This window comes from Callospermophilus lateralis, unplaced genomic scaffold, assembly GCF_048772815.1.
Source record: "Callospermophilus lateralis isolate mCalLat2 unplaced genomic scaffold, mCalLat2.hap1 Scaffold_66, whole genome shotgun sequence".
Taxonomy (NCBI): Eukaryota; Metazoa; Chordata; class Mammalia; order Rodentia; family Sciuridae; genus Callospermophilus; species Callospermophilus lateralis.
The window spans coordinates 670,820-742,908 of NW_027514882.1; the positions used below are offsets into that span (position 1 = coordinate 670,820).

At 38.3% G+C, this 72,089-nt stretch overlaps 1 protein-coding gene across 1 annotated transcript; it reads left to right on the forward strand.

Annotated features, from left to right (window-relative positions):
* Positions 1–10,895: 10,895 nt before the first annotated feature.
* LOC143640832 (zinc finger and BTB domain-containing protein 41-like) lies at positions 10,896–56,748 on the forward strand. Its single transcript, XM_077108396.1, is given in 10 exon segments — positions 10,896–12,012; positions 17,830–18,036; positions 18,744–18,814; positions 20,632–20,779; positions 33,751–33,853; positions 34,195–34,354; positions 47,528–47,627; positions 50,629–50,757; positions 51,241–51,378; positions 56,570–56,748. Coding segments are annotated over 10 exon segments (2,352 nt in total).
* The last annotated feature ends 15,341 nt before the right edge of the window (positions 56,749–72,089 follow it).

Here is a 72,089-nt window from a genome sequence, read left to right on the forward strand (position 1 = left end):
TTCCCCCAGAGCGTGTTTGTAGACGGCCGGTGTGAGTTCGGGAATAAAGAATTGCTGTTTGAATCTACAAGCTGTGTGGAGACTCGTGATTTGTGCCCAGCCAGAGACTGCGGCAGAATGAATATATATCTATCTCTATTTTTTATTATACTTTCTAGGTCACTAGGAAGTTGCTCTGTGTTTCAGATTCTATTATGTTAATAGGATATTAAATGTTGGAAAAGTAAAAGAAATATTTAGGAAGAAAATAAAAGATGAAATCGCACCATATGCACCTGCATATACTGATTATTTTCTAAACAAATATCCTCATGTATGATTTTAGTATAAAAATATTTTAGATATATAATACTTCTTTGTGTTGAACATACTGAGTTTCTATATTAACAAATTTTATTTATATTCCTATGAGCAAAGACTTTGGTTGGAAGGATCTTCAGCTGGTCAATATTAGAAAATGATTTCTTTTTTCATTTTTGTATTATTTCTTACATACATCACAATAAAGGAGTGCATTACATTCATAATTTTTGTATTACAATTCTTAATACATCTTTATACCACAATTTATTAAATCTCTGTTTGTATATACTCAGCACTAAAAAATAATAAGATCATGGTATTTGCAGGGAAATGGATGGCATTAGAGAAGATTATGCTAAGTGAAGTTAGCCAATCCCTCCACAACAAATGCTGAATGTTTTCTCTGATATAAGGGGGGTGACACAAAGTGGGGTAGGGAGGGAGAGCATGGGTAGAAGATAATTTTTTAATTGGCTAAGTAAAAAATGAACCCCACACGAATTCTCATAAACTGAAAAAGGAAGGAAAAGATTAAGAAAAATACTTTCCCTCTGGAGAAGTGCTAGGTGCTTAGATTCCAGTAATTATCTTCCCCTCCCTGCTACAATTGTATCGTAATAAAAACAGTCTCATAATGATTTTAATTTTTAAAAAAACTGGAGTCCTAATACCAATGGGAATTGAACATGGCCTGCAAGAAATATGTAGCACATCCCCTACAGCTGCCTATAATCAAGAAATGTCTTTATTTAAAAAAAAATCATCAGGTAAATATTTCATATTCTACTTCAAAATACAGTATATGTGATTCTTTTCAGTGTAAAAACATAAATTAATGGTAAAATGATTGTTTTTCAAAAAGAGCTGAAACCTTGAGTGCATCCGTTTGTCATGCTACTCTGAGAAGTCTAAAAGCTCATAGTAGTAGAAAGTGATGAACGCAGATGGACTTGACTTTAAAACTGACCTCACTCCACAATATTCTGTGCTAATTCCAAAGCCATCAATACCATTCTCCACCTTCTGTTTTTGGTGAGTGACTGCCATGCTATCAGACTCAGGCACAGATGGAAACTAAGTTCCTTTTCTTTACTGTCTTCTGGTCCAGAAATTCCTCCCTTTGGCTTTCCTCTCTCTGTTGCAACATGGCCTCTGAAATTCTCTTCTGTTTTCCTAAGTTGAACGCTACTGTAGCCTTCACTTCACACATCGTATGCACCAGCTATCTAGTTTTTATCCTTAATGTCTCCTTAGAGGACTTCTAGGTTTCTTCTTCCTGGAGAATTGTGCTAAGAAATACATCCTTCTCCTTAAGTTACCTCTTTGCAAACATTTGCTGTCCTTGACAAATTGACCTAAATCTTCTTCTCAAGAGAGAGCAAACATAATATTTACCTTTGTTTCCTAAAGTTCTTAGAGCCAGGACCTAATTCAGATCCTCTTCCTGCTGCCCTCTTCTTTGGTCCTGTCTCTTCTGGGAAACCCTGTCTGGAACCAGCCTGCTAGGCACTCAGCTGCGGAGAGAGCCTGCTCTCACTCTCTGGAATGCTTTCTCCACCCTAACTCAAGGTTTTTATGTTGCTGTTCTTGTGCTGTATTTCAACTTTTTTCCAAGTTCTCTACTTTAACTCGTTTATGATCTTTTTACTGTATTTTACTTAGTTCTGTTTGTCTTTTAGACATGTAATACTCCCACTTCCTGAACTATTATCTTATTGGCTTGACTTTTTAACCTGTTAAGAGGGATAAATCATGCTATTTTTTCTTTTCTTTATCCATTTTAGTTCATAATTTTTCTTTTCTTTCTCTTCATGCTAAATAGTAGGTTAGGTCCCCAAAGAAAGAAAGAACAGAGAACAAAGAACAGTATCTCATGTCTCTCGGAGGAAACATATTAATTTAAAAGTACTTAAATTCAAGTCTGGAGCATATGAATGAATTATTATCCTATTTAAACAAAGTCAAAGCTTCCCTAAAGAAAAGATGAACTGAGGTCTTATAAAGAATGAGAATAACGGAAGAGACTAAGTACCATGGAAAGATGAGGGACTGCAGGCTAGCAAGCTGATTTGCAAGAAGTAAAAGCCATTGAAGCCCAAAGAAAAGAACACATACTATAACAGAGCCAAGTGGAGTTTGGATCATTTAAGTTTTGTTATGTATCTTAAAACCAAAAAGAAGTGATTCAGATATTTTGGCAGAAGTGACATGAGATTAGCATTTGAAATCTTACTCCTTACCAGCTGGCTCTGTGACATGACCTTTGGGCAAGTTTATCAACTTCTCTTAGCCTTATCTGGAAGGCAATAACCATTACATTTGCAGTAGTATAAGAAGTTGTAATGATAATGATGGGTCAAGCTTTATGGAGCATGTACCTTGCCCCAGTCCCTGTTTTTCGGGTGTCATGCTTTTTCTCTTTTGATCCTCCTCGAAGTAGTTACTATTACTATCATTCCTGTTTTTCAAATAAGAAATATGAGAAACAGAAATCAAGTGAAATAAACAAAACAACTAGTTAATGGTAGATTTCCTACTTCCCTTTTGTAAAGATTACAACAATTGATAAAATTGAAATGGTTATCATAGTCACCATAGTAAGTATTTGACAAAATTGGTCATGGTATTAGAAGTTCTGTAATTACTATTCATTGTGTGGGAAATGATGAGTTTAGATTTTCTAAGACCCTATCCAAGGTTGAATTCTGATCAGATCAGTGTCAATTTCTTTCTTTCTTTCCTTTCTTTTTCTTTTTTTCTTTTTTGGCCAGTTTTGTCATACAAACTGTTTATACTTATTTTTAAAAGCATTGTTATTTTTTTTTTCAGTGGCCATAGAAAATCTGCAGGCACTTTCAGCTCGTTCAGGCTCCCTTAGTACTTTTTAACTATATGGGCTTTAACTCTTTACTGTCTGTACTCCAACTAACCCATGCTCCTCTCCATATCAAGAACTTCCACTGGGCTTTCTGCTAATGTAAATATGTTGTCTAACCTATCTTCTCCACCAAATACTCCAACTTCTTCCTGGTAAGGTGGCACTCCTTAGGGTATATGACTTCTCCTGCAGTTGCTCTGATGGTATTTCCTATCACAGCTTTCTCCCCCTCGTTTTCCAATATCCAATCCATCATTTCTTCAAATGAGTGTAAAAAAATAGCTCCTTTCAGGTCCATGTGTCTGTCTGTACCACATTCTGCCCTTGTAGACCCTGCCATTCCGAACATTGCATTATCCATATCCAAGAGACTTTTACTACCACATATTTGGCCCACACAAAATCCTTGTCTCTCAGGGCTGTGATCCCAACTTCACTGACTCTACATTCACTTCATTCTACTCGAGCTGTGCAGTGAAGCAGAGGTTATCAAGTAGGGTATGAGGCCTGAAATCAGTTGTTTGGTTCAGAAAATTTAAAAAATATAGTTGATCTGACAGTCACCACAAATCCAAACTTTATATATAGAAAATCTCTATATAAGTCTATATAGAGGGCATTTTCTGCCCTAAGTATAAAAATATGTTCCAGTTATCAGTCACTACCCGAGGGTATAATCCCCTATACAAATTACTCTCTTGAGGTTTCTACTGTACAAGATAGGATCAGAAAACACTTTCTTACTGATCAGTAGAGTACTCCCTAAGACAAATTTAAGCTTTTGCAGTCGTTGTGTTTTCATGGTATGATGAGAGATCTTATTGCTTGCCTAGCATACATGACATCATCTGACACTGGAGACAAGTCTAGAACAGCCTGCATAACTATGACATTGTCTGACACCTTATCCTTATGGTACTTTTCAAAATTTTAATTTTTCCCATTATTAAAACATGTGTTTATAATAGAAGAACTGAAAATATTTTTTGAAAATTGAAGAAAATAAAATTTTACATCTCTCCACTACCTAGAAAGAAACTGTTAAAATTTTTATGTAGTGTTTTCCAGTCTTTACTCAGCTCAATTCTTTTCTGCAAATCTAACCATAAATATGAACAAAAACTACTCTTTTATTAACATATATATGTACATGTGAATAAAAGAATAGTTTTATTCACATATACATATATATTTCTAGAAATGTATCTCAGTGGTAGTGTGCTGCTTGCCTAACTTGCAAGAGGCCCTGGGTTTACTCCCCAGTACCACACATGAAGAAAAAGTCCTTTTTCACTTAAAAATGACTTCATAAACACTTCAAATGTTATTGCAATCTCTTTGTACATATATTTTGAGATAAAATTCACAAATTATAAAGTTCTGAATTTTCAACCATGTAATTCAATGAATTTCAGCATGTTTCCATGTTAAATCAATGTTCATATTTTGAAAATTCCTAATAAACAGAATTATACCATGTGTCGTCATGTATGTGTGTCTTACTTCATTCTGTCATACTTAGCATAATGGTTAAGGTTTATCCATATTGTAGCATGTACCAGTACTTTATTCCTTTTTATTGAATAAAAATATTGGTTTTTTGGAAAGTAATAAAAGGAATAAAAATGTTTTATGGAGCAATATTCAAGGGAATGGATATATCAAATTTTGCTTATCAGTTCATCAGCAGTGGACATTTGGGTTGTTTCCACTTTTGACTATTATGAATAATGCTGCTTCATTTATGGACAAGTCTTCATGTGAATATGTGTGTTTAATTGTCTTGGAATATATGTACAAGTGGAATTTGCTGGGTGTTGTGGTAACTTATGTTTAACTTTTGAAGCAACTAACAGTTTTCCAAATGGCTGTGCCATTTAACTTTTCCATCAGCAATGTATGAGGACTAAATTGCAGATAAAAGAGGAGCTCAATATCAGCAAGAAACAGTACACTTTTGACTTCCCAGTAATGTTAAAGAAATATTTCCTATTTTCTGCTATTTAAAGTTTGTGTTTTATTATAGTACTTCTATGTCTTCAACATTTACATGGAAAACTTTGATCCCTTTGGAATTTATTTTGATGAATTGACAAGTTTGTATAAGAACTTAATTTTATTTCTGATACCAACCTTTTCTCCATTTCCATATATTTGAAAGTTCATCTTTTGCCACAGATTTAAAATTTTATGTTTCTATGTTGTAAATTTGTCTGTGAATTTGGATTCATTTCTAGATTTTTCTATTTCTCTATTCTCTGTCATTGTATGCTTCTGTTCTTGTGTCTATGTGACACTTCTTTTTTTTTAAAAAATGGTTTTACTTATTTAGGCCTCTCATACACTACTCCACATGAAATTAATAATTTGATCAGTTATGACATGTGTATATCTTAGTAAAAACATCACACAATAAAAGTCATGAAAAAACATTTTCTTGTGCCCTTTTTTTGTGCTCCCATTCCTCACCAAACAACCGATATGTTTTCTGTCATTATACCTTGGAGTGTCTCAAATTTTGATCATATGTAAATATACTCATTTTGTCTTTTGCTCAGCAAGTTATTTTGAGACACATTTATTTGTTGCCTTTAATCATTAGTCTTTTTTTATTGATGAGAATTTTGTTATATAAACATTACTTGGCTTCCATTTATCTGTCTTTGGATATTTGAGTTGCTTCCAGTTTTTGACTATTATAGCTACTGTGTGAACATTTATGTGTAAAGCTGTGTGTATATATGCTTTTACATCCTTTAGGTAGGATGGAACAACTGATGTTTTTGGAAATTACTAGACTATTACCCAAAGTGCTTGTACCATTTTATATTTCCACAAGAAGTGCATGAGTCGTTCTTTTTTTTTTTTTGGCTCATCCATGTCCTCATCAACACTTGGTATTGTGGCTGTATAATTTTAGGCAAACTTATATATAAAGGAAAATGTAGAGATATGTACTTTGTAAATATATATAAATGAAATGCTTAAATTTTCATTGAACATTGGTCTAGATGTGGCTCTCAAGTTATGGTTTCATATAGTCAACAAGCAAATCAGACTTGAGTAGATTACTCTCTAGTCAAGTGGTGAACTCATCCTATTATTTGAACACCTCCAGAACAAAGTCTGAGGTTTTTCAAAGAAGTATTTCTCCCTGAGATTTAAACTTTGAAAGCTTGCCTGAGTTTTCAGCCAGGGGAATTCAGACTCAAGACTAGAATCTTATGTCTTGCTGAATTTACAGCCTATGGAGCCTATTTTATGATTTCGAATTTACTGTCCCTCACAATCATGTGATTCTATTCCTTTAAATAAATCATTCTCTCTGTATAAAAAAGTATAGCTGTATAATATTGTGGTTAATTTCAAACTCCATTAAGATGCAAATTAAAAATTAAAAAAAAATCTTTCCATATACTAGTTTAGTCCTTTTCCATGAAATGTCTGCACAAATATTTTGCCTACTTTATATAAATGTATATATAAATATATTTATACAATGTACATTCGTGCACATCTCTCTGTATAGTTCATCTTATTAATGTGAATTCATTTCATATTCTAGCTGTAAGCTCTTTGCCAGACACATATTTATCAAATGTCTTCTCCCAGTCTGTGGATTTTCTTAATATTATCTTTTGAAAAGAATATTAATGAAGTCCAGCTTATTTGCTTTTAATTTATTCTTGTTGTATTTAAATAGATTTGGAGACAACTTTACAACAGTGATTTTTACAATACGTAAATATATCATATTGTATGGTCTGAATGCCTCCTTCCCACCAATTCATGTGTTGAAATTTCATTCCCATTGTAGTGGTATTAAGATGGGGCCTGAGAATGGAACCACCATTTAACCCAGCTATCCACTCCTTGGTTTATACCCAAGGGACTTAAAAATCAGCATAGTATAGTGATGCAACCACACAATGTTTATAGCAGCTCAATTCAGAATAGCTAGACTATGGAACCAGCCTAGGTGTCCCTCAATAGATAAATGGATAAAGAAAATGTAGTATATATACACAAAGGACTATTACTCAGCTTTAAAGAAGAGTAAAGTTATGGAATTTGCCATTAAATGGTTGGATTTGGGAATATCATGCTAAGCAAAATAAGTCAATCCCATAAAATCAAAGGCCGAATGTTTTCTCTAATATGTGGATGTTAATTCACAATAAGGCGGGGGGCACTAGGAAGAATGTGTTACCTTAGATTAGGTAGAGGGAAGTGATGGGAGGGAAGGGGAGGGGATGTGAGGATAGGAAAGACAGTAGAATGAAACAGACATTATTACTGTATGTACATATGTGACTACATGACCAATGTGATTCTGCAACATGTACACTCAGAAAAATGAGAAATTATATCCCATCTATGTATGATATACCAAAGTGCATAAATGTATTCTACTGTCATGTATAACTAAAAAAAATTAAAAATTAAAAAACGATATAGTGAATAAAATTATAAATCAGATGGTATAAAGTTGAAATTCTAAAAAAAAAGTGGGGCTTGAAGCAAGGTACTTAGGCCCATTTTTGTCCTTCTACTATCTTCTACTTGAGGACAGTGTTCACCCCTTTTCTATCATGTGAGGATGTAAGAAAAAAAACCCTTACCAGACACTAAGTGCCAGTGCCTTGATCTTGACTTTCCAGACTGCAGAACTACAACAAATTTCTATTGTTTATAAATTACCCAGTCAGTGGTATTTTATTATAGCAGAACAAGGTACTAAGGATATTTCTTCAGTTATTTAGGTTATTTCTCTGAGGTGTGTTTTAGAAGTGTTGGTCAGAAAACAATTATCCTTAGTGTATCAGATTTAGCCCATGGCTTGCTTTGTTATGGTTTCTGAGATAAAAATAATCAAAAAAATATTCTTAGTTGTAGATGTTCACAATACCTTTATTTTATTTAGTTTTTTTTTTTGGTTTTTTTTTTTTTTGGTTTTTTTTTTTTTTTTTTTTTTTTTTTTTTTTGTGCTGGGAATTGTACCCAGTGCCTCACACATGCTAGGCAAATACTCTACCACTGAGCCACAATCCCAGACAAAGATAAAAATAATTTTTACATTTTTAAAGGCTTGTGAAAATTCTGAAAAAAAGTGGGAGAAAAACTAAAATATAAAATATAAAAATATAGCTGGTCTCTGACAGTAAATAGTTTGCCACTCCTATTGTAAAGAATTGTGTATGGACGTTAAATATAATTTATTAAATTCATTTCCAGGTATTTCATATTTGTTCCAGGTATTTCATATTTGTTCCAGGTATTTCATATTAAAAACATGTTTATAAGAAGTTTATTGAAAATATCACATTCCTGGTACAAGGTCATTGTTTTATGGATTTTCAATTGAATAAATGAAGGAAAACATTTTCATTATCAGAAATAAACTTCGGAATCAGTTTATTAAAGGATAAGACCATGACAGTTCAGCAAAAGGAAGACACTGAAAGAAATTTTAGTATGCGAAGATTCCCTTTTTCTTGACCTCCTGCCTCTGGTCTCTGATCTCTCCCCACACTCTTGACAAAAACTTCTGGCACCTGAAGGATGTGGATATCCTGGCATTGTTTTTAATTTTTCTTTTTTTTTCATTGCTGATGGATTAATTAGGGTTTTCCAGGAAAACAGAAGCAAGAGGATGAAGAGATATAACTTATTTGAAGGAACTGATTCACACATGATTGTGAGAGATAGAAAATTTAAAATCATAGGACAGTGGTGGAAGTTCACCCAGATGAGATTTCAGTCTTGAGTCTGAATTCTCCTGAGCTGAAAACCCAGGCAAGGTTTCTAAGTTGAATTCTTAGGGAAAATGGCTTCTTTGGCAAACCTGAATTTGCTCTTGAAGGCTTCAACTGGTATTACTAGAGGGTCATCTACTCCAGCGTACAGAATTGCCTGTTAACCACCATCTAATATCTTCTGAACAACACCTAAAGGGTGTTTGACCAAAGCTTAGGCATTTCCTCATATCCTCTATGCAGGAGACTCCTCCACCTGTTCTTCCACAGAGGGTAGCCTTTTCAGCTCTATATTTGATGGATAGATAGGGCCTAAGAGTTGGGACCCCCATTTCATTTGGTCTTGGTCTTTTGTCTTGCATCATGTCTGCACAATCTCAAGGTCTGGGACTATACTAATCAAAAAGTGACCCTCAGACCAGCAATACCAGCCCACCTGGGGCTTTATTAAACATGCAGAAATCTCAGGTGCTCCCTCAGAGCAAAGTTGTCCTTTGGGATTTTCCCCTTTTTGACTTCCTTTCTTTTCTAACCAGCTGTACACTTACATGTGCTTTTTCTGTGTACAGGGGGAAAAAAGGTTTTTAAAAAATCGCAATCTTAGGTGTAACTGCATTTAAGTCTTGCCCTTTAAATCAGGAAAAAAAAAAAAAAACAAGCGAAGTCAATCTCGGTTTGTTAGACGTTTGCCAGCATGTGTGCTGGGACCGGCTTCTGGCGGTCGCCCTTTGATTGGTTACAAACTATTAAACACACCAGTGAGAATAAAATACGTTGGTACTACTGCGCCTCTGCCAATTTCTTCCCAAGTCCCTATCAAACCTCCTGTCTTCCGTTCCCCTGCCGCAGCAAAGCTTCCAGGATTCAATCACGGGTGGCCACCCAGCCACCAAGAAAACCCGGAGTAACGGATCAGGGGAGTAACCAGTGTTCCCAAAGCGGCAGAGGAACCGACCGAGCATGCGCAAGGAAGGGTGCGAGCGCGTGCGCATTGGTACCCGCAGGGGCGGGCGCCGTGGCTCTGGGCGGCTTGGAGGCTGCCCGCGCGGTTGACGTGTTAGGTGGTTGCGAGGCGGCGAGACTCCGGGAGGGGAAGGAGCAGCGGGGAGGGGGGTGAGGTGGGTGGCTGAACCCGGAAGTGGGTAGGCGCTGGAGCTAGCGCGCCCAGAGTGGACTCAGCGGCTAGAGCCAGCGGGGGAGCCCTGGGTTCCCAGTAATGAATCTGTGGAGCGTTCGCCTAGGGATACTGGGTGGGAAGGGTAACGGGTTTCTGGTAGGGAGCGCATTCTCCACCTGGCCCTGGCCTTGAAAGGCTCTTTTGCTTATTTTAGTCGTCCCTGTGTTTGACCCCACTCCTCTTGCTCTGAGCCCCTTCTGGGGCCGTCTCCTGCCGGGTGGTTTTGGGAGAGGGACGCGTTAGGTCTGTGAATAGCTGTGCATTGCCCCGCATAAAAAAGCATGCTAATGGAAAGACTCGGATTTCGTGGCCGCGACGGCCTTATTGTCACTATTTCAGCGCCCCCAAAACATGACTGCAGCCCCCTTCAACCTCCATCGTCAAGGATCTTAGAACTCTCCCGCTTCTACCCAGTTATTTCCACCCTGTTCGTAAATCAGGCCTGGAAGGTGTGCTCTGGCTTCCTTTAAAAATTATTCTTTTGTTGGCTGTCTTTTCTAACCTGGCCCTCCTTTTTCTCCGCCCTAAAAATCTTAGCCACGAATGAATGTGAGTGTGACTTGATGGTAACTTAGTTATAATTTAGGAAGGAGCTGACAAATGCCTGTGACTGATATAAGGTTGCTTTGCCTGGAGTTATTTTACACGATTCTTACTTTTGCAGACCATGAAACCCTCAGGCACCCCTGTCCAGAAGTTGTTGTCCAAGACAATCTAGTTTTCCTTTATGAATCTCTTAAGACACTTATGAAGTTTCTTGTTCTGAAATTTCTGTACTGCAATGAAGAAAAGGAGAAAGATTACTTCAAATCTTGACGAGAAGATCCATCTTGGCTATAAAGATTCTTCGGAAGGAAATGTTGCAGTGGAATGTGACCAAGTGACCTGTACTCACACTACAGAGAGACCTACAACTGAAGCTCTGCACTGTTATCAGGAAGTTCCTCCCTCTCCAGATCAGAGAAAGCTTTTGAGTTCTTTGCAGTATAATAAGAATTTGCTAAAGTATTTAAATGATGATAGACAGAAACAACCATCTTTCTGTGATTTACTTATCATAGTAGAAGGAAAAGAATTTAGTGCACATAAAGTAGTTGTTGCTGTTGGCAGTAGTTATTTTCATGCCTGTTTGAGCAAAAATCCAAGCACTGATGTTGTCACTCTGGATCACGTAACACATTCAGTTTTTTAGCATTTGCTTGAATTTCTTTACACATCAGAATTTTTTGTGTACAAATATGAAATACCTCTTGTTTTAGAGGCTGCCAAATTTTTGGACATTATAGATGCAGTAAAGCTGCTAAATAATGAAAATGTTGCCGCTTTTCAATCAGAGCTGACTGAAAAGTCATCACCAGAAGGAACAGTAAATGAATTAACTGGAAGATTATCAAATAATCATCAGTGCAAATTCTGCAGTAGACATTTTTGTTACAAAAAGTCTTTAGAAAATCATTTGGCTAAAACTCATAGGTCCCTTTTGTTAGGGAAAAAACATGGGTTAAAAATGCTGGAGAGAAGTTTTTCTGCAAGAAGATCAAAAAGGAATCGGAAGTGCCCTGTTAAGTTTGATGATACCAGTGATGATGAACAAGAAAGTGGTGATGGGTCAGACAATTTGAATCAAGAAAGTTTTGATAAGGAAAAGTCAGATAAAAATGATTCCGAGGATCCTGGAAGTGAATATAATGCTGAAGAAGATGAACTAGAGGAGGAAATGTCAGATGAATACTCTGACATTGAAGAACAAAGTGAAAAAGATAATGACGCAGAAGAGGAACCTGAGGCTGGTGATTCTGTAGGAAGCATTCACGAGGGGTTAACTCCAGTAGTCATTCAGAACAGTAACAAAAAAATATTGCAGTGTCCTAAATGTGATAAAACATTTGATCGAATAGGTAAGAAAACTTTTGTTTCTTATCACTTACTTTACATGGATATTTAAGGTAATAATTGGAAACTGAAGTTTGAAAATAAAGAGTGCTTAAGTAGGGAAGATAATTTTCTTTTCACTGTGTACTTTATCCTATTATTTTAAATTTGTTGTGATTCAGGAATCATGTTAACTATTTATATTACCCTTTATTTTTTCTTTGTCATGTCCTAATAGGTAATAGATTATTAGTTCATGTATTTAATATGAAAGACTCCAGAGAATCAATAATTATCATGAACAGCTGCCGCAGTCTGGCTGGGCACAAGATCACGAGCCACTCAAACAGGAACAAACTTTCTTTGAAAAAACCGCCAATACCACGTTTGTGCCCGGGAAGATTCCCAATCCACCCACGCGGCATTCCGACGGTTCCTTCCCGGAACCCCAGCGCAAGCGCCTCCCCCGGAATTCCCTCCTATTGTACTTTCCCAACCAATGGGAACTCTCCAGGAGTCCCGCAGCAGGAGTCCGGTATCCATATGAATGTAATTTTTAACATAATCATATCATCTCAATGGCTAGCTGGCATCACCTTTCAATCAAAAATGCCGTGCATCATATTAATTGGCTGTGGCTCCCAGCAAACAGCTTTGATTTATATTCCAGTTTTGAAGATGAGTGCTAACTTGAGTCATTACAGAAAATGTAATTGGATTATATTTAGTAATTTGTTTACTGTTTTCCCTTTGTACATGATAATAAGTCATAAATATAGTCACCTTTCTAGTGTTTTTAGAATTAGAATGTTTTAAATTAGACTATAGTGAAGAATAAAATTATACTGTAATTGAATAACTTTGGATAGATAATTTAGGAAGTACCCTAATTATTAATACTAATTATTATAAAAATGAATAAATCAAATTTTTCCCTTTTAAAAGAGTATGTAGGAAATGTGGTCCATAACCTGAGGTTTTATGTCAGTGCATATTTAATTTTGAGATGTCAGATATTTGCTAGTAAAGCAATTTTTGAAGAAGTTATATAAACTATTTAATGCATACTCTTTAATTGTAGTAGTTAAGCTATTTACGTGTAAATTGAAGTTATGAAATTGTGAAATATATTCTACCACACATAATGATAAGAACATAATGAATTTAATCTGAGTTTGTTTAATATGTTCCCAGGTGTATTATACTTTTGAATTATTATGTTATTGATATAGGTGGAAATTGGTTTTATAAGGTATTAATCATTTGCTATCAAAATATAGCTACAGCATACAGTAGGCATTAAAGTAGTAACTTTTTGCTTTATATAATGCTTTTTGAATACATTATCTCTGAATCAGAATACTTTTGATAATCCAATTTGGCAATTATTTATTAACTTTTTATTGTGAAGCTGTATGCCAACATGAATAAAATAACTTTTCAGTCAATCAGAAGAGCTCATTACAAGACACTTTTTAAAGTCAGGCTAGATATTTGCTGTTGAGATTTAACAAAGTTAAAAGAATGTACGTATTTAGGAAAGAACAGCTTTTGGGGGTTTATGTACCTGAGAACATTTCATCTTTCTAATGGATTCTGCATCTTTGGCCTTTGTATCCTTAGCACATGCTTCCTGTATCTACTTTAATTGACCTAATTTCACTTGGAAATGAGTGAGCAAGGGTCAGTTAAAACATGCATTATAGATCCAGCACATAGATCTTAAATTGTCCCATCCAACACACTAGGCCTGTGAGATACTTTCTTAGAGAGGGATTCTGGATTGCAATACAACTGGGAAACTGTATAATAATCTGCATTAATTCTGCAAAATTCTATAAACCTAAGCTATGGTAATGTCTGACTGCCTGTATTTTTTTTAATTCAAGTCTTGGGTGATTTACTTAACCTGTCTATGCTTTATTCTCATAAAGTGAGACAATGCTAATATGATGCTCATAGTACCTTCTTATTGGGGTTAAAATGGGGATTAAATGCGATATTTCTAGGAAATCACTTAAACTATTGTACAAAATTTATGTGTTCAAGGAATTCTGGCTGCTATTACATACTTACTGAGCCTCTAAACTACCAAACACAGATAAACCAATAGGAAATAATATATTCCGTGTCCTTAAGAATCTTAGAAAGTGTTGTGTACATGCAAAGAGACGATCATATGATAATAATTATTAAAAGATAATTTTATGAGGATAAATACAGAAGACTCAGGGAATCAGGAATGGTTTCCAAAAGCAATGATATTTGAGCTAAGACTTAAGAAATAGCCAGAAATTTTGAAGGCAGAAGGATCAATGTGTAAAGGCATTAAGGGATTTTGATTCTGGAAATTTCTAAAGTTTGTCTGGTTTCAAGATGGGCTGGGAAGCCTAATAAAAATGATAGGAGATGAGGACTGGCAAGTAAGTGAAGGTCAAATTTTGAATGGCTTGTATTTAAATGGCAGAGGAGTTTAGATTTTATCTGATGAAAAAAACTTGATGAAGAAAATGACAACCTTTAGTAGTTTTAGAAAGATGCTGACTTCAGTTTGGAAAAGGAAAGACTGAATGAGAAAGTTTGGGAGACAAGGAGGAGCATGTTGCCAAGCTCTGGCACACGCCTGTAAGCCCAGCAGCTCAGGAGGCTGAGGCAGGAGAATCATGAGTTCAAAGCCAGCCTCAGCAAAAGCAGCACAATGAGACTCTGTCTCTAATTAAAATACAAAGTAGGGCTGAAAATGTAGCTCAGTGATCAAGTGCCCCTCAATTCAATCCCAGTAACCAAAAAAAAAAAAAAAAAAGAAAAAAAGGAGCATGTAGCAGAGGACTAGAAGCATCAGTGCTTGGACTAGATGAGGGCCTTGGGAATGAAAAGTGGATGAGGGTAGAGCAGAGTGATTTGCTGAATGTAGACAAAGTAGATTGGTGATGGGTAGAATGAAAAGAATATGTAGAAGATGTATCCTAAGTGTGTTACCATAGCATCCCCAAAATAGTTCAAGGGCTACCTTCCAGTCATCCTTTTCATATCACACTTATTCCTTTCATGGAATTTACAAATGTTTGTTGTTATTTTAAGCATTTCATTCAATTGTGAATCTGAAGCTTATGCATTTTATTCTTGGCTAGTATCCTTTATAATATATCTGGTCATTTTAAATTATGAGTTTTCAGTAAGCACTTGCTTTCTTGAACTAGGTTGAGAGGCTGATGCCTGGCTTTACATTGAACTTGTAAGAAGCCAGTTAAGCTTTCTTATCAGCTTCTAACTTGGCTGCCTTGGAGTGGGTTTATGAGAGATGAAAAGCTCTGAAACTTGCTGGAACCATTAGCTCCACAGTATATAATTTAATAAATTGATTCCATTTCTTTGGATCTCTTATCTTTTCTGATATATTTAATAGTTGCTTGGAGTAAGACTGCTGATCCTGTTATATCATTCCTTAGGCTACCAGCTGTCCTTTTCTCAGGGGATTTTCATGCAAATAAGAGTCCTTTGACCTCTTCCTTTATACTAAAATCCTAGTGGGTAAAAAAGCAAAAATAGCAAGATGACATATGGGGTGCAAGAGAAAATCTGGATAATTTATCTTTCCTAGACAGAACACAAAATTTTCCTTGGATTAAACTCACAGTATCTTCTAGAATTTAAAAATAAATGTTTTTTAACACCCTTCCCCCTTTTTTAATTGAACGTGACTTTATAGTCCATCCTGACAAAGATTACACTTGGTTCTTAAAGAAGAGTTATAACAATGGCTTAATTCTCTAATGCCAAGTATTTTAATTACATAGTTTTTAGAATATGGTATATTAATAGATTCAAGGTACAATTTAATGTTTAACAATATTTTATATTATATATATATGTCTTAAATATGTGTATGTATGTGTGTGTGTGTGTGTGTGTGTGTGTGTGTGTAATGAACTAATTTGGTGATGCGCCTCTGCAAAAACTGCATGCAGATTCTGACAGTGATAATTTTGCATGACCCACATCATGCAATAAATTCTGAACACCAGGACAGATTTGTTCCTTGAAATGACACTATTTTTTAAGTTGAAACTTCAATAAATTTGAGTGAACATTTAGATTTTATACATTATTGTTGAATACCCCCCCACACATACATACACCCCTACCAATTGCTTTAAACATGAAATTTATTTGGAGACTTAACTTTTTGCCCCATTAGCCTCTATAGATAAACCTAGATAAACCTCCTCTGAATCCATCATTTTCTCAGGGTTTTCTCTCTTCTCTTATTCAGAAATTCGAATTCATTAAGCTATAATAGGTCCTGCAGTGATTATGTGCATAAACTTTGAATTAATAACTTAAGCATAGTGTTTTCACTATTGATATTTTTAATGTCATGATGAATTATTTAAGTTCTATATTTTCATTGATCTCTTGTCTTTGCTGAATTTATTTAAAATATTTTCAAAAGATCATTAGATTTGTCTATTTTGGCTATTTCAGTTTAATTTTCTATTTTCTTTTTCTTTCTTAAATCTTAAGTCTCCTGGTCTGTAGGAAAATGGAAGCTTTATAGTCAAAATAGTTTTTATTTTTAATTTGCCATTTTGAAAGTTTTAATATTTAGCTACATTAGGTTTAATTTTTTATTTGAAAACAAGAAAAAACTTCTTTAAATACAAGGAAAATGCTACTAATCTAATATAGCATCTGTATTTTCATAGAAAATAAAGATTGGTGCAGTTTTTCTTATGAAGTTACTGTTCCTGTTCACTTGCTAATACAGATGACATTTAAGCATTAGGAAGTTGATAAATTATCTTTCTGTTTTTTAATAATCTGTAGTAGACATGCACATTTAATCCCCATTTAAAAAATGTTCCCCCAAAACACATCATTAATCATTTAAATATCAGATGTATATTCTTAATTTGTCTTACATACTTTCCCACGAGTTTGCATTTACATAATCTTAAAAGTCAGTTTAAGGGCTGGAAATATAGCTCAGTTTGGTAGAATGCTTGTCTTGCATGCACAAGGCTCTAGGTTTAATCCCCAGCACCACAAAAACAAAACAAAACAAAACAAAAAACCCCATCAGTTTAAAAAAATGATATGTGAAAACTTTCATAATCAAATAAAACTTTTAAAAAATTCCATATAGTGACTCCTGTCCTCGTCCAGCATTAGATCTGATCCCTTAAATACAGTAGGGGAAGTAGTGGAGATAGAATATTTATATGCATGTGTAGATGGGAGGGTATGCCCTAGAAGTGGCAGAGAGAAAACCGAGTTACTAGATAGTGTTAGTAGTGGCAAGTGGAAAAAGCAAAGTCCTTTCAGTGCTGTCAGATGAAACCCTAGTTTGATCTATTATTATAGCACATACTCAAATCTGTTATAATTATTTATAACACATAATCATAATTACAGATTTATATTTGAGGTATACCTACTTGTCCATACTGTGACTAGCAATCCATATAATCCATATGATAATAATAAAGATAGATTGTTATAGTGCTTACTTTATACTAGAATGCTTTAAGTTTTATCTGTGTATTAATTCATTTACTTCTCACAGCCCCATGAAGTATTATTAACTTGGATACAAAAAGGTAAAATTTTATCTGGCTTTCTTGAACACAGTAGGAGAAGTGGTAGATGTTGATTATTAATATACATGTATAAACGGGAGGGTATGTTTTAGCAAAATGACTGAGAATTATTTAAATTTCTGAAATTGAGGATTTGGGTGTATATTTAATTTTGCTAAATCATGACGTTTTATTCCACTGTCAGATTTCATTCACAATGTAGCAAATGTGCTCAATTTAATTTTAATTTCTCTCTTTTGGTAGGGAAATACGAAAGCCACACCCGTGTACACACAGGTGAGAAGCACTTTGAGTGTGATATTTGTCACCAGCGTTATTCGACAAAGTCTAACCTAACTGTTCACAGAAATAAGCACAGTAATGAAACAGAATTTCATAAGAAGGAGCACAAGTGCCCTTATTGTAATAAACTTCATGCAAGCAAGAAGACTTTAGCCAAGCATGTTAAGAGGCAAGTATTATCTTGCTTCTATTATATACAATATGGTGCTTTCTAATGTAAGCATGTAGTAAACTAAAAATAGTCAACTAAAAATATCTATGAAAATGCTTATCTCTAATTCTTTCATTGCTTAATATTTTGCAGACTACAGATTAATAAGAGCAAATATTAATTCATCCATGTTTTTTGTTTATGGTATTGAGATAAGTTTTTTTTTTTGATGTTGAAACAGGAATATAGTTTGTAACAGGTTTTAAGGTAGAGCATTTGATTATGTTGTTTTCTGTTTGGGGGTTGGATAAGAATGTCTTCAGAAATATGTGGTTTTAGAATTATAAGAATTTGCTTTACATATTTAATGTGTGAAAGATTGTGAGAAAATATTTAATATTGTATAGCATATTAGCTCTAAAAATAAATTTACTGAAATGTGGAGTAAAAAAGTGTAATCAGTTACTTTGCAGGTTATTTATAAATTGCTAGGGTTCCTGAATATTTTTAAAATATGGCTAATTTTTTTTATTTCTGCATAAACTGAGGTTTAAGAATAACTTTGTTAAAAATCATGATGATAATCTAAATTCTTACCAGAGATGCCTATCACTTTAAGAAAAAAATCAGTGCCTGATTCTTGTAATTACAGTTAGTGGATTTATATGTTATATTGACTTAACTAGTATCATCTTTTCCTAATAATTTTTATTTTTCTTTGGTGGATTTTATTCTGAAAATGCACAAGAATTTATTTCCATCAAGAAGACTAAGAGTGAAAGTTGGAAATGTGATGTAAGGGTTTTTAATTTGTATTAGGAATACAAAGTAAATATAATGTTGCCTTTTGGGAAAGAAAGGTGATTAGGTTTTTTTTGTTTGTTTGTTTTGCAATGCTGAGAATCAAACCCTTGGGTGTGGGGGAGTTGCTCATGGTAGGCTAGATTTTAAAGTAACATAACTGAATTTATCCCACTTTTGGTATCTTTCTTTTTTGTAAAATTAGTCTAGTGGTTTTTATAAATTAATCTTGGTGAGTTAGTTTTGGGTGGTAGATCTGATTAGAAATCCTAGTTTTTATTGATATTGAAATCACTATACCAGGTATTTACAGTTGGGTATATCATCTGTGACATTATTTTTGCAGAGTTGAAGTGTTAGAGTTGCTTCCCCCTGACTCCCACCCATTTGTGGTTATCTGTTGCTACATAATAAACCACCTTAAAAATTTAGTGTACTTAAAACAACTATTTTGTTGTATCTTACCTTTTTGTGGGGCAGGAATCCAAATTTGGGGCAGAGCTTTGCTAGGTAATTCTTCTGTTTTACACGGTATCATTTGAAGTCATTCAGTTGTTTTTAGGTGATTGTTTTTAGGTGGAGATTGGACTGGTTTGGTTTGGGGCCATTTCCAAAGTGACTCAATCACCTGGTTGGCAGCTTGGTGTTTTCTGACAACTAGGATTTCAGCAGGAATGCACCAGTAACCTAGAGCTTCCTCTTCTTTTTCATTAGATTACATCAACTTCCTTCTTGTATAGTATTTGGGTTCTAATACTGATTATACTGTGTGTTTTGAGAAGCCTAGTAAGAACTACAAAGTTAGAGCCTAGCCTCAGAAGTCACATATCATAACTTCCACAACAGAAATCATCATTCAAGGAGTCATACAGCCAGGGCAAATTTAAGGGGAGGGGAATTAGACTTCATTTTTTAGTGGCAAGGAATTTGTAGGAAAATTTATTCTGTTACACTCCTGAAATATTTTTTGAGTATTTAGATGAATATGTTTAATATGTTGTATTGTTATTTTTTCTTCTTTATAACAAAGATTCAATTTATATACATAGCAAAATTCTCAGTATTCTCACCATTTCTCTGATTTCTGTTTCTAGAAATTGAATTTTGTTATTTGAATCTACATAAGATGATGTCTTCCCCTTACTAAGTTCATCATCTGTGGCTATAAAATGATGATATTGATAATTATGTCTACTTCATAGGATTATTGTGAAAATTAAATATATTTTGTGAATTAGCCTTATGCTTTATGTTACATGTTGTTGCAACAGCCTCTCTTTCTCTTTTTCTATTTCTGATATATGTTACATTTCTTTAAGAGTTGTGTTTCTTTCTGATCACTTCAAGAGAAAAATTGTGAAATTATTTTTCTGTGATTTCTTGTTCATTTTTCAAATCAAATATATGGCAGCACTGATAAAACTTTTTTATTCCCGATACATACATTGTTTAAACTATGTATTGAAATTAAGAATTAAAATAAATGTTGAATTAAGAAATTACTGTCTAGAATTAAGTAAAATTATTTTATAGCTCTATTAAACATATAAGGAGTTGAAACTCAGTTAGCTTTATAGCTGATACAAAATCATTCCTTGGAGTAATTCCTCCAAAGTTTTTTTCCTTCACATAATTTGATTGTACTTTTGGTAAGTTTTCTGTTTGTAGAAATTCCTTACTTGAATATATATATATATATATATATATATATATATATATATATATATATATTTTTTTTTTTTTTTCTCATTATGACCTTGTATTTTAGTTTTTAATTAAGGTTTCCTTGCACTTTATATACATTCATTTAGATTTGTAAGAAATCTTTTACAAGAAGGCCACATTTGGAAGAACATATGATTTTACATTCTCAAGATAAACCTTTTAAGTGTACCTATTGTGAAGAACATTTTAAATCAAGGTTTGCACGGTTGAAGCATCAGGAAAAGTTCCATCTGGGTAAGGAAGTTAATTTTTTTTCAAGCACCCATGGCAATTATTGATTATTATTATATCATGTTGGAGGGGACTATTGAAGTACTCTTTTTTCTTCTAAAAGTGACTTTTTTTAAAGTAATTATTTCCCATTATGCCCCCTGCCACCATATATGCATAACATCCCCGTTATTATCATTGCCCAACAAAGTAGTATATTTGTATAATTTATGAACATCCAAGTTTTGGTAGTTATTAAAAAAGTTGCTATTAATATCTGTGTGCAAATTTTTGTGTGGACATAAGTTTTCAGTTCTTTTGGGTAAATCCCTAGCAGCATAAGTACTGTATTGAATGGAAAGATTATACTTGGTTTGTAAGGAACCACCATCATCTCTCTTCCCAAGTGACGGTATCATTGTACATTTCCACTAGCCATGAAAGAATTACTGTTGCTTCACATCCTTGGTATCTGTTAGTCAGCTTTTCATTGTTGTGACAAAATATTTGGGGGAAAAAAAAGACCCAAAGAAGGAAAATGTTATTTTGGTTTACGGTTTCAGAGGTTTTAGCCCATTTTCAGCTGGCTCCATTGTTTTAGGCCTGTGGTGAGGCAGTACATGATGGTGGAAGGGCATGGGAGAGCAAAGCTGCCCACCTCATATCGATTGGGAAACAGAGAGAGGAAGGGACTGGGGACAAGATATATCCTTCCAGGGCATACCCCCAGTGACGTGTTTCCCCCAGTGAGGGACCACCTACAGTTTCCACCACCTTCCCAAAAATGCCATCAAATTAGGAACCCTTTCATGGGCTCATCCACTGAATCATGATCCGATCATATTCCAAAACCCCAATGCTAAACATTGGTGTACTGGGACCAAGCTTTCAATACATGAGCCTCTGGAGGACTTTCTAAATGGTAACTATAACAACAGAATTTAGTATTGTCAGTATTCTGAATTATGGCCATTGTAATAGGTGTTTAGTGGTATCTCATTGTTTTAATTTATGTTCCTAATTACTTATGATGTAAAGCATCTTTTTATGTTTATTTGCTGTTTGTGTATACCTTTGGTGTGATGGATGTCTACTAGATCTTTGGCCCGATTTAAAAAAAAAAAAAAATTAAGATGTAGATGAACACAATACCTTTAATTTATTTATTTTTATGTGGTGCCTTACATGTGCTGGGTAAGCACTCTACCACTGAGTCATATCTCTGGCCCTTTGGCCCAGTTTTTGATTGGGTCCTTTATTTTATTTATTGTTGAGTTTTGAGAGTTCTTTGTATATTTTGGATAATATATATAGCCCTTTATGAAATATTTCTTTTGAAGTATTTCCTCCCAATCTGTGGCTTGTCTTTATTCTGTCACAGAAGAAATTTTTTATTTTAATAAATCCAGCTTATCAATACCTTGGTGGATTTGCCTTTGGTGTCATGTCTAAAAGCCGTTGTCAAACCCACAGTCATCTAGGTTTTTGCCACTATGTCTTAGAATTTTTATAGTTTTACATTTTACATTTAGGTCTATGATTCATTTCAAGTTCATGTTTGCAAAGACTCTAAGGCTTATGTCTAGATTAATTTTTAAAAAAATTGCATATGGTAACCAGTTTTCTCAGTTGTGTAGCATTCATTTATTTATTTGTCATGTCAGTTGATCATATTTATGTGACTCTGGGCTCTTTTATGTTCTGTTTGTGTAATTGTCTTTTCATCTGCCAATACCATACTCCCTTGACTTTATAGTTAAGTCTTGAAGTAAGTTTTCTAACTTTGTTCTTCTCCTTCAATATGGTGTTGGCTATTCTGGATTTTTTTTCCCTCTACATAAATAAACAGGAGAATTTTTTGATACTTAAAGAAAAATTTGCTGGGTTTTGATTGGGATTGCATTAATTCTTGGGTCAAATTGTGAAGAACTGGCATCCTCACAATATCAAGTCTTCCTGTCACTGATCATGGACTATATCTTCATTTATTTAGTTGTTCTTTGATTTTTTACATCATAAATCATGTAGATGTCTATTCATTTTGTTAGATTTTTTACCTGTTTCATTTGGGGAGACTGTTGAATCACTATTAGTGAATTTTGGATATTAAATTAATGAAAGAAAGTTATACTGATTTGGAGGAGTACTGTATATGCTGCAGTTCCCACACATTAGTAAATGTGATGGTTTTTATTTTGGTAGCAAATGTGTTCAAGGTCATAAACAACTTTGTGGGTTTTTTGTACCATGGATTGTACCCAGCCACTGAGCCACATCCCTAACCCTTTTTATTTTTTATTTTGAAACAGGGTCTCATTAAGTTGCTTAGGGCCTCACCAATTTGCTCAAATTGTCTTTGATCCCCCAGCTTCAACCTCCCCAGCTGCTGAATTACAGTTACATGCCACTGTGCCTGGAAGTAATTCATTCTTTGATTATTGAATAGGTTGGGGTGAAGCATTTTTATTGTATAAAACACTCATTTTTCAAGGAATAGTGTAAACTTAGCATATGTAAAATGAAATACTGTACTTGATGAATTTTTTTTGCCTTATGCCATGACCAAGGTGGAGACCATGATCTAGATGTGGTATAGTTTGATAAATTTTTGACAGTTAATCCCAAAACAAATTATTGTCATGCCAGGGGGAGGCCTTTATCCTATCCTATTCAATGTTTTTACTAACGTAAGTAAGAATTCTTTACAGCAAATAAAAACAATGCAGGTAAATAGTTTTACACATGGCATAAAGCTGGCAGGGGTACTTAATATACCTAAAAATAAAAATATATTAAAAAATAAAGCTGGATATAGTGGCACATAACTGTAATTCCAACTACTCAAGAGACTGAGGTAGGAGGATTGCAAGTTCAAGTTCAGCCTAGGCAATTTAGTATGATATCCTGTATTTTTCAAAATAATTTTTTAAAAGGGCTGGGATATCATTCAGTGCCACAGTATTTGTTTGGCATATACAAGGTCTGATACTGAAAAGAAAAAATTCTGGATATTATGAAATAGGTCAAAACAAATAAGATTAGGAATAAATACAAAATGGTAGACTCATGGGAATGATCTTTTACTCATTGAGTCTTGAAAAAACATAACGTGGTGGTACATGATCCAAATTCCTCATATTATAGATGGGCTTAATAGCAAAGGCTTTTTAGGCAAAGGCACAGTGTAAACAAATAGACTGACAAAAATCAGTATAGTGTTAAACTATGTTAATAAATGTGTTTTCAGAATTAGGATATTAATAGTATAAATGGTTTTGGATATTGGCAAATATAGAGAAGGGTAATTTTGGTGATATAGGATCTTAAAGTCACGTCATTAAAAAAACTGTTGAAGTACCTGAAATATTTTATCTTGAGAAACAGAATCTTCCTCTCTCTTCAGATACTTTCAAGGGTATATCATACAATAAGGCATACTTAATCTTTGTGATTCTAGTACACAAAGCTGGTTTATACAGAATTCTTTTTCTATCCTAACCCTCTCCAAGTTGCCTTTGCTAAATTGTTCTTTAATAGTATTTCATCTGAGAAATTCTAAGGAATCATCATATGGAAATAGTTTTTGTAGTTACTAAATCTGTAGTTGGAGACATGTTCATAATTAGAAGTTGTATGTGAAAAACTCTTTTAGACTTTAGTACCAGGAAAAATAGTTTTCTCTGGGTTTTCTTTCTTTTTGAAATGAAAAACAATTATTAATATTTTTTGTAGAAACATCCTAAGAAAACTTAGTAAATTGTATAATCAATATATTTGCTTCTGCCTCTTTTTTCCTGTTCCTGATTATTACAACATTTATTAAATAAATGACTTAGTAAGTAAGTAAACATTTTAAGTACATTGGGTGGAAATTCTAAGATACAAGTTTAGTTTTACTACCAATTATTTATTAAGTATTAGTACTTACAAATTAAAGTAATTGTTTTGTGATAATTACTTTCCCATCAATGAAAGCATCCTAGTACATAAGCATATGTCAAACTGGGCAGATGTTAATGTTGTTTACAGAAATTCCTATAAAGGGATTGAACTAGAAAAATTTTCAGGCTTATTGAAAAGTTATTTTTTTTTTCTTTTTCTTTCTTTTTTTTTAGTTGTTGATAGACCTTTATTTTATTTATTTATACATGGTGCTGAGAATCGAACTCAGTGCCTCACACATGCCAGGCAAGTGAGCCACAGCTCCAACCCAAAAGGTTATTTTTCTGTCATGTTTCAGCATATATTTAGGAGGGGTATTCCAGTTTACGAAGTAGTAAGGTTTAGCTAACCTGCTAACTAAAGTTCAGTGAGAAAAATATCCAAGGGAAGTACATTGTAATAAATTTTTATTGAATAATTGCTAAATATATGATTAACTTTGTGTTAGAATCTGGGTATATTATCCCTTCCAAATTAAATTACAATATAATGGATAGCCAAACAATTAAATTAATCACTACATTATAACACTGTGCTCAAACAAATATTTTACATATGGTTAGATAGTTCATATGATTTTTTTTAGAGAGAGAGAGAGAGAGAGAGAGAGAGAGAGAGAGAGAATTTTAATATTTATTTTTATTTAGTTCTTGGCGGACACAACATCTTTGTTTGTATGTGGTGCTAAGAATCGAACCCGGGCCACATGCATGCCAGGCAAGCACGCTACGACTTGAGCCACATCCCCAGCCCCAGTTCATATGATTTTTAATAAGAGTTGACATTCATTAGGAGAAAAATGTTAACCCATTTTGTCTCAAGATTTCAATTTTATAGGTGTAGGACAGTGTTGCTAAACTTTACAAATTATTTCAAAAGAAGACATGGAATAAGTTTGTAATTTGGTACTGTCTATTCTGCATGAAATCAAGCATTTTCAACTGTGCCATACAGAGAGCACATGTGCAGTAAATATTTATTTGAATTAGAGAATTGCTTTAGGGCAGCTTGCAAAAGTAGTGTTTTCAGTATTCAGTGACTTCAGTACTGGTAGTTTAGCTAAACATTCAGACTTCATTTGAAGCCAGTAAACAGACAACTGTGCAATCCAAAGAGACCAATTTGTTCACTTTTCAATTCAATAGTAATTTTCTTTTACAGTCATGTTTATATAGAGTAAAGGTCAAAGGAAAAGGTGTGTTTGGAGCATTTACACGAATAAGTTTGCTACAGTGAAAGATTTTTGGTATGCTGATGGAAAGGGGACAATTTAAAATAGATATTATAAAATTCAGGTAGCTATTATTAAAGACAGTTTTTTGAGGTGTAATTGACATCCATAAAATTTATGTATAAAGTGTATGATTTCATCAGTTCTGACACATATGCACACCCAAGAAATTATCATCACAATAAGGAAAATGCGCAGATCCATCACCACCCCAAATTTCTTTGTACTTCTATCCTCATGGTTCTCTGTCCCTTTCTCCAGGCAACCACCCACCTACCTCTCTGCTGTCACTGTAGGTTAATTTGATTATTCTAGGGTTTTATGTAAATGGAATTATATCACATGGACTTTTTTGGATTCTTTCACTCAGTGTAATTATTTTGATATTTATCTCTGTTTCTGATCATATCAGTAGTTCATTCCTTTAAGTGCTCAAAGTATTGCATTGTATGGATGTACCTATTCACAAATTATGGCCATTTGGGTGTTTCTAGTGTTTGGCTCTTAGAACTAAAACCAAGCTGAACACCTGTTTTACAGATCTTTGTGTGGACTTAGCCTCTCTTTTCTCTTTGGTAAATACCCTGAAGTGAGATGAGTATATCATGTGGTAGGTATATTTTTAATTTTTAAAACTGGCAAATTGTTTTCTAAGTTGTTTGTTTCCTTTTACATTCCTATCAACTATGAATGATGATTCAGTTGCTCCAAGTCTCTTTCTTAAATACTTACTGTGGTATTTTTTTTAAATTTTAGTCCTATGATAGGTACCTAGTATTATCTCATTGTGATTTTTTTAGTTTTTCTTTTTTTTTTTAGTTGTAGATGTACACAATACCTTTATTTTTTATTTATTTTTTTATGCAGTGCTGAGGATTGAACCCAGTGCCTCATAAGTACAAGGCAAGTGCTGTGCCACTGAGTCACAACCCCAACCCCTCATTGTGATTTTAATTTGCATTTTCCTATTGGCTATTGATGATGTCAAGCATATTTTCATGTCCTTATTTGCCACTGCTTGGTAAAGTATCAAATCTTGTATGTTATTATTTATTGAGGTTTTTTTTATTATTAAAATTTAAGAATCCTTTATATATTCTAGATACAAATTATTTATTAGATTTATGATATTTTGTTCCAGTCTGTCATATTTTACATTCCCCTAACAGTGTCTTTTAAAGAACAGATATTCTTAATTTTGATAAAGTTCAATTTATGATTTTTTTCTTTAATATATTGCACTTTTGGTATCATATCTAAGAACTCTTTGCCTAACCCCAAGTCACAGAAGTTAGCTCCTGTTTCCTTGAAGAGTTTTATTGTTTTAGGTTTTACACTTAGGTATATGACCCATTTTGAGTTAATATCTGTGGTGTATGGTGCAAGGTAGGAGAAAAAAGTTTATAGGTTTTTTTTTTTGTATTGGTATTTAGTTGCAGCACCATTTGTTAAAAGTGAACATTGTCTCTTTGCTGAATTGCCTTTGTACCATTGTTAAAATCAGTTTTTTTTCGTTCACGGGTCTATTTTGGTCTCTATTTTGTACCATGATCTTCTTATTTATCTTTATATCAGTATCACATTGTCTGAATTACCATTCCTTTGTATTAGTGTTTGTCTTCCAGAGGTTTTCTCTTGCAAAGTTTTTTAGACTGTTCTGGGTCTTTGTGTATCCATTGGAAGTTTATTATCAGCTTACCTGTTTATACAAAACAGCCTGCTGCGATTCTTATATATTGGATCTATGAATCAGTTTGGACATAATTGACTAAACAGCATTGAGTCTTATAACAAATGAACATGTTATTTCTTCCCATTTGTTTAGATTTTCTTTAATTTCACTCAGCAATCTTTTAAAGTGGAAATCTTGCATATCTCTTTCAAATTTGCCTTAAATATTGACATTTTGGTGTTATTATAGTATTTTTAAAAATTTTAATATAAAATTTTTTATTACTTGCATAGAATGACAATTCAGGGTTTTTTTGTTGTCTAGCTCTTATATCATGCAGCTTTGACAATCTCACCTTATTGCAGTAGCTTTTTGGTGTATATTTCATTGGATTTTTTCTATATAGATAATCTCACTTCAAAATAAAGATGGTTTCAATTCTTTCTTTCTCACTTGAATGTCACTTTTTTCTTGTCCTATTAAACTAAGCAGAATTTCTTGTATTATTGGATAGAAATGAAGGGAGTGGTCATCCTTGTCTTGTTCCTTATATTAAAGGAAAAAAAAAACATTTAATCTTTTCTTATTATGTGTGCTGATAACAGTAGTTTTTTTTCTGATTTTTTTTATCAGAATGAGAATGTTTTATTTCTAAGGTTTTTATTGTTGCTTTTGAACTAAGAATGGGTATTGGATTGTTAGATCTTTTCATAAATCTATTGAAATTGTTTAATTTTTGTTTAGTAATATAGTGATGTGCATTGTGTTTTGAATGGCAAACCAGTTTTGAAAAATTAGCCTAAATCTCATTTAGTCATAAGGTATTGTTCTTTTTATATATTATTGTATTTAATTCATTAAATTTTTGCTGGGAAGCTGGATGTGGTGGCATATGCTTGTAATCCCAGCTACTCTGATGCATGAGGATCACAAGTTAAAAGTTATGCTGGGTAACTCAGTGAGACCCTGTATCAAAGCAAAAAGAGCTGAGGATGTGGCAGTAGCCTAGCCACATTAGAACATTAGCTTAGCATGTGTGAAGTCCTGAGTTCTATCCCTTTTTACAACCCCCCACTCCCCCACAATTTTGTATAGGATTTTGTACCTGTGTTCATGAGGGGTGTCACAATATCTTGTAATGTTTTTGTCTGGCTTTGATAGCAGGTTAATGTTGCCCTCAGAATAAGTTAGAAAATATTTCCTCCTCTTCAGTGTTCTTATAGAATTGGTATAATATTTTTCCTACATGTTTGTTGGAATTTACCAGTGAAGTTATCTGGATCTGAAAAAAAAATTTAAGGGAAGATTTTCAAACTACAAATTTTTTAAAAAATAAACCTGTGACTATTCAATTCCAGTTGTATTTGAAGGTGAGTTTGGTGTTATCTTTCTAGAAATTTGTCCTCTTCATTTAGGTTGATGAATTTATTGGCATAAAGTTTTTCATAATTCCAAAATATTTCCTAATTTTTCATAATATTTCACCATATGTTCTTTTCATATCTGTACAAACTATGGTGATTTCACCTTTTCTTTCCTGATATTAGTAATATGTACATTCTCTTTTTTTTTCCTCATCAGACCAACTGGAGTTTTACCACTTTCATCTGTCTCCTCAAAGAACCAGTATTTTTTTTCCTTTGGTGCTTGGGATCAAGCCAGGGCCTTACACATACTAAGCACACACTGTACTACTGAGCTATACCCCAGCCCAAGAACCATCATTTAATTAGTTTATTTTTCTTTTTTTAGTTTATTTTTCTCTATGTTTTTATTTATTGATGTTTCTGCTCTTTCTTCATTATTTCCTTTTCTCATTTACTCTCTGCATGTTATTTTAATGATTTCTTTTGCCATATTTTTAAATTTTTATACATAAAATGTGGTTCTTTCAAGATCATGATTTAAATTATTTCCTCCCTGAGACATAAAAAGATATTGAGGCACAGAGAAGTTAAAACAGACAAGCAGTTAAGACGCATAGCCTATGTTCTTTTTCTTCCAGTTTAATAAATGTAATAGAGGAAGTAAAGGTTATGGAGAATATACAGAGCCAGTGCTTAGCTTTTGAGGAGTGGAATTAAAAGGACCTAGGAGGGCTGGGGCTATAGTTCAGTGGTAGAGCGCTTGCCTCACACATATGAGGCACTACGTTGGATCCTCAGTCCTCTTTATTTATTTTTTTTTTATTTTGGGGCAGGGACTCAGTTGCTGAAGTTGGTCTTGAACTTATAATTCTACTGCCTCTGTCACAGCTGAAATTATAGACATGCACCTGTGTGCCCAGTTTTCAGATGTTAGTTATTTTTATTTTATCAGTTGTAGATGGACACAATACCATTATTTTATTTATTTATTTTCATGTGGTGCTGAGGATCAAACCAAATGCCTCCACACATGCCAAGCAAGTACTCTACTGCTGAGCTATAACTGCAGCCCCAGGTGTTAGTTCTTAAAGTGGTTTTTTGTTTTTAACATTGGTCACAGATACCTCTCTTCATTGTTGTCTTATGAAAATAAATTAGAATAGCTAGGAGTAATACTGAACACAACTAATGTTTCCTTGGACTTAATGAACAAATCTACTTTTTGTATCAATTAACAAATTTTTTAAAATTTCTATTAATGTCTACTTTGTATTTCTATTTGTGGTGGTTATGGTAACTATAACAAACAGTATTGGCTGGTGTCTGTGCCAAGATATGGAATAGAAAGAAATTTCAGGGGGCAGAAAAGGAGAGACTTACAAAGATTTATATCAGTATCTCACTAAAAGCAGTGTCACTGATAAGTATGTTGAGACGAGAATAATGTAATAATATTTCTCTTGTCCATGTTAGACAGTTGAATCTCTCTTCAATCTAAATTAGGGTACTATATTTAGGGATTTTAAAAAAATACATAACAACTGTTTGCTGAGAGGCACTCCTGTGGCCAGTGGTCGATTGTAGGCAAGAAACTAAAGGTAAAATAGAGGTGTTATTTTCCCTTGCCATGAGAGCAATGAATTGTGTTTATTATGCTATGTTTTCATTTTTTAAACAAAAGTGTGGTTGAAAAAAACAAGCTACTCCTTTGAAAGCTTAATTCTCAATATTAAGAAAACTCAATTTTCTGAATTTTTACAGGAAAAAAAAAGAACAATGGGGGGTGGCAAATAACTAGTTTGTTATCAGGGCAGGGCAAGGACCCTGATTCTGACAATCTGCCACAACCACAGGCTTACCCTTGCATCATTCACCTGTAAAAGGAGATGGTAATGGTACTTTTCTCCTGGTTGTAGGTTAAATGAGAAACTATGAGTTGTCATTCAGTATGTTTTGAACAGGAAATCATTTTTTTCCAATTTAAAATCTCAAGGAAATGATTAAGGTTTATATGCAGATAAGAAGCTACTTAAAGTTATTGCATTTCTAAAGTGAATCTAACTTGCCTACTTCGTCTACTTTGAGAATTACAATTTTTTTTCTCATAACACAAATTCAAGTGAATTTCCCTGAATTCATAATTCTTTTAAAGCCATTAGCTTTTCAGTGCTAAAGATTGGCTCTTCAGTTTTGTTTGGTCTTAAACTTTCTAGTGTTTGGTAAACAATATATGAATAAATATTATTAACTCATGTTAAATTCCTTGAAATTTGCACAGTGTTTTTATGGTGTGTGCACACACTTTTCTCTTTTATGACAGGTACTATGGAATGTGCAGTTTGCTCTTGGTTGAGGCTTCCTGTTGCTTGACTTTAAGGTTACAGGAGGATAGTGAGGTGCAGAATGTTGAGTAATATAAAGTTTTGTAGTAGAGCTACAGGTATATGAGCTTCTTCTTTCTGGAGTACTCTCTCTTGCCACCTGCCTCTCCATCTACTATCCATCTTATTCATTAAGACTTAGCTTCAGCACTTATGTCCTCTGGAATCCAGCATTGTTGTCATTGCCTAGTGAAATGCCCATCCCCACACCCCCTGCCTTCATAGCATTTTGCTCTGGTAATATGCTTTACACACTATGTCATGGTTGTCTGCCTTCTATCTTTCTAACAAATTATAGAATGAGAAAAGAGGTCTTACTCATTCCAATACCCAGTCCCCAGCAAAACTCCTAGATGAAGGTGCTCAGGGAAATTGTGTTGGACAGGAAGGCTTTGAGTCCAGTGCATTAAATTTAGAGAATAAGAACATATGGTTTATCCTTTATCCTAACAAAGGTATTTTTTCTTCTATATTCCAGCCTCCCCCAGATAGGTGTGTGTCTGGGTGTGTGTGTGTGTGTGTGTGTGTGTGTGTGTGTGTGTGTGTGTGCGCGCAAAATGTAAAAAGGGCTGTGGATGTGGCTTAGAAGTAAAAACACTGTGGGTTCAATTCCTGGTACCAAAAAATAAAACAAATAAATAAAATAAAAATAAAAATTTAAAAAAGCAATGAGAGGAGCTAGCCCCTAAGTAGAGATGGGCCAACTGCCAAAAGAGGTCATCAAGAGCCAAGGGACGGGATGCTGCACAAACATCTTGCAGGTATCATGGCCGCTGTGTTGTGCTAAGCCCTGGAGAGCAGCCAACTGCCCCAGACCTTCAGCTTCCTCTGCCCACAGACTGCAGTACAGGCACATCCAGCTTCACTACATGCCACACTAGCTAGGTGACCCTGGGGACTTACTAAGCCACCATGTGCCCTAGTTTCCTCATCTGTTAAATGGAACAGATGTCCCTACATCACACGGTCACCATAGGGATGACCTGCAGGAAATAAGTATGTCTAAAGTCATGGAAAAATCTCTAGCTCAGCAGGGGACTAAGGCTATGTCATCATGCACAGAGGGTCTTCAGAGTCACCTGCTGACAATGCAGAGTGGGCACAGGGTGGGTTCTGGATCCATGTGGTCAGTGCCCCACCTCTCCATTGTACTGGGAAAGGTCCCTGCAGCTCACTGTTTTCACCCTGAACTCCACAAGGTGAGTGGCATCAGCTCTTCTCCAGCTCCAGGTCAGCCCTTGTGGGCTCCTTCAACCACTGATTTCCACCTCATGGCCACAGCAGGTCGAGGGCAAGGCTGGAGAGCCTGTTAGAACCAATGAGGTTTTGGAGGAAAGCTTTTCCTCTATTACTAGTAGTAGTAGTAGTAGTAGTAGTAGTAGTATTCTTGTTCTAATTAGTTATACATGATAGCAGAATGCATTTCAATTCATTATACACAAAAGGAGCACAGCTTTTCATTTCTCCAGTTGTACATGATGCAGCATCACACCACATGTTCTTATCATTTCACCATCGTTCCTTCCCCCATTGCCCTCTTATCCCCTCCCTCCTCTTTGCCCAAAGTTTCTCCATTCTCCCCCTGCATCCCCACCCTCATTATGGATCAGCAACCACTTATCAGACAGAACATTTAGCCTTTGGTTTTTGGGAATTGACTGACTTAGCTTAGCCTGATATTCTCCAACTTCAATCATTTTCCTGCAAATGCCATAATTTTGTTCTCTTTTAATGCTGAGAAATATTCCAGTGTGCATTATGTACCACCGTTTCTTTATCCATTCATATGTTGAAGGGCATCATGTTTGCTTCCACAGTTTAGCTATTGTGGATTGAGTTGCTATGAACATTGATGTGGCTGTGTCACTATAGTATGCTGAGTTTAAGTCCTTTGGGTATAGACTAAGGAGTGGGATAACTGGGTCATTTCCCTCTGTTCTGAAGGAGCATCTTTTGTTACCTGGATTAAGCAATGAGGCAGGGAGCTGTGGATGCCATGAAACCAAGGGGTGGGATGGTCTGGAGCACTAGAGATAGTGGCCAGGAGGGTAAGGAGGAAGTGCAGGCAGGCAGAGTCACACCTGTACTCCAGGGCTACCAGTCGGGTGCCTAGATTGATCTCGCCTACAGCCTTCGGATTGATCGGTGATATGAGCAATAAATTCCACTTAACTAATCTGAGTTGCAATTTTTATAATTTTCAAATAAAAGATTTCTAATGGTTTAAATAATCTAACCTCAGATTAGGTTATTTTCTTTTACAGAAGTGAAAACTATGTCCAGGTAACCAATGTCCCAACTGCCAGGATTAAATGGATGTCGGGATCTTAATAGAGCAGGTACCCTGAGGTGGGGCTTACAGGTGCCCTGATCAGGGCCTGGCTATACCCTCCATGACACAGTGGTGTGGAGACTGCAGGAAATGCAGGGGTGGCCCAGGGAAGACCCTTGGAAGGACCCAAGTCAGTTCCTTGAGGACAACCTCCAGGGAAGTGTTAGTGACAGGTAAGTGACAGCCCCCTGGGGACCCACACCCTTTTGGCCATACCTGGACAGCAGCAGGTCACTCATTTCCAATATAAGCACAGCCTGAATCCCTGATGGACAGAACTGCAGTAGCTCAGGTGGACCGCAAAACGTGCCCCTGGAGGAAGGCCCATACTGGGTTTCCAAACTCACCAGGGCACAGACCAACTCATGTGGGAAACAATGTGTGCCCCTGGTACTCAGGATGAGCCACAGCCCTCTGTGAGTGACAGCTCCCCCTTCAGGGGTGAAGTGCCTCTGCTTTCCTCATGTGCACAGCACCTTCATTACACAAGAGAGCTTCTCTTCTTGTGTTATAGTGAACCTGGAACACACCCAGCCAATTCTCTGGAAAATGACAGGGCAGGATCTGAACACCAAGGAGCAGACATCAAGCTCTGTAGGACACCCACCTTTCCACTGGTGTCTCAAGCACAGCCTGCTGATGGGCACAGGCCCAACTTGGACACCAGCTGGCTGGTAAGTAGAACCCTGGGTGGCCTGTGGATGTCAAGGGAGAGACTTTTATAAGAAATAGAAGCTAGGAGTCATGGTGGGCAGGTAGGATGTGCAACACAGAACAGAAAGATGGCACCCCCAAAATTACTTGCCAAAAGGGCCAAAACCTAAGTGGTTGCTGCTGCCTCACAAACAGCTCAGTTCCAAGCTCAGCCCTCTCAGTGGAGGCATGAGGGTGACAAGTTATTCCAGGGCTGCCGGGAGGGTCTGCAGCCAGAAACACAGAAAACCTGCTCATTATTCATCATAAAGGTGTCCGAGACCTTGCACAGAGCAGCCTCATTCATTCTCTTCTGGGCGGGAAGGTTCTGGGCAGCTGCTGCTAACCAGGTATGTCCTCTATGGCATCTACAGAAGGTCAAGAGGCCAGGCCCAATCAGGGAAACCTTATGGAGCAGGGAAAACACAACACAGAACCCAAGGTAGCTGAGGCCAACAGGAAGTGGATTCCGGCGGACAGGGTAGAAGTGTCCCCCAGGCAGGCAAGTCAGGTCCTGGTCCCCTGGGGCCTCCACCTGAACACCTGGGCCCCTGCTTCCAACAAATGTAGCTGCAGAGGCACCAGAGGGAACAGGTCAGTCCAGACACCCGAGGCTCAGCCAGGAATAACCTCTAGAGCCTCCAGAGTCGAGGTGTGCTTCCACCAGGCAGCCTCTGTCAAATCATGCCAGCAAAAGGCTGAGGAAGGGAAGCCACTGATGCCCGAGGGCCACTTGGAGCCTCCCACCTGACCCACTCAGGCCCTGCTAGGTCACTTCCCTTGCTGCTGGAAGTTCAAACCCCTGAGCCTCTGGAAGGACCCAAAGCCAGCACCCAGTGGCCACTGAAGAAAGGGCCAGGAGGAGGCTGGCCACCTCCCCATTCCCCTGTGGACCATAGCACTCTCTCAGGCAGGTGCTAGGACATGCTCAGATTTGCTAGGGAGGGATGGGATGTGGCTGGTGGCTTCGTCCTGGCTTCTGAGGTCCAGGCCACCCCTAGGCTCTGCCCACCCCCTGGGAACATTAAGTCTGAGCTCAGAGACCTTCTCATAACAGTGACACCAGCTCAGGTGAAGCATGATGCAGGCTCACTGTGGCACTGGGAAGCCACTGCCCAGAGACACTTGTGGTGCTCACCTGTGCACTAAGCTCCCAGTTTCTTTCAGTTGCAGCTTCTGAACCTTCAGGCATGTATTTTTTAAAAAAAATCTCTGTTGACAACAGCACACACAGTGTGGAAATCATACAAAAATAGACAGTTTGGAGTGGTTCTGCTGCTGTTTTGCAGTGCTGGGGCTGGAACCCAGGAACTCACACATGCTGGCAGTGCTGGGGCTGGAACCCAGGAACTCACACATGCTGCCCCTAATACTTGAAAGTGAACTCTCACAATGTTGTCTATTACCACCTGTACTAGGCTTCCACTTCATCACTCCAAAAGCAACCAAGCTCACAGTCTCCCCTTCCGTGCCCCCACCAACTCTGAGCTACTCATCTCTCTGGATGAGCTGGTTCTGCACATTTTCTATAACAGGCCTCACACAGTTTATGTCTTGCACCTCGGGTTCCTTTTTTTAGCACTGCATGTCTGAGGTCCACCCTCATTGCAGTTTGGACACGTACACTTCCTTCTTTAATATGGTTGACTGATATTCGATGGAGTATATACAGTCTAAGGAGTCCACCTGCTGTTCACCCGCTGAGGACACCACGGGTTTGTGTGCCACTGGACTGCCATGGCTCTGCTGCTCTGAATGTGCAGACTGGCATTTGTTCAAACACTTGTTCTCTTTTCTCTTAAATGAATACTTAATGGAACTGCTGGGTCATATGGCCATTCCAATTTTAACTTTCTGATAAGCTGCCACACTGCTTTCCACAGTGGCTGTAGGACTTCACATTCCCTCCAGCATGACACCACAGCTCCAATTTCTCCACCTCCTCCCCGACACCTGTGACTTGGCACTTATTATCACAGCTCTCCTAGTGTGTGTTAGGTGGTGTGTCAAGAGGTTTTGTATTGCACTAAACCACCAATGCGTGCTGACACCTTTCACAGGCTTCATGACCTGTGTGTATATTCTTTGTATATATTCTTTGGAGAAAAGCTTTTGCAACCCAGGTGTGGCAGTGCATAACTGTTATTGTAGCTGCTTCAGAGGCTGAGGCAAGAGGATCTCAAGTTAAAAGCCAGCCTGGGTGATTTAGTGAGACCATATCCAAATAAAATAAGAAGAGATGGACTGCTGTTCAGAGGGAGTGCTGATCTATCATGCAGGAGGCCCTCAGTTTAATTCCCAGTATGAAGAAAACAGGGATGGTAAGGCAGGCTGCTTCCAGAAAATATTTTGTCCAGAATTAAGTTGTACTCTCTTTTTGTTGTTGAGTCAGGAGTTCTTTATATACCATGGATACTAAACCCTTACCTGATACATGATTGACAAATACTTTTCCATTACACTGGCTGCATTTTCAGTTTTTATTGTCATCTTCTAAATGAAAACAGTTTTCATTTTGATGAAATCCAATTTTTCTACTTTTTCTTTTTGTTTCTAGTGCTTTTGATACCATGATTGAGCAAGTTTTGATAAACTTTTGGTGACCAACTTCCCACTCTATTATATTCCCTCAAATTGAGTTTTATTTCTATAAAGTCATCAGTAAATGTCTCCACCTTCATTTCTACTTTAGTTTCTTTCACAACTTTTAAAAATACAGACCTTTATTTGTTTATTTTTATGTGGTGCTGAGGATGGAACCCATGTGTTAGGCAAGGTTTCTACTACTGAGCTACAATCCCAGTCTGGCACCTTTTCTCATTGGTGTTTTGCAATTGCACACATTGATGGTGTTTGGTGTTGCATACTGGTGCATGTGATACACAATGTAACAATACCATTTGGCCCAGATTCCTCCCAGCAGTTCCCCTTCCTCCCTACCTTCCACCTGTACCTTCTCTTTCTCCCACTGGCCTCCCTTTGATTGTAAGAGGTCTGCCCCCACCTTCCATCTCCTTTTTCCTCTCTAGCTTCCACATGAGAGATAAAATATAGGACCCTTGATCTTCTGAATTTTTTACACATTATCTCCTTCTTTTATTACTCTAAAAGGTTATGGATCTTGTTGGTCTTTTGAAACAATCAACCTATTGATTCATTGTTTTTTCTCTATTGCTCTTCCATTCTCTCCTTGTTTTTTTTAAAGACCTAGGGCCTGAAGCCCATTGACTCCTGTGGGATGGACCAGACACTGGGGGCAGCCAGGCTGCTGCCCATGTGTTAGCACTTCTAGTGCCAGCTGGACTGCAGTGCAGTAAGTTTTCAGGGAAAAAGTCAGGGAGCAGGGGACACATGGCAGCAGTTAGGGTAACTCAGCCCAGCTCAGCCACCAGGGAAACAGAGCAAGAGCAGGGATGGAGTCAGCATTGCTCACTCACTCTTTAGATAGTCCAGGATCCTTCATTGGACATGGGTTCAGCTGCATTTTCCTTCCAATCACTGGAGCCTGGGGACAAGCACAGGTACCCATCTTCCTTCAGCACTTTCCTGCACTCCATCTCTTCTTTCAGGGATTGGGCCATGAAGGAGTTATTGTTTCAGAATCTAAACAGGGAGAAAAAGGACAAGTCAAATCATGGAATAGGCAGGGAGCACCAGAAGGCCACACTGGTATGACCCCTGCAGAGATCAGCCCTGTCCTCCCCCAAAGCCCTGGTGTGGTTTGTACTACAAGCCAAGCAGGATGTGGCCAAGGACTTAGCCTCAGCTGCAAAGAGTGAATCAGACAGAAAGTGCCTGGCTGTCAGGTGCATGTAATCCCAGCAACTGAGGAGGCGGAGGCAGGAGGATTCCAAGTATGAGGCCAGCCTCAGCAACTTAGTGAAGCCTTGTATCAACATAAAAATAAAAAGGGCTAGGGATGTGGCTCAGTAATAGAACACCTCTGGGTTCAATTACTAATACCAAGGAAGAAAGAGAAAGGGTTGGTGCAGGAGAAATGGAGAGAAAAAGAAAAGAAAGGGGCAGGGCAGGGACAATGTCCAAAACACTCCAAACTCTGCAGCTCTAAAACAGAATCTGCCCTTTCCTTCCTACAAGAAAAGTCCTCCTTGCTCAGGGCAGGAAGCCTCAGTCCAGGTACCTCCCAGCAGAGTCCTGCCTCCCTTAGCCTAGCACTACCCCATGTATCTACCCTCTTGTCTATGGAGAACCTCACCTGACCAGATATTGCCAAAGTCTGGCTGGGCACAAATCACAAACCACTCAAGCAACAACAAACTTTATTTTCCGAACTCCCCCGAACCCCACGTGGTCTTTCCAGCGACACCACACACCAACCGGAACTCCCTACACCAGAACTTTACCAACCAACGCGAACTCCCCAGGAATCCCTGGAATAACTTCAAAGTAGCAGGTGCCTGAGGCGGACAGCAGGGGTCTATATACAATTGAATACACAGCCTGTTTCAATCCAGCATCATCTTTTTTTTTTATTGGTTATTCAAAACATTACAAAGTGACTCGCCTCTCAACCATAACTTCTGGCAAAATTCCAGGCGTCATCACGACTGGGCTGTGGCCCTCAACAAGATATGTCACATACACAGTGCACACACAGCCACTCAAGATTGCATACCTGAGCCCAAATTTGATCTTTCGAAGAATCTCTATTGTCAAACCTGGGTCTTGATGATATGGTGCCATTTCAAGTCTGTGCCTGGAACCTTCTCTGAGCTGACTGCCCAAGGCCCAGGCCTGCTGGGCTCCAGGTGTCCCATCCCCTAACCCCTTCTCTCTTTACTCTCCCAGCACTTTTACCACTGCATCTCCTCCCTACACATTCTATGAAGACCTTAGGTCCAGAGTGCTGGAGGAAGAAGACCCTCAGGCACACACACTAATGGATGCCCAAATGCAGGTCTCCGACCCTATACCAAGTCCTCATGCAAGATTCAGACCCTATGCTAAGTCCATGTGTAGAACTCAAACTCAACACCAAGACCACATGCAGGACTCAGACCCTATACCAAGTCTTCTAACTGCCCACACACAATACATCACCAAAAAGTTGAAAAATTTTCTGCCACATACCCCACTCCCAGACCACTTCCCTTTAACAACTGACATTTAACAATAAACCCAGGATTCTGATTGGCCCCCTCCCATTATAAGAGCTGGGTGAGCAGCTCTAGTGAACCTCATCCAGTCAGAACCTGGCATCTTCTCTGGACCGAGAGACAGACTCAGGAGATCCAGGGCTCCTTCTGGAGTTGGACACACCCGCCTCCTCCTGGGGGTCCATGATGGTGTGCTGGATGTTGGACCTTGGCCAACATCAGTTTTATCTGCAGCCTGAAGACATAGCTGTCATAGGCAAAAGGGTCAGGCTGCCAGGACCAGAGAAAGGAGAAAGACCCTAGGCACACCCAAACCATCAAGCCAGGCCCTGGCTTCCTGTGTTCTCCATCACAAATAGTTCCAGGGACTGTAAATCTCAACAGGCAATCCAACAAAAACAAATAAATATGGCCATCTGATTTCCAAAAGATGCCTGGCTTCCCTGCTAATGGAGATCATAACTGTATCTACAGGGGCCACTTCTGCCCACCCCACTGGACTATGAACAAGATGAAACACTCCCATCACTGGGGTGGGGAGGGGAAGTGGGAGAGGAGATGAAACCTCAGGCACACTGCAGCGAAGGCAGGTAGAGAGGCTGGAGGCTAGCAGAGGTTGCCCCAGTAAGCATCCAGTCCTGAGGTACAGGAGCATGTTCTCTAGACAGACTGGCCAGGAGCAGGAATCTGTCTGCCCACAGCTTCAGACCCTGCCAGGGCAGAGCATTCCAGCTGCTCAGTACACCAGTTTCCTTAGAAATGTGAGGAAGAGCTGGACATAGTGGAAAATACTTGTAATCCTAGCAACATAGGAAGCAGAAGCAGGAGGATCACAGGTTCAAAGCCAGCCTCAGCAAGGAGGCCCCATCTCAAAATAAAAAATATTAAAAGGGCTGAGTATGTACCTCAATGGTCAAACACCCCTGGGTTCAATCCCCAGGACCAGAAAGTGTGTGAAAGCTCACACCAACGCACTGACACTAGATAAGCTCAAAAGACCTCTGAAATGCCAAATGTATGTTATGATAATTTTGTCACAACTCAAAAGCAAACACAACAGGGCACAGCACAGAAGGCTTTGTCAGCCTATTGTGTGTCCAGCGCTGGGGGCAGAGGGGAGCAGAACTGAGACACCACATGCCACGGCGCTGGGGACAGAGGGGAGCAGAACTGAGACACCACATGCCACGGTGCTGGGGACAGAGGGGAGCAGAACTGAGACACCACATGCCACGGCTCAGGCCTATTCCCCACCTGATGCATATCCACTCCCTCCCTGGGCGGGGCCTCCAATGGAGACCCCTGGGAGACCTCAAGGGAGAAGACCTTACTCTTTGGACTTCATTCTTTTGAGATGAGGTCTTACCCACTCATTCCAGGGACTGGACTGAGCCCCACCCACCCTGGGCCTCAGAGTCAAGGCTGCTTTCCTTCCAAGTGGTGTCCACCATCTTGGCTTCAAGCAGCATTCTCCCCACCTCCCAGGAGCCTTGATGCTCTGGCGATTCTGAACTTACTTGCTCCATCATTGAAACATACATCCTCCAGGAAAACACAGAATAATAAAGAAACACACTGCCTGGGCCTTCACGACTCCTCCAGGAACCTCCCAGAATTGAGGAGGGGGGTTCCAACTTGGTCCCTGGGGACCTTGGCAGGAAAGGGTGGCCACACCTCTCAAAGACCTCACCCCACCCTCACCCCCTTCCTGTGCAGGTTTCCCCCACATCTGCATCTAAGGACCTCTAGCGCTGGGTACCTGGCAGAACACACTGGGGCCTGGGATCCCTACCAGCAGATGAAACCACCTGGAGAACTTCCAAGTGACTGAGAGGAGTGGCCAAGTTCCCAGTTCCTGCTTCATTTGGAATTACTGTAAACAGTTACCCCCAGGTGTGAGGAAGCCAGGCTGGCACCCCTACCAGGCTCTGGCTCAGGTGAGGTGCCAGGCCACTCTGCCATCTCTCTCTACCTGCAGGAATGGGCACCCCCTGGAAGGCAGGCCCTGCTAGTGTAATGGATGACAAACCCAGACCTGGATATAAAATGAACTATCAGAACACTGTGATGAGAAGTAATGCCTATAAAAGGGAGGGTCCCTGCCCCTTTCTAGTCAGCTATCTCCAGGAAACCTGGTTAGCAGAAAAGACTTTTGTTTTTTGGATTGTAAATAACTTCCCCTAGGAATCTAATGACTCCTCTTTGAAGTGTAAATACCTCTGTGGAGGATCAGGGACAGGGCCAGAGATTTTCTCTTTGCTGCTTCTTCTCTGATTGTTGCCACAGTAGAACTCCAGTATGAGAAGAATCAGGGGCATTTGATAAAAAGGCCACAAGTCCCTCTTCTGGTTCTGATGGCAAGTGGTTCTGCGCCCATCCCAGGCCCTCACCAAAAATGAAAAAGGGCGGAGGGTAGTGGCCTTTCAGGGATGCTCTGCAGCAGGGTGAAGGTGAATTTCCACTTCCCAAAGGGATGGGCACTAAATAAAGCCCATCATGGTCCTGTGTCTGCCCCATTGTCCCTTTTCTGGCCACTGTTAGGGACCACCCTATCTTGTTGCATCTTTGATTTTAATGCCAACACTGCGGCAAGCCTATGAAGACAGGCTGGCACTGTTTATCACTCAGACAAGCAGCCCTTTTCTCCCTCAAACCAGGAGAAGCAAGACCTCAACCACAGTTCAACCTGCATGTGAGCTCAAGAGGGTTCAAGCCCTATCTCTTCCTGTCACTAGCTGTGTGGCTTTCACAAGTTACTTAACCTCTCTGTGTTTCATCTCAACATCTATAGCACAGGGAATTATGATAATGTCATGTTTAGAACAGTGCTGGGAACATCACAGGTTAGCAGCTTGTTTTTTTTTTTAATCTCTGGGACTGCAAACCCTCCCCTCCCAAGGGCCCAGCTGACAGATGTTCTTCCTGATACCCAGTGGTGGGGAACCCTGGTGGCTCCACCAATCCACAGCTCTACCTTTACAAGGCAGGAAATCCACAGCCATTCAGATCACTAAGTGCATCTGCCCAAGGCCCAAGGCCCAAGGCTAAGTTAGGTTCCAGAAGAAAAGATGGATTCCAAATCTCACTGTAATTCAAAGCCCCTTCCCAAAGAGCCAGAGATCAAACACCAAGGAAGCAAAAATCAACCAAAGAAAGCAGCTGCCTCCTCACACCTCCTGTGACTTAAGGAAGCACCTGAAAATGACAGCAGAGCAGGGGAGAACCCCCTCACATCCACTCACACCCATGACACCTGCTCACACTCGGACCAAGGGTCAGCTAAGGGTGAGCAGAAAGCTGAAATAAGGACTTTGTTCCCACTCAAGCACAGGTGTCAGACTGGATTATCAGGGTACCTCCTCTACACCAGTCTTCTTTCAAGTCTTAGGGTCCCATCTGGCCAGGCTCACAGGCATTTACAAGGATTTCCAGGCAATTGCTTGGAAGAGGTAGAAAAGATGTTGTTCCCTACTTTCCAGTGAATAGGTACCTATGCATGGTTGGCGTGAAAGTCCTGTTTTTGAAGATGCAGACACCAGTCTCAAGGTGCTCCAAGCAGATAAGGGTGTTGAAGCATGTCTGCCTTTTGGAGCTGGTACATGAGAGTAAGGAGTTCTGACAGCAGGGTGATCACACTGTGAAGATGGTCTACAATCCAATGAACCAAGTCTGCAGCCCTCAGAGCCGGTGGACAAATGCAAGACCAAAGGTGATGCAATGGCCTGCATCTGACCCACGTGAAAATAATGTTTAACGTGACAAAACATGTACATGATGTATACATGTATGATGTTAATTGTAGTGTATGGCCTAATAGAATTAGGAAACAAGATGGAAAAGAGCAGAACTATGTGGATGGTGGCAGGAGCAGTTCCTTTTGCAGTGCTTTACTTGGAACAGAGGTGATTGTGGAGCAGTAGGATGATGGGAGCTTGAGGACATGGCCAGTGGCTTCAGGTGGCTTCACCTATAGCTTTGTTCTAAATGGATGGTGTTACAAACCAGGTGCAAAAGCCTATCCTAGTTATTCCAGCAACTTGGGAGTATGAAGCAGGAGGATTGCAAGTTCCAGGCCAGACTCAGCAACTTAACAAAGCCTTAAGCTACTTAATGAAACTGTGTCTCCAAATAAATAAATAAATAGCCTGGGATGTGACTCAGTGTTAAAGTGCCCCTGGGTTTAGTCTCTAGTAACAAAAAAAAGAGGATGGTGACTTGGGTGTTGTGGCCATGGCCTGCCTATATCTCTCCTCCTCTCAGGATGAAAAACAACATGTTCAAAAAGGACCTTAGAAAATCTGTTTGAGGAGAAGCCTGTAGGAGAACAGAGGGGAATCCATCCATCATGGCTATCCCTGCCTAGCCACTGGCCTTGTTCCTCAACCCAAGCCTGGCCTTTTTCTCCAACCCAGGCTTGGAAGTTCATCCCACACAAAAAAGCTATATCCAAGAGGTATGTTTTGTGGGGGAAAGAAAGGCTTGATTCAATGTCCAAAGAATGGAGAAGTGGAAGCTTTGATCCCAAATCAGCTTCTTAGCTCCAGGGGTTACAGATGCAGGATAGGACTCAAAAGATAAATAAAGGGCAGAAATGATCATGTGGCTGGAACCCAACTTCAGCTCATAGCCCAGGAAAGTTATAGTGGGGCAGGGTAGTGGGAAAGTTTCTGTAGTTAGGCCATTGCTAGGGGTTATCAGGGAAGTGTATTATGGTGTCACCTTGGTGGTCACTGATGTAGTCATTGCCCCTTTTTGAACCAGATATTTCTCAGGATTCCAGTCCTGGAGTATGATCCCCTTCTCTTTGTGATGATAGGTTATTGCCTGGGTTTAGGTCAGGCTGAATCAGAGTGATCTGGGATGACTTTTATTCTAATGTGGAGGATTTGTTCAAAATGGAGCTGTCAAGTTCTTCCTAAAAAAAACCAGACTGCAGTCTTCAGTCCAACCTGCTTCACTTTCTTGCCCTGGGGACATGCCAGGGGAAGCCCTGGTCTTCTCCTTGCCCTCTCCAGTGGATCTGACCCCAAGCACACAAGAGATGTGACTTTGCTTCTCTTCTGCATGTTTTGAAGTTCCTGGCATCACTTCCATGTTTCTTAGCCACAGAGCAGTTGCAGGGCACAGAAGGATACTCTCCTGCTGGTAGAGGGCAGGCAGAGGCTCTGCTGGATATTCGAGCATGTGGATATCTCTGTGTGTGTATATATATTGAGGATGGGAGGAGCTGCTGGAGGTACAAGTGCTGAGAGCTGGGCTGCTGAGAACAAAGGTCTTGTGAGTGAAAGCGGAGGAGGCAGGGCTGTCTGGGTTTGAGGCTCACTGCTCCATGCCTGCTCTGGCTTGGGATTCTGGACTCTCCAACTCCCAGACCCATATATCTGGATACAGTGCATGTGTGCCAACATGGGACAAATAAAACACTTGCATCTCCTTCTGAATTGCTTACAAGGACCCTGCCAATTAAGGTGGATGTATAGCTCCCAGTTTCTGTAGCACCTATTTTCCAACCGTCTTCAGATCTTTGGGTAAAAATTGTTTAGAGTCAAGTTGTGGGGGTGGGGCCACCTCTTCTTATTGGTTATGGAAAATGAAAAACCCCAAGATAGTGTGGCCTGGGAAAAATGTTCAAAAAGCCATACATTGTTAGCTTTCATCTCTCCCAAGATAATTCTTTCCCAGATGCTGGCTGCAGGTAGGGAGAAAAGATTTCATCAAACCTAAAGTGATAGCCTCTAGAAAACACTAATCTCTTCAATGATAACCCCTTTTCAGGTGCTAGCCACTGACTCCCAACCCAACAATTCAAATTCCTGTGTGCCCAGACTGACATGCTCACTAAATCACCCACAATCTATATAAGCCTAGTCCCCTCCTTTGTTCAGTGGCTCATTTTCCACTAAGAAAGTGAGTCCAATACTGTAGCTGTAGTCCTGTTCCTTAAAAAAAGCTGAAATGATCTATGAAGTTTGTGTCTGGCCCAGTGTTTTTGTTCTATAACTTTTCTGGGCCTGAATATTCTTGCATGAGGATCCTGCTCCTCTTGGAATAACAAATGTCCCAGTGTCAATCTTTGCTTGGGTTAAAACAGGTCATGCTGGAAAGGTCCTGCATCAGCCCTAAATGTGTTGCTCACTGTAGGCTCAGACCCTCTGACCAGGAGTTCAGCAGCTGGTGGCAACTTCTCATAGCATGACAAGGACCCAAGGTGGGTGCTCAGCCATGAGTGACATGCACATAAAAAACAGGGAGGTTGACCAAAAGCCACAGGGAGCCTTTTCTGAGGTATGAGCACCTAGGAGGTGGGGGCTTGGTATGTTAGAACCCCTCCCCTGAGCCTTCATTAAGAAAGACTACCCTCAGGATCCCATCTTCATTGCCTCCTGTAACCAAGTCTCCATCACCCCCTCCCATATCACCAAGACTATGCCACAACCCCCAATCATCCTGACAGCCAAAACCCTCACAAAATGTGATGCAGGCTATTCAAAAGGTAATGAACTTATTAATGGGGAGGTAAATTAATACAGAAAGAGGGGGACTCATTTCCTTTAAACCTCTGACACTGAGTACCACACCATCCTGTTGAGAGGCAGTCATGCAGTCCCCCAGCTGTCCATCAAATTCAAATGGAGGGAGACTTGGGCAGGACTCTGGATTCTTCCTGGTAATAAGAGTACAATATGGTCTGGCAGTGGGCCCCATTTAAGGTCTTCTTAATAAGGAAAGAACACACAGAAAATTGACCCCTAGAAATATTAATGGGCATCATCAAGGCCTCTTCCTTCTGTTCTTTATCCTTCCCTCCCTCCCTCCCTCCCTCCTCCTCCTCTTCCTCCTCCACCTCCTCCTCCTACTCCTTCTCCTCCTCCTCCTTCTCTTTCTTCTTCCTCCTCTCCTCCTCCTCCTCTTCCTCCTCCACCTCCTTCTCCTCTTCCTTCTCCTCCTCCTTCTCATCCTCCTCCTCCTTTTTCTTCTTCCTCCTCTCCTCCTCCTCCTCCTTCTCCTCATCCTCCATTTTTTATTCTTTGTCTCCTCCTCCTCCTCTTCCTCTTCTTCCTCTTCTGTTTTCTTTTCTCTCTCTCTCTCTCTCTCTCTCTCGACCCCAATAAAGATGGTGGTCAGGAGAAGTGCACCATCCATCTTCTCTTTGATATAACCCACTCTCTTTCTATGAGAAATAGAAAGGCTGATAGTTGTCCATTTTGAAAATGTAGCCTTAATTGGATCCAATGATAGCCATTTTGACTATAGTCCTTTATTTTGTCTCCCACCCACCCCCAATTTTATTTTATTATTTTTTTAATAAATTTTTTTAAATTTATTTTTTAGTTTTCGGCAGACACAACATCTTTGTTTGTATGTGGTGCTGAGGATCGAACCCGGGCCGCACACATGCCTGGCGAGCGCGCTACCACTTGAGCCACATCCCCAGACCAACCTCCCAATTTTAAAAACAGCCAGTCTTGTAGACTGTAATCCAAGCTCCTCCAATCAGAGTAAAGGCCAGTGCTGCCTTAGGTTAAAGATATCAGCAGGCTAAGTGGCCACACTTGCTAACCAGCTTCTGTAACATGGCCTCTGAGAGAAGTAAAAGTTGGCCTCACCCACCCACTCTGGAGCTCATGTTTTATTTCTTCCAGCATCCTGATGATAGGTAGTATCTAGCAATGAGCAGTGACTGCAGGCAAGGTCACAAGTGTTTCTAAGTCACTTTAGGGTCTTCTTTAAACTACTTCCAAAGTAGACAATAAAGCAATGTGGTGTAGTTAATTTGCAGAAAATTTTTAAAAAAGAAAAGAAAAGAAAGGTAGCTAGTTGGAAAACATATTAAGAGAAAAGGATTCATGGGACTAACTCTTGACAGGGTTCATTGATGTTGATGTAAAGCCAGGAATTATGTTCAGAGGTGTCTCCATTTTTCTAGGAAGAAAAATTGCTTCAGTAGCACAGGTGCACTAAGGTAACTTACTAGCTACTGACGCCAGTGCCCGCATTAACATAGGATTGACTTGTAGATTAAGCTCCCATAAATAGGATGGCCACCATGACAGTTCTGGAGAGGATCAAATAAAGTCAAAGACTCCACGACTTGAAGTGAAGGAAGAGTTGAACACCGGAGGAGAAGAGTACAGAGGTGAGCTCCAGTTCTCCTGGTGAACATCAAACAGTAACCAGTTTGGAGAAAGCATTATCTCTTTTGTTGTTCTCTGCTAAGTGATGGCCCACTCTCCCTCTGGAGAGTGCTTTCTACTTAATATTCATTTGCTTTTAACTTCATTTTCATCTCATTTTCACTTATAATATCATTCTTTTGCATGCTTTTGGTGTCTGACTTTAAATTTTCTTTCTTCAAAACACAAGAAATGAGGTTTGGAGTTTCAGCTCCCTGCTTCCCTGTGACACTGGTATTTCTAACATCCCTTAAGACTGTTTCATTTCCCTTTCCTGTCCTTTCTGAATGACTCATGCCTTTAACTCTGAGCACCAATCTGAAGTTTTTCTGACCTGATCTCAAGAACCCTTCACAGTGCCTAAGTTTCTAGGGAGGCGCCAGCCCCATTGTTTCCTTTCATCCTTAATACAAGATGCTTGTTCTGACATGGGGGTTATTTCCAGTTTTTGTTTGTTTGTTGGTTGGTTTGCTTGTGGTACTGGGGATGGAACCAGGGTCTTATACACGTGTTAAGCAAGCACTCCACCACTGAGCTGCATCCTAGTCCTTTTTGAGACAGGGACTCACTAAGCTGTGCAGGCTATCCTTGAGCTTGTGATTCTCCCATCTCAGCCTCCAGAGTTGCTGAGATTATAGGTGTTGCCTCTGTGCCCAGAACGAGTAATATTTTTTTAGTGTTGGTTGCCACCCGCTAACAGAATTGCATGGCCAGCTAGTGGGTCACTGTCCTCCTTCACAGGGGACTTATGATACTATTTCATTTATTTCTTAAATGTTAACTACACAGACATCAGAGAAATTCAAGTGGGTACTGCTGAGAATTCTCACCTCCACAAAATCAGTGAGACAACTAGAAAAAAAAAAAACACCCAATCAGCTTTTTAAGAATTCTGGAAATTAGGAAAAAACACTACATTTTATTGGTGTGCATGAATTATACAGGATGGTCAGTTTCATAGGCGTGTATTTGTACCTACAGGGAAACATAATTTGGGCAATCTCATCTCTACTATCTTCCCACTCCTTCCCATGCTACTTCCTCCTGATTCCTCCTCTACCCTAAATGTTTCCCTTAAATTCTCCCTCTTAAAATCTTAGCTTGATCATATCTACAGAGTCCTTCAGGACCACATAGAGGAACACAGAAAGTTTCATAAGAATTCTGGAAATTAACCTGTGGTGAAAGCAATCTGGGAGCATTTTTTTTTAAGAAAAATGCTGGGGCTTTGTAAGTACAGTGTCTTCTGTAGAAGTTTGACTTGGCTCTTCCCTAATACCAACTCCAATCCTGTGGCAGCCTTGAAAACAACAAGGAGGTGGACTCCCTCTGTGGAGTTCCTGGAAAGCATACATCCTTAGCAAGGCTGGCTTTTTTTGACCTGTGTGTCAGCCCTAGAAAAAGAGGACAGTTAAGCTCCATGTCCCTTAAGTGCCCTTCTCTGTTCAAAAGAATGTAGCCATGTCAAGGCACTAATTAGAGAGCACAGCTGGAAGAGAATGTCCACAGTACACATTTTCTCAAATCCTGATTAGTGTAAGAAATATGTCATGTTTTTATAAATATGTCAAATAAACTCCATTGTCATATATAAGTAAAAAGAAAAAAATAAATATAAAAAAGCATAATAAAAGTGGCTAAGTTTGTTCAATGGAATTAAAGCCTGGCCTATAGGGTTCAGTGCCAGGAAGTGGTCAGCCAACTGGGTCAGCATCCTGAGCTCTGGAGGCCTCTGCCTGAGTCTCTGAGCAGGTCATCCTCTTTTGTGGTCCGTCTCTCTTTTGGGTACTGCTGGCTTCCTGTAGCTGTGCCGGGTTCCCTTACCCTTTGGTCCTCTGCATTTGAGCTGCTTCTTCTAGTAACAACCCAGAGGAATTTCACAGAGGATGCACTGAGCCCAGAAAGTCAGACTCTAAAAGAATCTTTATTTTTTTTTTTTTGCAGTGCTGGAACCTAGGGTGTTCAGCACACTAGTCAATTTCTCTACCCCTGAGCCATGTTCCCAGCCTTTTTTCACATTTTACTTTGAGACAGGATCTATAAGTTGCTAAGGCTGGCCTTGACCATGCAGTCTTCCTATGTCAGCCTTCTGAGTTTGTGGGATTATAAGTGTGTGTCACAATGCTGCCTAGAACAATGATTCTTTCTAAGGGTGAAGACCTGAGGAGACTTTTCAGAATGAGTGATATGTTATCTTGATTGGTAGATTCACAATCAAGGGCGGTCATAAAGCTATTTCTTTATATTTAATCATTAACTCAACACACAAAAATATTTAAAACATCTGCAAAGAAGGAGGGTCTAGGGTTCCACCCATGTCTTTAAGGCCCTCTCATTTCTCAGAGTTTTGGGCTGTTCAGATCATGTCCTGTCCTGTTTTGATCCCTAAGAGTGTGGACATGCTGGACTGTGGCTTTTGCCCCTGATGCTTCAAAAAATGGAAGCTCCTGGGGCTGCTTTGGGTCCATGACCACCATTGCTCCATGTGTGAAGACCAGAAGGCTGTTCTGCTGATTGTAGGGTGCACTGGACTCAGGTGGAAGTGGGAAGCCAGGGAGGATAGGCGCCTCTCAGCAGACTTTTCTCCCAGGGCTGGACCTGCTATCTTTCTGCATCAGGTTCCTGCTGTGTTTCTGGGAGGACCAGTACAGCATGCTTGAAGGGGTTCTGGTTTCCTTGTTCATCCTCCTGCACTCCGTATCCATGTCCAAGATGCAGGTGTGGACCAGGGGTAGACACTCAATTGTGGGACTCCTTGTCCTGGATGTCCTGGTGTCTGAGTTCATGGGGTGATTTCAGTCCCTGCTGAACATGATGTCTTTTGGTCATGCACTACAGCAGTCTCTTCAGTGCCTGGCCTCCTGCCAGTGTCCCCTTCTGTTCCCCCAGCACACTGATATCAATATGGGCTTCCTACTTGTGACAGATAAGCCCTGACAGTGGCTATGTCCACCCTGCCTCCAGACCTCAATACTTTCCCTCTGTCTTCCCAGGTGTCAGAGGAACGGGTCCTTCTCTTGCAGCTGGTCAGTGGTCTGCACTGCCCTCCCATCGAGGCCTTCTGGGAGGTAATACTGAACCATGTCTTGAAAGGTATGTTGCTAGGCGGAAGTCACTGTGAGCTCCCACTGCCCTCAGTTCCACTGCTCTCTGTTCCTCGGCCCTGGCTTTCAGGACATGAGGACCAGCCCCAGGCATTAGGGAGATGCTCACCTTCTTGCACCATCATGAGATTGACACACAGATCTGCAGTAGGCACTGGGTCCCAGAACCCCCTGCTCTCTGTTTCAGAAAGGACCATAGTGCCCCAAGTGTGGCTCCCCCTGTCATGTTGGTCTTGGCACTCTGATATTCTCATTAGGTGTGACAGAGTGGCCTGACCCCTAGGTGCTGAGCTGTCCTAGAATGCACACATCTACACCATTAACTACACCATGGTGCTGGGACTCGACAACCTCCTGGAGGACTTCCACAGGCAGGGTGCTGCCCTGGTCTTTTTGGGAAGGCATGGCCTGACCCCCTGCCTCTGAAATGTGTTCCTGACAGCCTAACTTTTATCTTCTTCCTGTCTTCCAGGACCCTCTCCCCTGCTGTCAGTACAGATCCATGTCTGCAGCCAGACTGTATTCAGTACTGGGGACATTGGGCTTCAGAGCCATGCTCATGGCTCATGGTTGTCATGTTCTTGGTGGTATGGGCACAGAACTCCTCCTGGTAATCTTTTGAGATTATTCACATAGAGATCTCTCCCCTGACAGCAGATACCTGGAGGCTGTCCTCCCTCCACCTACCTATGTGGAGACGAAATGGCCCTCTCCAGACACTAGGGCTTATCCATCCCAGCGACCCACTCTGTGGGTTGGGGGCAGGAAGGGCCTGTGCCCTTAACTGGAGCATATCTGTCCACAGGCACCAGTGCTCCATGCTCTACTGGCTGCTGACCTAAAGGGATTTCAGTACTTCTTCATCCTGGGGGAGGCAGGTGGATACAGGGGACATTCTCTAGTAAAAATATCCACATTTCTGAGAACATTTTTTTCTCATGGTTGGCTACTGTTAATCAAGTTCTTGTTTATGTGCAGAAAGTGATAAGTGCTATTTCATGTTGTTAAAGACTAAATGGACAACCTTCCAACATAACCTTTTAACATAATTAAAGCAAACAAACTTGACATTCACATTGTGCATTAAGAGAAAGAGCAGACAATGAGAGGATCACAGAATGAGAAGGTATATGATATTTTAAAAATATTTATTTTTTAGGAGTAGTTGGACACACGACCTTTATTTTATTTATTTATTTTATGTGTTGCTGAGGATCCAACCCAGGGCCCTGCACATGCTAGATGAGCACTCTACTGCTAAGCCACAACCCCAGCCTGAGAAAGCATATGATTGAATTGCATTTTTATTATATATTAGCAGATATGAACGCCAAATAGTTGTGGCATTCTGGTGTTTTCTAGTCATTGGGAAATAGTAGGTGACATGGGGGACAGAGGTAGTACTTCTGATCATAATGTAAACAGTCACAATCTTCATTTTTATTAATGAATTGGTTATGACACTTTTCATGTCTTATGTCAGAACCTGAAATATAATATAACCACATCCAATAAGAACCACATCTTATTCCCAATTATTTGTGATATATGGCACAGTATTTTGTTTGCTCCTTTTCACCCTATTGTTAGAAGCCACAAACAATTCAAGTAAAAGAAGGTATTAAGTTTCTACTATGTGCCAGGTCTAAGCTAAGGAAATGATATATACAAGGAGGTTTAGACATGGTCTCTGATCTTGAATACCACACAATACACTGAAGGTCATGTATTCAAAAATTGGTCATTTAAATATCGATGTGGATACCTCCCATACACTAATGTTGTCAATTCCAAAATAAAAGATAGAAGATAACTTGCTGCAATAATCTAAAAATAAGTCAGTATAATCTCATAGGGCAGAATTCCACATCAGAGAGTTAGATCAACCTCAGAGATTAGACTAGATAGAAGAAAATTCTAACACACATTCTACCAGTTTTCACACTTGTTTCTTCTTTTATGTGTACTTTGGTATTCACATTATCTTCAATCTCTAAATAAAGTTGAAATGGGAAAAAAAGAGAAAAAATAAAAATAAGCAAGCTTTTTAATTTATGAGACCAGAAAGTGAAAGACTATTATAAAATGAACTTGATAGTGAACTCCCATCTGAGAATCCCTGTTAGGCTAGACAAAAGTATCAAGAAAGATTGTTTACAGTAGCCCATACACAAATGGGTGTGCATGGATTTGTGTGTGTGTGTGTGTGTGTGTGTGTGTGTGTGTGTTCATTATGAAGACAAAAATTAGATATCTCCCAATGAGTATGTTGCAAGCCACATACGTACATAGGGCTGTGACAGGCAGCTTCGTCTTCTGTTTCCTAAGTGCCTTTTGAGTAAATTTTTTTGTTCAATAATTTACTATATGGGAGAAAATTGCTAGAGTTTTTCTTTTCTTTCTCTGGAGGAAAAAAAGAACTCCTCATAGAATTACATTTCCTTCAGGATCCCCATTGGTAGTCTACAGTGAAGACCTGTAGTAAAGAAAAAGTGTAGAAGAACAGTTTATATGAATGATGTTGAACAAGATGTACTGTGGAGTTGGGAGTCATTGGTTGCTGCTAGCGTTTGCTAGTCATTGGAGGCCCTGCTACTGTTTGAGGAGACAGCTGCCATCACTCGGGCACTCTGTCAGCTCTGAGCATGGTGTGAATCTCTCATGCTATCTCTGTGCTGTGTAAGACACTATTGTGTCACTAGGGCAGACCTAGGAGGGAGAGAGGCACGTCTAAATTCAGCAGTATAAAAAATAAGTTTGTATTTGGTGCCACAGACCAAGAAATAATAGTTTAATATCAATCATCAGAAATAATTGCAAGACAACTAGATGTTCATACACAGAAGATATTTTGTACATTATGAGGCAAATGTATCAGCACCCTAACACTTACTCACTAAAATCTGAATAAGCATCATATCTCCAAGAGCAAATAACTTTAAGCTGAGGTGTTTGTCAAAATGAAATTGGATTGACCTTCAAGTGCCTTGTACTTCTAGGGTAGCAACTACAGAACAGCCTCATGTAGGGCTTCATTATCATAATTAGGAGATTTCTCTTCTATCACTGTCTTGATGAGTTAGTTTTCATCAATGAAATAGATATGAACCTTCTGCATGAAATACATATGTATTCTCCCATCATCATACCTGAGATTTTAGAATCCCAAAGATCATCTATCTCTTGATCCCAAGGCTTGCACATTGCAGAATCACTAGAGGGCATAGACCTTTCAAAAGACAGTTCCCTTTGCCTTACTTCTTCAATAAGTAGTTATATGTGTTTACTGTCATTGCCATAGCAACATTCAAAAAATATGGTGGTTTAAATAACAAACAATAATATTGTCTCACAGTTTCAGAGGCTATGAATCACAAATCAAGGTGTTGGCAGAACCATGTATCTATGAAGCCTCAGGGGAATACTTCCTTATCTCCTCCTAGTTTCTGGTGCTTTCAGCAATCTTTGACACTACATTTCTTCAGTCTCTGCTTTCTCTTCACATGACTTTTCTCTCGGGTCATCTGTGTGTCTATCTCTTGTACTCTTCTTATAAGGACACCAGGTATATTGGATCAATGGCCAACTCTATTCCAAGATGACCTCAGCTTAGCTAATTATGACTGCCAAGATCCTATTTCCAAAAAAAAAAAAAAATATACTTGAGATAGAACCTAAACATACTTTTGGGTGGGGAGTAAAAATTTACTCAATATCATTGGCACTAGGGTGAGAATCACTTAGGTGATTTGGTGATGGCCACATTGAGAACCACTCATAAATCATTCCAATTTCCTTGGAAAGTACATATGTCCAGGGAGTTTTGGTTGATGGGGTCAGAATATAGATGAGTGATCTATGTAAAACACAATCCTCTAGAGTCCCAAATTATTCATTATGATAATCATGAAGCTTCTTTGATCTTGAATGAGAATCACTTGATATTCTTCAATTTAATCAAAACCTCCATATGAAGTGTATTTATTTTGAAACCAATTACCTAACTTTAACCTAAGAGTTTCAAATTTAAAAAATTATAGCAGCAGTACTATTCAGTTATTCAAGCAAGACTAAATAGGTTTGATGCATTTGCAACTGCAAAGAAGCACACAAATGCATGAACATTCACATTTACCTATGAAAGTGAAATATATTACTCAGTGTGGTCTCTAAGATGTGTAGCTATTATTCAGAGTAATGCAAATTTAAGGGTAAATGTGACTTATTTTTCTAAAAAAGCACTTACAGATGTGTAATTATATGTCTGCAAAAATCAAATGTTCAAATAAATGTACAATAACCTAGTCCACTTCCTGACACATGTGCCTCTCAAATTTCTTTTCAGCTATGTACAGGGAGTCATTAAGGCTTGTCAGGTATTAATGGAATGAATTTATAAACAAGGTTTATACTTCAGAGGGGAAGAACATAAAAATGTTTCTTGTACAAACATAATTATATGCAATCACTGTCATGGAAAAGGGCAAAATTTGGGTGAGATTGTCCCAAAATGGGTATCAAGAGACATTGGAATATGTAATAAATAGGGACATACTGGCATCAGTCCCATAACATGCAGAGATTCTATTAGCTTCTATAAAAGAATTAAAAAGCAAAATTGAGATCGGTGTTGGGTGATATTTAACTAAAGATCTTAAATCAGAACACAATTGCACCTTCTGTTCTATTCCCTATAAATTAAGGAGATATCAGTTACTTTCCTTATTATAGGGTGAGTATCCCTAATCTGAAAATCTTGAAATGTTTTAAAATCCAAAACTGTTTGAGCACTGACATGAACTTTGAGAGGAAAATTTCACATTTGGTCTATGCAATGGCTCATATTTAAAACACTGGTAAACATAAAATCTTGTATACAATCACCTTCAGACTATGTGCATAAGGGCATAAAATGTATATGAAATATAAATGGTTTTGTGTTATTGTTATATTTATACAAGTGTATCAAAATTAAAAAAAAATCCAAAATCTAAAATATTTGGTCCCAAGCATTTTGGATAGAGGACACTCAATCTGATATATATATAAAGTTGGAAACATCTTCCTCCAAATGTCTTGATTTTTATATATATATATATATATATATATATATATATATATATATATATATATATTTGGAGGAAGATGTTTCCAACTTTAGACAGAATTGAGAGTAATATGAGTCTTAAAGCAAAAATGCCTTCATTTTCATGGACTGTCTCCAGGTCATCTGTAACACAAAAGGAAAAGTGGAATCCATCATAGTACATTTCTGTCAACACAATCTGATCAGTGGGGATCTTTGTTTCCATTGATATTGCTTCCTGAAGTCTGGAAACAGTCCCAAACAGAGGCACAGCCACAGCAATCCTCATGCAATGAGGACATTTTCCTTGATACACTACAGTGAAATACGTCTTGTGTGCGTTAGAGGAATTGGCAAAGAAATGCAGAGGAAAGGATCCAAAGTGTTGCTCTGTTTCTGACAGTGGGGATATGTCAAAGAAGATCTGTACTGGGCTTGAAAAAGTTCTTGTACAAAAGTGCTACACACAGGAGAAGATGGTCCCACCGGCATGACATCAATCTCTGATGGAGGCTTCAGAGGAGGCTCCCCCCCTCCCACCCCCCACTCCCACGCCCCCCCCACCCCGCTTTCCAGCAGGATTGACGTCTTTATGAACAGGTACAAAAGCCACAGCAGAGACTCCTGGGCATCATGCTGGGATTCCCCCATCCTGAAGTCCATTCTTTGACACAGTACTCTTGAAGTCGCAACTGTAATGCGGGGTGTACTCTAGAATCCAGAGGGCCCACACAGGTGCGCCAGCGGCTAGGTGATCTCGCCCTGGCTCCTTTGCCCTGGGTCCTGAGGGCTGCTCAGGTCAGGGAGGGCTCCAGCTGCCCTCCCCGGTACTGGCCCAGCGCAGGTGCTCAGGAAGAGCTGGGTGTTGCTGAGGCGCTGCAGCGCGGTGTTTAGAGCAGGCTTTGCGTGGTTGCGGAGCCCCCCACTCCTGGCACCGGCTCTGGGCGCAAGCGGGTCTACGGGCTAGGCGGGCAGGGCGGCGGCGTGGGCGCAGTTGGGGCGGGAAGCAGCTGCTGCGCAGGCCACCACTGTCCATCGGCGACCTCAGAGGGAAGGTGCGAGAGCGAGGACAGCGTCTTGAGCACGTTGCTCAGAAGCTGCCCACTGATGGCGCTGAAGAGTGCGAGGAGGGGCGGCTGCCGCCGCCTCCCACCGGCCGCTCCAGAACAGCCGCTTTTTAGGGAGCGCCTCTCCTTCCCGCCCACTGCCGCAACCGGAGGCCCGGCCTGGAACACTACCCTGGACATGGCGGCAGCCTTGAACGCTCCTGACAGCCCGGGACCCGCCAAGGCCACCAGCGCATCTGAAGAAGCCCCCACCAGCCTGGGGGCTCCACGCCCCACACACCCCAGAGGCAGCCGAGCCAGCAAACGAACTATTTCAGGATTTTTCAGTTAGGAACATCTGACTAACACACCTGTATCATGCAACTTCCATTGTGGAACAATGTTATGTGAATCCATTTGTGCCACACACTGGACTCACTGTGGAGACAGCAAGACGGAATGAATGATCTTCACTGTAGGGTGAGTGTGAAGATAATGGCAAAGCTATGCATGGGGAGACAAAATATAAGCCAAACTGATGATCAAAGTCAAACTTCAAGTGGACCCAGCATGGAGGAGAAAACTTACTGACAGAGGAATCCCATGAAATGTGAATGACATGTGGCATAGTGGGATGTTTGAGATGAACTCCAGGCAGCAGGGAACAACGTCATGGCAAGACGAACTGGGAAAATATAGACACAATGCCATTTATATCCAGATGTGCAAATTTAAAGTAACAAAGTTTAAGAGGTATTAATAAATTATTACTTTATGTACAAAATTTGAAAAGTGAAAAATATCCTAAATGTAAAAATTATTAACTTTAACCTTGTTAACAGTTTCTACAATTTCATATGACCACTTTAGCTGATTCAGAGAACTTTCTCCCTTCCTTTGTCAAAGTTTGTCTTCAAACTTCTATGAATGCATTTGATGACTTCCATTCCATAATTTTAGAATGCATGATTATCTTAGTCCATTTTCTGTTGCTATTACTGAATACCACAGACAAAGTAATTTATAAAGAGTAAAGTTTTTTTGTTTTGTTTTTTCCCAGCGCATGTTTCTTGGAATCCAACGATGAGGTGCTGCAAATGGAAATGTTCTTCTTTTTGTTGAATCCTCTTTGTAGATTCTCAAAGTGGTGTAGGGCATCACAGGGTGAGGCAGAATGTACCAGTTCAGGGTTCTCTGCCTCTTTTTTGTTAAAAGCAGAGTCCCATTTGTTACAGTTCTACTCCTATTACCTCATTTAAACTAATTACCTCCCAAATCCCATACAAGAATTAAATTTCTATCCTTTCAATAACTCACAATGGGGAATAAATTTCAACATAAATTTTGGTGAGATATATGAACCATAACCATGACTCTACAAATTATTTCCCTGTACACTATAAAAATATAACATCTTCATTAAATAGTGATACTAGGGCTCAGGCTAATGCCGGAGGTAATGTTTCAAAAATCTGAAACTTAGAAACAGGATTTAAATGCAATAAAATAACAGGAAGAAGTTCACCAATCCACTATCACAAGTTCTTCTGAATATTTAGGAAAATATCTGATATGAACTAATAACAGAGTTTCTGGGCAGAGGCATGTGGAGTGAAATGTGTTCCTCCAAGGTGAATCCACTGTTACATACTGCTGTGACATCTATACAGTTTAGATTTATTCACATGGAAGAAATGTTATTAAATAATGAAACTTTTGAATGATGTAGGCCTTTGGGGCACTTGTGTAAGAGGCAACTCCCTGATGTTGATGGGAAGCACATAATTCCAAGCTGCAGATAATTGACTGCAGAAAAAAGAGAAAATCATAAGACTGTAGAAGTTACATGAAGCCCATTGAATTCAGCCTTTGAGTGAGGGAGTGATTATGGCAGTTTTTAAAATAGCATGGCACATACAGATTTCCGTTTCAGAGAGATCATTATAACAACAGTGTAGGGGAGGAAAGACTTCAGGCTTTATATCCTGATGGGGACCTGATTTATGATTAGGTCAGAAGATGGGACCTGTCAGCAGTTTCAGTTTGGGGAAAGAGAACACAATTTCAAAAATATTAACCTTGTCATTCAACAAATAGTTTGTGAACAATTAATAGGATCCAACAACCATCCTGTGCCTTAAGATGTAAAATCCAAAGCACTTGGGTCTTGAATGGATGTATTTGTTGAGTAGAGTTCATAGCAATCTGCTAGCAGAAGGGAAGAAAGGGGGAAGCTCCTTTTGCCTCTGCAGTTTTACAAAGCCAATTCAAGAAGATGGATTTTGAATTTGGTCACAAAAGAAGAGTCAATTTTGAGAGGCAAACATAGAAGAAAAAGGATGAAACTGGCCCAGCAGACAAACAAAATTGTCTAAGGCCTGGTGCTCCAGGTCAGAGCCTATGAAGCCAGCTTATCTAATTCAGCACTGGAGTCCACTGGTGGTAATGGAAGATTCAGATCATGTCAAAGAATATGCTGGGAAAACCTTTGCAGAACAAGATAAATCCTTTGAGTTTTATCCTGAATACAATGAATGGACACTGGAACATTTCACAAGATAATTTAAAGATGAGATGAAGAATATGTACTATAGGGGGAATCTAGTCTTATGATTCTACCAAAGAATTTTAATGATTTAATGATTTAATTTTAATGAGAGCATGGATTACTAAAAACATCCATATCTATGTTGCCTAATGCTTTCAAATTTCAATCCTAATGGTGACTATATATTTGTTTCTTCCTAAGATTATATATTCAACCACCCCACTGTTGAAAATATCCCTAATCCTATCACTCACTTTATACTTTGCCCGATCTCCTATCATCTATATTGATATCTATTTTCCTGCATAGTTTCCCAAGTCCACTCTTGTGACTGACTCTTCCTGTGTGCTGATATTCACATTCACTCTCTAACAGAAACCTTATTGTAAAAGGACTTTTTGTTCAAATCCTAAACTCACTCTTCATCCTAAACCTACATTGCAATCCTAACTACTATCCCTATTTCAATGAATGTTCTCTTCTACATTCAAAAATCCGAGGTAAAAGATCCTATGCCATTGTATATTGATTTATATGATATACCTTTGCAGAACTTAATTAAAAACTATGTATCCAAATCAAGGGCCCAATGCCTTTCTGTGTTTCGGATCTTACCTAGTTTTCTGTTTTTGTACTTACATTTCACCTGTACATTCTGATAAAGATCCCTGTTTCTCAATACCAGTATTCTCATCCAGCAGGATGACTTCTAGCCCAAATTGAACATGATATTAACCCTAAGCATACTCTGTTTCCTCAATCTAATTTCATGTAAGAGCAAGCCTAGAGTTGATCTTGCAATACAGGTATGTAGGGGTCCTACACCTGTTGAGAACCTCAAAGGTAGATGTAGAAATGATACCTGGAGAAGATGTAGGCAGCTATGTAGGACCTGAGAGGTCTAAAGTTATCTTCCATGGCAAACAACCCGGTCAGGATGAAGGGATGTGTCTGAATCAGCCTCTCTATTCTCAATAAAGACAATATGGACCAAACCAGGCCTATGGGGATAGTTGATGCTGGGGGGCTTATGGTATAAATACATTTCTAACTTGTGAAAATGAAACAGGAGGATGAGGCAGCCTCCATCTCATGGGACTCTTGGAAACCACTGTTAAAACAAAGTGGTTGCCAAGGCAGTGACCTCATTTATTTCCTTGAAGGAAGTGACCTCACCTCACTTTCTTGGTGATGGAACCCTCTACTTGAGATACAGGTAGTGAGGCACCCAGAGCCAGTCCCAGTCCCTGTGGGCTCACTTGTTTGGATTTACCAAGGACAGAGTCATTTTTTTCTTGGCACCTACTGATGTGAGGATGGCCAAATACCAGGAAAGCTCTGAAGAGGGGCCTTTCCTGAGAAGGAAGGTACTGGCTCATCTCTGGCTCCGGACAACTTCACAGAGTTGGCCAGGGAGACCAGAGCTGATACAGGACAGGCCACTCTTGGGGAACATAGTGTCACCCACTAGTCAGAGGACACTTTGGATAGAAGCAGACTAACTCCAGGGTGGTGTATGTGTGTCTTTGTGGGTGTGTGTTTGAATTTGTGGTTTTGTCTCATATTCTGAGAATATGGAGAAAATACAGTTTGTTCGATTTGGAGTGGACTGTTTACTAGTGAGTCCCTTTGCTAAAGGTGAGTGTTTCTATGTCAATAGATCCCACTTTGTGTGTAGTCAAAGACAATAAAAAAAGAATGCATCATTGGATGTGTCCTGTCTAATGGAAAGCTTCCCAGCACTCCTCCTGGTGAATATATGAATGGATTGCTGTTTGCCTTGCAAATAAGCAACACCTACTATGTTCCTAAGTTTCTGTATTCTTCCTAAATTTTGGCCACTCTCCAGAAGGGACTTGTGGTTTTGTGTCCAAGATATGTACCACCTTCAAGCTCTGTGACATAGCCATGTACTGGATTGCTGAATGGAATGCCAAGCATCTCATAAAACTCAGAAATCACTGTGACAGGTAAGGCTCTCAGTGGAGAAACCCTGCTTGGCTAGATAACAACCCCATAGCATGATTGGGAGCTGTCAGTGCCATAGTATTCATCTTGTGGAAACATCTGTCCCCAGGCTTTTTTCTTACCTATTGATCTGTTCCCCTGAATATCAGGAAGGTCTTTGCCTCAGGCCAGCCCTTTAAGAAGCCTTCAGAAAATAGTTTCAAAATGGAAATTAAGGGACTTCCCCTGTGGCTCCTTGGTAAAGTGCTGTGTAAGGAGATGTGTTTGAATCAGCCTCTTGGCATGTGTTAGGCTGTGGCTTAGATTCTCAGCACCCCATAAAACTAAATAAAGATGCCATGTGTCCATCCAAAACTAAAATTACAATATAAAAAGAGTAATTTTGGATGAAGTCTCTCACCTTCCTCTGGTAAGACTCCCGACCTCCTTGAAATGAGAACAGGGATCCTTTGGGTCAAATGGGTTGTTTCAAGCCCTGCAGTAGCTAGCATAGAGGTGGTTGGTTTTTTTCCATGACTCTAGTACACATAAAAAATCTACCCCCAGCAGTCAGTAGGCATCTAATTTGAGAAGCAGAGCAGTATTAACTGTGGGCTCATTTTATCTATCCTGGTTCTCAAGAAGGGTGTCTAGGCCACCATGGCTTTAGGCAAATGAGGGGCATGGGAGCTTACTTTGGACACCATCTAGGACTGCTTCCCATATGGAAACCTCCAGCGAGAAAATTATCATGAGTATCTATAAGGAAGAAGATGAGGGACTTGTGAGAGTCTTTTTGTTGGAATTGTGATCATTTGTGTGGTGGTTGGAAGAAATGACTGTGTCAACCTCAGCTTTATGTCTGGTATAATTCCCATTAGAGACTGAGTTCTGAAACTGTCCTCAGATATGTATTGACATGAATTGTGTTGGGATTAGAGGAGGCGAAGCTTGAGAGGTGCCCTTGGAAACTGAGATTTAGGCCCAGGGTGGCTTTCGCCACAGCACTGGGAATCACATGATTTAATTGTGAAAGACTTGTCAGCCATAGTTGAGAACCAAAACACACATGGATCTCACATTTAAGACCCCAATGGGCCTGGCTTCATGTGAACTTTTGGCTGCTTTTTGGGAAGCCATGCCTTTGTGACTTCTTCAGAGCTTTCATTGAAAGGAGATTCCTCACCACTTACTGGTTCCCCTGGCAATTCTTATCCGGTGACACCAGATTTCTCCATGATATTATTTACCCTGGTGTCAGAAACATCTGATCTGGTAGTCTTCATCTTGATATTCTCACCTTTCACTCTTATCAGAAGAGAAAAGCCTGCCAGAGGCTTTACTCAGTTTATCAGGGTGAGGGGCAGTAATTTGTCTGAGGCCATGTTAGAGGGCTCAGTGGGTGTGCCTGGAGATAAATGACCTCTGATAATGGAGTGAGAAACTGATGTGACTCCATTTTTAAGAAATCAGCCTCTACCTCAGAGCAAAGACTGTTCAAAGGGGGGAGTTACCCTTGTCCTTGGAAAAACTCAGAGTGCTCCAAGGCACATACCCAACCTGCTGAGTTGTGTCTGTAAATAACTGAATTGATCTTCCATGCCAGGTGATCCTGATTCAATTACACTAGGTTAGGACCCAAAGCTACCCCTTAGGGACCACAATCAGTGTGAGAAAGAGAAAATACCTGAGATGCCAGGTGACCTTCTCAGTAGTTTTGGTGATTGGTAAAATGATTAGGCAACCCTGCATGTTTATCGTATACACTCTTGCAACCATCTTAGCCAAACCAATCAGTTCAAATGTATTCACCACTTGAACTAATCAATCACCCTTACCCGACTTGTTTCTGCCAATGAATGTGCTAATCAATGTTAAGAGTTGTTGTTTGAGTTTCCTGTGATGTGAAATGATTGGCTGTGTGATGTTGTGATGCATACAGTATCCCAAAAAATCTTATTAATCCTCACTGCACTAAGGGTCGGGACTCACTCTTGGGACCGCTGCATCTGAAATGGTTGTGAGTCCAGGCTTGAGCTTACAATAAACACTGTTGTGTGATTGCATCAGTTTTGGCTCCTGAAGGTCTATTGGGGTCCCATGAATCTGGCATTATAGGAGTTGCTTAGGCTCAGACCTAAGGCCATTCTCACACAACCCCTTTCACCTTGACAACTCTTCTGCAGATAAACATAAGCCATACACATAACTCCTGTCTTCATAAACTTGATCTCTTGAGTCCAGTGTCATTTCAAGTTCTGGGTCCAAAAAGACGTACTTATTTTCCCTGATGTTTTCAATAAAGCACAAGGAAGTCTTAGAAATAGCTTGGAAGTATAAAAATATAAAAATAAAAATGTTATACTGCAAAACTTCATAAACTTTCATATGTACAGAATAGCAAAAGCAACTCTAAGCAGGAAATGTGAATCAGGTGGCATAGCAATACCAGATTTCAAACTATACTACAGAGCAATAGTAACAAAAACAGCATGGTACTGGTACCAAAACAGGCGGTTGGACCAATGGTACAGAATAGAGGACACAGAGACTAATCCACAAAGTTACAACTATCTTATTTACTGAGATATGTACAATTTGGGTTTTTAATTTTTTTACAACTAAAATAATATTTTATAATAATATTTATGATGCTTTCATGAACAAAAGGATATTACAAAAATAGATGTATTTCACTATACCTTAATAAAAATGGACATGCACATGTATCATTATTTAAATGTTTATTTTCACCTCTGAGTATATTTTACCAATATTATTATAAAGTAAATCATATAAGATTTATTAATTTGTATTTACTTGTTTTTACCATATTTTGGTATTATGTTTATGTTACATACATATTGCTGGTTAATACATTCTTAAAAAGGAAATGCTATGTAATCTATGTAATAACCTTTGATAAAGGGGCTAAAAGCATGCAATGGAGGAAGGATAGCATCTTCAACAAATGGTGCTGGGAAAACTGGAAATCCATATGCAACAAAATGAAACTGAATCCCCTTATCTCACCATGCACAAAAGTTAACTCAAAATGGATCAAGGAGCTTGATATCAAACCAGAGACTCTGCATCTGATAGAAGAAAAAGTTAGCTTCGATCTACATCTTGTGGGGTCGGGCTCCAAATTCCTTAATAGGACACCCATAGCACAAGAGTTAATAACAAGAATCAACAAATACTCTGAAGTTTTTACCCTTAAGAAATTACATATGAAAGAGTACAGCAATTCTATCTCTGAGTAATGCAAGCATAAGAGAACGATGATAAGAATATTAAGTAAGCCTAAAAAATCTGAGGATTATGAAATAAATAAATTCTTGGCAAGAAAATATCTAGAATCAATTTTGATGTAAAGTCAAAACTAATAAGCATTCTAATTTACCAAATCTTAATGATTTAATATATTAAAGAAAAGAAATCTGGATTCCAACAAAGACTTGAGAAATGGGTGTGCACAACAAGATTTAACCTCAGAAAATTTTATGCATCCCCTGTGTCTGTCCTTGTGTCTCTCTCTCTCTCGTCTTTCCTACGTGACACGAAAAACAAAAACAATGAAGAACAAATTTTGGAGTAATTATATTTGGGTTTTAAAACAGTTAAAGAAAATGGTTAGCTCCCTTTATTTATTTTTAGTAGTAATTTGACTTAGTATTTCTTCAATAATTAATGATCACCCTATGCTTGTTGCTCATAATATAAAATGTGTAGAACAACCCAGAATGAGGCTCTGAAGAGCACTATTTGAATAATGTCAAAACAAAAAGTGCCACAGAACATTAGGAAGTGAAAAAGAAGGCCAAAGCCAATGCAGGATTACACAGAATGGAGGGCTATTTCAAGGAGGAATAGAGGTGGTCTTAAGAGGTCTGACCTCCCTTAGCCAAGGTAAACGACAGACTAGTACACATTGTCTTAGAAAATATTTTTTTAAATCTTATATTTTAATGGATGCATGATAAGAATCCAGAAGTTAAATGTAAACTAGTGCATTTACATTCATTTATGGGACACTTTTACTTCTAGTTCACTAGATTAGCTAATCTTAATGCATTTCACCATGTCCTAATTGATATTTTAGCTATGGTAGAAAACTTTTTTTTTCTTTTTCAATATTTATCAGGTAATTTACAAAGGATTCCATTACAGAATACAGTCATTTAAAAAAATTAATGTTGAAATTGTTCAAAACACATACACAGTAATATCACAGAATATGAAGTCTGTGTAGACACCAAGGTCTTTATGTTTAACTCCTAGTTTAAAGAAAGGTTGACTGGCTTGGAAGTTTACCTTGAAATCTTATTTCAAAAAACTTGAAAGAACTTCTCCTGTGTCTTTAGACAGGGATACTGGCAGTAACTCAGGAACAACTGTGGGTTTTGCACCTCTATTCATGATTACTTTTTCCTTTGTGGAAGACTTCAAACTTTTTGAAGATTCGAATTCCCATTCGGCGGTAGGAAATTTAGCTTTTTTATGTTTTATTTCCCCTTTTCCATATCACATTTCCCTCATTTTAGAATTATGTTAGGGAAATTAATTCTCCTGGTCTGATTTTCTGTTTTTGCTCTGAAGAATTTTTCAACATTATCTTCCAGGTTTTATAATAGCCATTTATTTTTTTAATCTTGTTTTTAATATATATATATTCTCTGCCTTAATTTTTCAGTTTTACACCCAGTGAGGTGTGATTCATTGGGCTCAGGTTTGCTATAATATTTTAAGTATAATAATTTTAAATGAAAAATAATTAAAATAAATTAATTTTCTTTCTCATTTGACAATCTTAATGAAGGCATAATGACTCATTCTATTTTTCTTACTTATAATTTTATCTTATGAAATATGCTTTGTCATTTATTATTCATGTAAAATTATTAATAGAAATTCATCACTGGTTAAGAGACATGAGTCAGCCAAGAGGCAAGTTAAATAAAAATTTAAGTTTTTCTCCATACACAAAATAACTTTCTGAGTATAATTTATGATGGGAAAAAAACCTTCAAGATGGCAAGTAGCACAAACAAGTTTACTGAAGGCTAAAACTGACTCTGAAGGTGCATGCCTCTCCCAAAGCACACCACAAAGTGAAGTTTTCTAAGGCCTGGGAGACTAATTTGGGTATTTTTGATGGGGATAAGTACTCTTCTGATACTAACAAAATGTAGAGGAAAAATGACTCATAAAACCCATGAAATGCAGGAACCCCAGAGTTCTGAGAACCATCTCAGGTGTAAGCCACCCAGGAGACTTGCCTGACCATTAGATTTTGTTCACTTTAGACCTTTTAGAGTGGGAAATAAACATTGATTAAATAAATCACTGAGATGTAGGGTTCTAGAAAACATTTATTTTCTCAACTATACAGTCTAAATCATTACTCCTAATGAATTGAAACACAAGTCTCTGGGACATAATTTTCAAGGCTTTTTAATTTTATTAAAATATACACTTAATGTGCCACATTCTTTTCCAAATTTCTTAAGAAACAATGTCAAAGATGTGACATTATGCTTGACTATATTTAGGGAGTCACTTCAAGAACTGTAGAGTCATTCCACTCATGCTAAGATGATATCATATTTACATAAAGAGTGAGTTTTGGGGTTATTGGTGGCATAAGGTATAGATTCTTTTCAAAACATTAGCAAAAGAGATGAAGTCCTGATATATAAAAATAAAATCAGTTTTTAAAAAATTCCAAGCTGGATATGGTGGTGAACGCCTGTAATCTTGGTTAGATCTAGGGGCTAAGGCATGAGAATTGTAAGCTCAAAGCCAGCCTCCGAAATTCTGCAAGATTCAGTCTCAAAGAAAAAAAATTCCTGGGATTTGGCTCAGTAGTTAAGCACCTGTGTGTTCAAGTCCTGATTTAAATAAAATACTAATAATAATTCTAATTGACATCATGAGAAACACAATAAAAATTTTTAACTGAACATCTTTTTTTTCTGGTGGCATTCGGGATTGAACCCAGAACCTTGTGCATGTGAGGTAAGAACTCTACCAACTGAGCTATATATCCAGTCCTAGGATTGGACATCTTACTAGACTCTAGATTCCTTCTGTGACTTTTGTGCTTTTGCTATTCCTTCTTTTATTCTATATTTTCTGCCCAAATTTTCTCCAGAAACAACAACAACAACAACAACAAATAACAATTCACTCATTCCACAAATTATCTTCATAAAGGACAATTTCTGGAACATCTTCACCCCTTTGGTAAGGATTGTCAAGCCTTCTATTTTGAGTTAAAAACTCTTTCTTGTTCTTTAATTCTGTTCTTCTGCCTGTTTTTCTGTTCTTCTGTTCAAAATTGTGATTTATAACTGCATAGTTATAATTATGGTTTTCATTGTATTCTTGCCTTAGAACAATTAAGCCTTTTGTGCACTTATGTCTAAACCACAATACTCATGCTTTGATTTTTCTTTGGGTTAAGCTACATCACAAGGGTGGTTACAGATCTTAATGCAAGCAGTTTCTGTCTGATCTCGTCCTGGTTTTCTCCCTCCCATGTATGGTGTTCAAAATTTTTGTTCTTGGTGAGACTCTTAGTGAGGTTTCATCTCATAAACCATTGATGTAATGAGATTTGTTTTTGCAAATGTAGTGGATGTGATAAGTCGATGTGATATTGGGACTCATGGAGATAAGTGACTGCAGTGTCTACCTGTCCTGCTTTGAGATCTTCTTCATGATATAAAAACATTGTCTTATTTCCTGTTTATAAAACTTTAATTGATGGAGTATACAAACCAAGCTTCATTTAGTTCTGATCACAAAAGTTATGACCACTACATGTCTACATTGTATAGAGCACTTGGTGTTTTTAAGGGCTACTTTACTTTAGGGAACTCTGAAAAATTCTTCTATAACATATAAGTAAAGAAAACAATACTGGTCATGATCAAATTTTCCAGTAAAATCTGAGAGCAATTATTAATGATTGACAGATAATCAAACTAAGATTTCCAGAGTTTAACTGAAGTGATATATCATAGATTATAAAGTTACTAAGTGAGAAAACCTAAGATTAAAATGAAATCTAGCTAAGGTTTACATCTAAAAAATACTACAATATTTACAAAGTCTTACACCTAATAAATTATGAGGCAAGACTATTACTTTATTGGCTTCTCCATTTAATATTTTCATTTTAGATACATTTTATTAGAAGAAATAATAGTATTTCTGATGACAAATATATAAGAAAATATTCAACATCTTCAACATCCACAATGTTCAATAGATACCATGTAAAGTAGAATTTTTGTATCTTTTTTCATATTTTTAGAAAAAAATCTATAATCTGACAGTTAAAAGTATTTTTTAATTGTGCTACTATAAACATTGTTGTAGCTTCATTCTTGTAGTATGCTGTGTTGCCCTTCAGTATATGAATTGATAAAGAAAATGTTCTTTTTATACAAAATAGAATATTGATCATCATCAAAGAGAATGAAATCATGGCATATGCAGGTAAATGGATGGAAGTGAAGAATACTGTGCTAAGTGAATTAAGCCCATCCCCCAAAACCAAATGCTGAATGTTTTCTCTGACATAAAATAGCTGATATGTAATGGAAAAGAGGGAGAAGCATGGGAGGAATAGACAAACTATAGATAAGGCAGTGGGGAGGAAGGGGAAGAAAGGGAGCATGGGAATAGGAAAGTGGTGGAATGAGATGGACGTCATTACCCTAAGTACATGTATGAAGACATGAATGGTGTGACTCTGTTGTGTACAAGAGATATGAAAAATTGTACTCTATTTGTGTAATATGAATTACAATGCATTCTACTGTCTTTTATAACAAATTAGAATAAAATCTAAAAATTATGTTATAAAAGACTGTGAGCAAATTCAGATGAAATAAAATATTTAAAAACAAAAATAAAAAACATGTTTATATATGTTGAAAATGTTTTATATATTCCATTGTGGTATTTGTTATACCCAAGAACAACTGTAACATATTATGAGAAAAAAAGCAAATATTTTGAACCAACTAAAATATATTCATTTGTTAAAAAAGTAATATATTCTCTCATTTAAATCTATTCTTTTGAGTGAGAAAGAGAAAAACAGAATACAAAATGTGATTAAGAAAGTAAATCAAAATAGGTAGAAGTGGAAAATTAAATGTACAATTGAAGAAAGAAGTGTTAAGTACTAGAGGGAGAATCCATGCTAGAAATAACAAAAGTAGTGAATGCACGATAAGACTGTGAGGAATGACAGATTATGTATCCTCTGATAAATCTCTGAAAACTTATTTTTGGGGGTAAAGATAACATACAAAACTATTTTTCATAAGTTTAAACATGATTTTGTAATTACTTTTCTATGAAAGTTTATTAAATAATATCAATACTAGATACTTTCTAGATTTTTTCTCCAAGTCAAATGAAATCTTTTATATACTCTAGAACACTATGTCTAAATGTATATATGTTTTATCTAAGGTTAGCTTTTATATTTTTGTGAAATAATTTGATTCTTTTGTATTTTTATAATTAAAATATTTTTGTAGAAAATATAATGTGAGTGATCTGTGTCTGAATTTTTTACATGACTGGCTTTACAAAGGCAGATATTTCTATATTTTAAATAAAAGATGTATTTGAATAAAAGAATTTTATGAAAGCCTCCACTCAATGATGTATGAAATTTCCTATTAAAGAGTATTGGCCATTTTTAAATTCTTTTAGTAGAAAATGTTTCCCATAAAAAGAAGCAATGGATGTTAGCCCACCACAGTACATTAAATCACCTTTCATATAAACCTATGGCAGGGATGCTAAGAAGATTATATTTCAAAGCACAATGCATCTCAAACATCAAATAAAACTCTGTCTGGGGGCAGGATGAGATGTGATCTCTGCCCCATTAGAGGTCTCCCTGTGTGACCTCAGCGATTGTTGCTTCTCCTGTGTCTGTTCTGCTGTTTGTCGTTTTTCCTGCATCCTCTTGCTGTTTGTCATTTATCCCAGGTCTGTTCGCCAGTCATTTGTCTTGTGTTTATCTGTCCAAGTGTTGTGTGCAGGCCCTTTTCTTGTTCTCATAACCACTCTTCTTTCATCAGGACTCCTTTGCTCCACCGACATTATGAGAGAGAGAAGGAAGTGCTACAGAGATCTCTACCTGGACCACTTTAACTTGTTTTCTTAACAATTTTCAGGACTTTGTCTGTTGGTTTTTTGTTGTTTGTTCCATGTTTGTTCTGTGTTCATTTCTACCTCAGTTTGTTTCTAATGGAAAAAAATGGTCAAAACGGTTTTAACTGTGCTCACTACAGCTTGCATTAAAATGTAAAGTGCTGCCGACAGGACTAAAAGGATTGTCAAAAGTAAAAGCTAAAGGTAAAAAGAAAAACACATTCTAGAGAATGTCTTCATTTAGGAACTGGGCTAGGTGGCCAACTGGGTAAATCATGTCATGTCCTATAGAGGACATATTAAACTAAAGTGTTTTATAAAATTATTATTTATTATTCCTAAATTATATAACAAAAAGCATAATTTTGTCCAGAAATTTGGCTTTTGTCTCTCAGTATTTGCAAGCATGAGTAACTCCCAACTACTAAAAAATGGTCTAAAGATTTTTCAATGTCAGGCTAAAAGTTGGTGGCCACTGTCCAAGAAACCAGAAAAACCAGTTTAGAATGGGACTCCAATCTGGGGGACTCTCCCTAGGAGACCAATGAAGCTGCATCTTTGGGAAGTTCCTCCAGGGAAAAATAAGCCCCCTTCATTTGTCTGTGTTCCTTCAACTCTTTTCAGCTTTCTTCAACAGGACCACCTCAGGAAAAAGGTCAGAAAACTTTTAAAATTCTATATTTGTTAAACTCATTATTTTGATCCAATATGCCTAGGTTAATATGTTTTTCTGATTAAACTCTGCTTTATTTTAAGGCCAATTTACAAGGGTTAACTCTCAATCTAATAAGTTTTTAAAAATAAGCTACAAGGCTTTTCTTTGTCTATTTGCTTTGTGTGGGTGCACCAGTGTATTGTCTGTCTATATGCATTGCCATGTCTATATATTTGGTACAAAAAAATTGACATATGAGCTCATAAATTAAAATTTTAAAAACTGAATCCAAATACTTTTGGTTAATATAATTTAAAAGGTTCAATTTAAATTGGGAAAATAAATAAAAGTACAAATGTCTTTAAAGTTGCTAATACACAGTTTTGTTTCTACATGGTTAAACAGCTGTTAAAATGTTAATATCTATAAGTGTCTGCTATCCATTGTCTCTAGGATTTTTATTCAACAACAAAAACAAGATTACTAATACTATTCAATGCACTTATCTAAAACCTTGTTTTTTAAAAAAGATATATAAATCACATCTAAACATATGTAAAATTAATCATGGATATAGTTGTTAGAGATATCTAATTTGTTCAAAGGTTAAATTGCTTACTGTTAAATATAATATCAAGTACTCTTAACACCTTAAATTCCAGGAGGTAAAATATTTAAACAATGTTGGTGTTTTCATAAATTGGTAAACTAAAAAGAAAATTTAAAATTATCTTGTGTTATTATAAAAACAAGGTTACTGTAAATTACAAAGTCCCAACATATATAATTCTACATACAAGGAGTCAAGAGGTTTCAATTGTATTTCAATTAAAGTACTGTAAGTAACAAA